Genomic DNA, 68519 nt, shown 5'->3' with positions numbered 1-68519 from the left:
GGTATCCACCCGACCTTACTCATGTGCGTTCAATGGCAGATGAGATCCTAGAGAACAAGGCTGCAGATTCAGTGAGGTGCCACTACCAGACCACGCTGCCTGGCTGAATCTGAGCTGGGAGTTCATATGTGGTTATAACTAATCCCCAGCTTTTCCATGGCACTGTTCATCAGTTGATCTCCAGCCGCTCTCTCTCATTAGACTCCTGGAGAGCCTAACACCTGTATTCTGTGTGGAAGCCCCCTGCCCATCTTGACAACCTCCGGGAGCAAAGCTGGCCTGAAATGCAGCCAAGGCTGAAACAATCTTCTCTGCTCAGTTATTCTGTAACTAAATTCCCCCAGCCGGGTGCGACCTCATGCACATGAGACCCAGTTTGATGCCACCCCCTGGTATGGGGCAGATAAGAAAATCTGTCCCCAGTGAATATTAACACAATTGAATGAGAAGGAATTTAACAACCTGTTCTGGGAATGGGCGGGGAGCTGTTGTAACGGGGCCAACTCCATGGCCATCTTTAGTTTCATTCTGACAATCTCACCCGACCCCCATTTGGTATCAATTGGTCCTTGCTCCAGTGGAATCAATGGAGCCAGATCCCCAGCTGCTGTGAATTTACCGGTTCCTCTATCATTTACAGCACCTCAGGATCTGGATAAACACCTCTGGTATGCAAACGTTGCAACTCTACCCGTGACTGAGCTGAGGATCGCCCCGTATCTCTGTTGCATGAACCAGCAGACAGTATGGGACAAGTTCAATAAAACAATAGCTGATGGATTGAGAAAGGGTCGATCTGAATGGTATTTGAAGAGGGAGTGGCCAGGTATGGGGGTTGTGCAATTTATTACATTTCAGTAAATCATTCACTGTTACTCCCAGTTTCTAGATTAATCAGACTGTGTCATTGGACTATATAGAGAGGAAGGGGCCGTGCTCGACAGGTCAGTTCACCTCTTCGATATTACAGAGAACTTGGAGGTGAACGGAACCGTGGTGCGGCTGAAGGTAAGAGTTTTTAATGCAGTGTTAAATTATTGCTTGTCATCACTGATGATCTGCTGAAAGCTTGTAAATGCAAGCTGCAGGGATAAAGCGGCTCAGTTTGTGCAAAGGAAAAGCAGCCCCACTCATGGAATGGTGTGTGAGCGAACTAGGGAGATTTTCAAAGGCTAAACTGGAAGCGAGGGGGCCAGCGTCTGTTGAAACTCCCTGGGAGTTGGGCCTCCGTTCGGCTGCTTTGAACATCCCAGGCTTAGGGAGAAGAGAAGATCTAGTCGACGTACTTGATTTGGACTGTCAAAAAGCCTTTGGCAAACTCCCTCGCTGTGGGGCAGTAAGGAATCGAAGCAGTGCTGGGGCAGGAGGCAAGGGACTGGCATGGAGGAGAAATGGGACAACAGCCAGAGAGCAGAGGAGTTTCCAGCGTTGTTGTAGCCGTGTGGGTCCCAGGATACTAGACAGAAAAGGTGGGTGAGGGAAAAGCTTTTATTGGACCAGCTTCTGCTGGGGAGAGACACAAGCTCTGGAGCTCCGTTGACCTGCAGAAGAGCTCAGTGCTGCTCGGACACTCATCTCTTCCCCCACCTTGTGTCTCTAGAAAACAGAGCCAGAATTCATGGGAATTTTGTGTGATGGCAAAAGCTTAAAAGTGGAGGCCTCCAAGCTCTATCCTAGACCCAGCGTTCAAGTGACTCAAATGATCTGACGGGGGGTGAGCAAGGAGGTGGGTGAAATCTGCAGAGGAGGCAACTTACTGAGGTTAGTCGGGAACCTCAGCGAGATCGAACGGAGCTGGGTCAATGGGCAACGCGATGGCGGATGAAGCTGAGGCAGGGGCAGGTCGTGTCCCCGTGAGTCTCACTGGCTCCATTTGACGTCTCCGCTTTGCTGGTCACCATGATTCCGTCCGGAGCAATGACTATTACAGGGATTGCCCTACCGAGCGCCCGTCTCTGGATGTCCCGGAGCCCCCGCTCTGCTACTGCTGGGCATGTCTGTGCCATGGGGAGCTGGGGGAAATTCTCTAACCAAAACTTTTCTCCACTAAAAAATGCAGGTTTGTGTCGATTTCATTGCTTCAGCAGGAAAAAAATCCTGAAAAATGGAAATGTTCTGTCTGGACACCTCCAGAATTAATCAATTTATTTTAATTCCTTTCAAAGTTGATGGAAATTTTAATTTAAAAACCAATTTACAAATGTTTTAAAATGCTTGAAAATGAACTAAAACCATTTTTTCAAACAGCTTTTCAGTTGGATGAGAATTTTGGGTCAACCAAAAATGATTTTTTTCCCGATCTTTTGGAACTGCCAGCAAATCATAAAATCGGTTATTTGTGCGGCTCTGTTTGCTGGTGCTTCCGCACCCCTCCAAGATCTCGGCTGTTATTCCCTTTTCCTCCTCATTTCACTCTTGACTCTCTCCTCCTCCCTTCTGGCAGCACTCGCCGTGTCAGCCGTGAGAAGCTCCATTCAGCTCCGAGCCCGGCCCCGTGGGCCTCCCAGCACCAGGATGGTTTCCTTCATCCTCTGCCTGCTCCCTGCTCTCCTAGCTACAACGAGTGCACAAGGTGAGTCACTCGCTGCTGTGGCCATGTAACCCCCCTTCTGGACTTGGAGACTTCACACCCCAGGGATCCCCAGTCCTGGGAACAATCTATGCAGGGAGGGGGGATTAGCTCTGGGTGGGGTACAGGGCCCTGTCTACACTACGGCTGCTGTAGTGACTTACCCGCAGCACTGTAGCTGGGCCGGCAGAGCCCCATAGTGAAGACACCGCCTATGCCAATGGACGAGGTTTTTCTATCCCTGTGGGATCCACACATCGACCTGCACCTACTCCAGGGACTAGATCGGCCTAGCTGCAGTGCTCAGGGTGTGGATCTCCCTCCCCCCCCAAGTGCCGTAGCTATAACAACCTGTATAGTGTAGACCAGGCCTGAGGGGCACCATTACGGGACATTGCCCTGAATTCTTATTTCCACGAAGGCCCCTCTGCCCAGCTTTGGCAGCAGAAAGGGGACTAAATACAGGAGTAAATTACACTGTTAGGGGACTGAGTGTGACCTGGAATCAGGCCTACAATTTCCTGTAGCAGAGGGCTCTCCAACCGAGCAAACAGAGGCCGAATGAGCTCCAATGGCTGGGAGTTGAATTTAGACCAGTCCAAGGTGGAATTAACCCTGGCAGCAGGTTCTCAAGAGGAGGGGGGTGGATTCTCCATCACTTGGAATCATAAGAACATAAGAGAGGCCGTACCGGGTCAGACCAAAGGTCCATCTAGCCCAGTATCTGTCTACCGACAGTGGCCAATGCCAGGTGCCCCAGAGGGAGTGAACCTAACAGGCAATGATCAAGTGATCTTCCTCCTGCCATCCATCTCCATCCCCTGACGAACAGAGGCTAGGGACACCATCCTTACCCATCCTGGCTAATAGCCATTTATGGACTTAGCCACCATGAATTTATCCAGTTCCCTTTTAAACATTGTTATAGTCCTAGCCTTCACAACCTCCTCAGGTAAGGTGTTCCACAAGTTGACTGTGTGCTGCGTGAAGAAGAACTTCCTTTTATTTGTTTTAAACCTGCTGCCTATTAATTTCATTTGGTGACCCCTAGTTCACGTATTATGGGAATAAGTAAATAACTTTTCCTTATTCACTTTCTCAACATCACTCATGATTTTATATACCTCTATCATATCCCCCCTTAGTCTCCTCTTTTCCAAGCTGAAGAGTCCTAGCCTCTTTAATCTTTCCTCGTATGGGACCCTCTCCAAACCCCTAATCATTTTAGTTGCCCTTTTCTGAACCTTTTCTAGTACTAGAATATCTTTTTTGAGGTGAGGAGACCACATCTGTACACAGTATTCGAGATGTGGGCGTACCATGGATTTATATAAGGGCAATACTATATTCTCCGTCTTATTCTCTATCCCCTTTTTAATTATTCCTAACATCCTGTTTGCTTTTTTGATCACCTCTGCACACTGCGTGGACATCTTCAGAGAACTATCCACAATGACTCCAAGATCTTTTTCCTGACTCGTTGTAGCTAAATTAGCCCCCATCATATTGTATGTATAGTTGGGGTTATTTTTTCCAATGTGCATTACTTTACATTTATCCACATTAAATTTCATTTGCCATTTTGTTGCCCAATCACTTAGTTTTGTGAGATCTTTTTGAAGTTCTTCACAATCTGCTTTGGTCTTAACTATCTTGAGCAGTTTAGTATCATCTGCAAACTTTGCCACCTCACTGTTTACCCCTTTCTCCAGATCATTTATGAATAAATTGAATAGGATTGGTCCTAGGACTGACCCTTGGGGAACACCACTAGTTACCCCTCTCCATTCTGAGAATTTACCATTAATTCCTACCCTTTGTTCCCTGTCTTTTAACCAGTTCTCAATCCATGAAAGGACCTTCCCCTTTATCCCATGACAACTTAATTTACGTAAGAGCCTTTGGTGAGGGATCTTTTCAAAGGCTTTCTGGAAATCCAAGTACACTATGTCCACCGGATCCCCCTTGTCCACATGTTTGTTGAATCTTTCCATTGAGATTGGACGCAGGGGCGGCTCTAGAAATTCCGCCGCCCTTCCCCGGTCCCGCGGCCAGGGCAGAAGTGCCTGCAGACGGTCCCCGCAGCTCCGGTGGAGCATCCACAGGCATACCTGCTGGAGCTCCGTCCGAGCCGCAGGACCAGCGCACCTTCCGCAGTCATGCCTGCGGCAGGTCCGCTCATCCCGGGGCTCCGGTGGACCTCCCGCGGGCATGACTGCGGAAGGTCCGCCGGAGCCAAATGCCTCCCTGCCGGCAAAATGCTGCCCCACGCACCTGCTTGGCGCGCTGGGGTCTGGAGCCGGCCCTGATTGGATATCCTTCTAAAAAGCTCAACTATCAGATGTGGACTGCAGGGAGGAATGGCTGGGCGAGGTTCTCTGGTTTCAGGCTATGATCATCATCATAGCCTGAAAATCTAAGCCTCTCTAAAAGAAAAGTTGCGAAGCTGTTTGTACATAAGGACTAAAGGGCAGTGATTATACACTTACATGTCCCCAAGAGGTCTGCGCATGTCCATGCGCGGGGATTAATGCTACTTCTGCCTATGGTAATTCAGAGAATAAGGGACAAGGAACATCCTTTTGTTCTGTTTAACACAGTTTTTTGCCTGACAATTTCCACCCTTCCCATTCCCCATATATTGCAATGGCAGGGCTGATCCAGAGGGAAGTGTGCAAAGCTGGCTTTTCCTTAAGTCACTTTTATGTCCCGTAGGCTCAGGGCCGTGTAACTGGGCTGTAAACCTGGGGGCTAGTCCATCTGGGAGCCTTATCAATGGGGATCAATCCCCATGAGTCTGGGGGCCAAGACAATGGCTTCTGCACCCCAAACCTTTCCGTCAGACCCCTCTGCTGGCCGGCTGGCAGCCCGGAGAACCTGGCCACACTCACCTCAATGGTATTTCCCTATTACTGTGCAACGTGATAACATCTGAATCCTGCATGTGATCAATTCCAAAGTTTCTGGCATCACAGTTGGTGGCGCCATTGATATCTTCCAGACCATCAATCCCCCCAGCCCAGCTCTGTCAGTGTCCCCATGAAGCGTAACATGTTACACCCTGAGCAGCTGATCTCCAGATAGAAAGATGGATGATGGCGTGGGGGAGGAGGAATGGGGGCCACACAGAACCCCTGGCATGGGGGAGGTGGGAAAATGGGAGACCGTGATATATGGGATGGGGTACACAGAGCCCCTGGCATGAGGTAGGGGGCTTGCATGGCATCCCTGAGACAGATATGGGGGAGAGGCATCTGAGAAGTCTGTGAGGACCATGGGGGCTGCCTGGAACCCCTGGCGGTGCGACAGACTCTACCAACACAGGCTGCGAAGGGAGCGACTCTCCAGTACTGTAAATATGTGCACAACGAAAGCCACGTATTGGGTGGGCGGAGCTTATTTTGTGAGCGGAGCTTGGGAAGAGCATCATCCCCTTCACCCATCCCCAGTCTGGCCCCCCGGTACAGCTGGCCCAGTGGCTGAAATTGTGCAATTACCGAGTGTCCGGGAGGAAATTGGGTCCGTTAACCCCTCGGCTTGTTTAGAGCAAAGGGGGACGACTGGGGCTAAGGGACGTGTCAGAGTGACACTGTCACGCCACAGTAAGAAGGAAACACCTCTTCTTCTTTCTCCAGGTGACACCTTGAAATGTAGCAAGTGCGCCATCGCAGGAGACACCTGCCAGAGTGTGGCAGAGCCTTGCACAGTACCAAAGGCTACAGGCGGCTGCATTACGGTGGCAGAAGAAAATACACTGGGTAGGTGACATTGCCAGCAACCCAGGCACATCCTACCTCACAGTCTGTCACTAGCCTCACCTCATCGCTAAGGCCAACCCCAAACAGTCCATCAACAAAGCACGGTCACCCTGCACAGAGCACTCAGTCTGTGCTCGACACTCAGGCAATGTTACTGTGTCTGACGTAGCAACTGGAAGACACAGTGGTTTGGAATCCTGGCCCCAAACTGCAAATCTCTCATTGACTTCAGTGGGGCCAGGATCTCACCCCTTGAGTTTTATTTACTGATTTTTATTCACTAAGTTTTCATCTCCCCAATGGATGGCTGCGCTGCAACAAGCGAAGCTGGTTTCGGTGGAAATGCGCGTTCTGAATCATGTAAAAAACAGGAAATTGGCGCTGAGATCCCTTGTACACTGTCACCTTGCTCCCAGGGTCCTGTCTGAAGCTATTAGTCACAGCTCAGGGCTGGGGCCCTGCCGTACACATTTTTAACCTTGCTTGGGATGCAAATTCAAGATGGTTTTTGCCCATTTGACTTAAAGAGATTCCAAACCTTCCCCGTGTTCAGCTACCTGAGCTCTTCAGGCCAGTGGACTCCACTAGTTCCCGTCATTTCTCAATGTTTGCCCTTTGGAATAAAAAACCTGAGTTACAGACCCAGTTCTGTTCATCCTTCCATTGAATTAAAGAGGTTTAATGGCTCCTTCCATTTACCCTGTAAGAAGGATGCATAGCACAGCATCAGCTTTGATGTGCTCTGTCATTATCTACCTACCTATCTGTTTATCTATCTATCCCCATACACTCAATCTAGCTATCTAGCTCCACACACCCCTCACACTCTCTCTGTATCCCATACATCCCCTCTATCTCTGTCTCTCCACACAGGAAATTTTCCCAGCACAGTCACAAATGGATTTATAAACTTCCACCCACTGCAGAGTTAATGAGCTCTGTGACCCAGGGTTTAGCCCTAAGCCTCCCCCAACCTACTATTCACACACAAAAACCTTCAAACTCAGTGGATACGAGATTTGAGCTCAGGGCACCTGATGCTGTTTGGAGTGAAACTTATTCCCTGGTTCCACTTTAATTTAGGCTGGAACCCACCCGGTTTGCAGTTGGGATGCAACTGGAACCCAGGTTACCGCACAGGGATGCTGAGAGTCCTCCAACGCCTTCCCATAATTCCTTTGGGCCTATGTTTTCCTGCCCTTCTGCTTGTCCCCTTTAGCTGCACCAGAAGTCACCTGCCGGTTTACACAGCCCTTGGTGATGTTTCAAACCCCACGTTCCCTGCAGCCGGCTCCGGCTCTACCCAGCTCTCAGGCAGAGACGCCGTCGCAGAGACTTGCAGCAGAGAACGGCCCAGCTCAGGGCAGCGCTAGAAGCCCTGGGACATGCCCCCAAAGGCCTAGCACTGCCCCGGAGTTAGTGCAGCACCGGCCGGGTGGTGTCCGGGTGGATCTAACCCCCGGGAGGCTTCGCAGTGCGGACGCTCACCCCAGGGCGTGGCTAACCCGGGTTCACTCTGCAGTGCAGACACGGCCGTTGAGTCCTAGTCCCCAGGGCCACATGGGACTGTTGGGATCGTCTCATCTGACCCCCGGCCCAGCACAGGCCAGAGACCTGCCCTAGATCATCCCTAGGGCAGAGCTGGGAGAGAAACCTCCCGTCTGGCTTTACACGTTGTCCCTGATGGAGAATCCACCACGGCCCCTGGGAAATCGTCCCAGTGGTTAATGACCCTCCCTGTGAAAAACCTTCCCCTTATTCCCAGTCTGAGTGTGTCCGGCTCCAACTCCCAGCCACGGGACGGCGTCCGACCTTCCGCCGCCCGACTGAGGAGCCCGTCAGTGAACGTTTGTTCCCGGGTAGGTTCTGGCTGATGGGGACCACGTCGCCCCATAACCGTCTCTGTGTTCAGCTCCACGGATCGAGCCCCTGGCCTCTCTTCCGCTACGGCAGGTTTTCTAATCCTTCAATCGTCCTCACGGCTCTTCTCTGACCCGTCCCCAACTGACCAACCTCCTTCCTGAACGGTGGGGCCCAGAACTGGGCACAGGCTCCCAGCAGCGTTGCCCCAGGACCAAATATGGAGATAAAAAATAACTAACCCTGCTCCTCCTCGAGGTTCCCCTCCCAGCCTCTCAGTTCCGTTCTTTGTTTTCTTAGTTACAACAGATGGATCAAAGTTCACGGGCTTCTCCAGAGACTGTCTGAGTGACTATACTAGTGGCATAAAAGATCTCATCACTCTCACTGCTGGGAAGGACAAGTATCTGAGGATCAGCACCACACGATGCAACAACGCAGATAACTGTAACTCGGGCACACTGGCAGGTAAGTTATGGGTCTGTTTTTACTGTCGCTGTTTCATGGCTTGTCCACACGCACAGTTAGATGGTGCTGAGCTGGGGTGTGAATCCAGCTCTCCGTGTGCCCCCTGCTGATGCACGTCACCATTCGAGCACCTTGGAAGGGCTCTAGCTCAAAGCACATTAACGAACGGTTCACGCGCGTCAGCAGGGCGCACAGAGACAGCTGGGCCGTGGCAGGCAGGGTAGATTTACACCCCGCCGAACCCTTACATCCCCTCACCCATTGCCAGAGTCAAATGGGTCATATGGACCAGCCCCGGCACAATTGTATTTGTTCTCATTTCTCCCCTTTACTGCCCCCAACATCCATTCACTCAAATATCATTTCTGTCGCCACTGAAATGCCTGTCGCTGGCAGGTCCCCAAACCAGGAGGTGGAACAGTTGGGGCCCTTGTGAAATCAGATGGGCGAGGGCGGCACGCGAGAGAGGGGTCAGCACCCGGGATGGGGTCCAATCTAAACCTCCCTGAACCTGTCAGGCTCCACCTTCAAACTAGTTAGGGGCTTTGCCCCCAACTCTTCCCATGGGAAGCTGCTCCAAGACCGCCCTCGTCTGATGGCTGGAAACTGGGTTCGGATCCTTGGGGCTGTTCATCGCCGGCCACTTTATCCCCGTGGGTCCTTGTGCAAATAATTCAAAACCGCCCGTTTGGCCATTTCCCCAAACAATGTGGTTTCCTGTCGCTTTCAGCATTTGAAGCAGTGAGTGATCCCAGCTGTGACATCGCCGGCGTCACAGAGCCGTGGGGGGAGAACACACATGGCTGGGATATCCGCACCCAGGGGCACAGCTTGCGCTGGGCGGGCGGGCAGGGATAGCGGGAGGAGGGGTTGCCTTGGATAGCAAAGGTGTCTGCACATGCTCGGAGGCTGAGATGGGAATAGGAAACGGACGTGTTGAAAGTCTCTGGGGAAGGATACAAGGGGAAAAACCAGGGGGATGCCATGGTAGGGGCCGGCTCCAGACCAGTTAACCAAGAAGAAGAGGCGAATGAGGCTGTCTTTAAGTAGCTAACACAATCATGCAAAGCCCAGGATGACGGGGCACTTCAGCCACCCAGAGATTGGCTGGGAAAATAACACAACTGGGCACAGATTGTACAACAAATTTTTGGAATGCCTCAGCAACAACTTTTTATTCCAGTTTCCCCTGCTCTGCCATAGATATAGGGCACCCCCCCATCTCCTTTTGCCCCATTCCTCCCCTCCCCCCATGCCAGGTATGTGTATATTCTCCCTTCGCCGACATTTCCCCTCTCCCCCACCATCCTCCTTTCTGTCTGGGAGATGGGTCATTCCGGGTGTCATCATGTTACACCTCCGGGGATGCTGGGCAGAGCGGAGATGGGGTGTCAGTGGGGCCATTGACCAGGAGTTTGATCTGAGACAGTCGCGGAGATCTCTAGGCTGATCAGCTGGCGAGGGTGGGGGTGGGGTTCCGATTTCTCAGCAGACTTCTGGCCCTGGGTGCCGAGAAAACGCTCAGAAATTCTGGAATTCATCAGCTGTGAGGTTCAGAGGTTGCCGTGTGACAGAAAGACAGAGATGTGCCGTCGGGCTGGGGGTGGGGCCTTTGCACGCATGGGGAATGCGGGACAGCAGGTGCACAACACGGGATAAATGAATTTTAATCCACCATGTAATCATATGTGTCTCTCAATCTCTCGGTTTTCAGCACCCAAGGGGAGCACCACCGCGAATGGGCTGCAGTGCCCAACCTGCTTCGCTCTGAACTCTGATCCCTGCCACAGCCAAATCACCCCTTGTACCGGGAACGAGACCTATTGCGTCAATTTCGCTGGGTATCTAGTGAAAGGTAAATGCTGCCAGCTGGCTGCAGAGCGGGAGCTACCCTGGGAATCTCACACCTCAGGAACGCCCCAGAGAGCTGGTGAAACCTAGGGCCAGTCTACACTGCACCGTTGTACCACATCTGGTGAAGATGCTCTGTGCTGGCGGGAGAGAGCTCTCCAGTCGGCATAATAAATCCACCTCCACGAGCGACGGCAGGTCCGTCATTGGGAGAACCTCCTCCGCCAGCATAGCGCTGTGCACACCAGCACTTAGGTTGGTGAAACTTGCTCAGGGGAGTGGCTTATTCACATCCCTGAGTGACATAACTTATACCACTGTAAACTGTCGTGTAGACAAGCCCCTAGAGTCTCCCAGACCCTTGGCCTGTGCTGGGCCCTTGGGCAGGTGGGGGCAGCCAAGGGGGTTTCTTGTCCAGGGGGAAGGGGAGAGGAATTGGGGAGTTTTGCCTTCCAGGCCAGCTCCCGCCTCTCAGTGATGGCGCCCTGCCCCTGGCGTTACGACAACACGTCTCTTGCCATGGGAAGGGTTGTTATGTCGATGATGCAGAGCTGGGGAGAGAACCCAGGAGTCCTGGCTCCCAGCCCCTGCTGCTCTAACCACTAGACCCCACTCCCTGTATGTTTAAAGTGACAAAGCTATTGCTCAGTGCGGAAGCTCCTGTTCTCAGCGTGTGTCCAGGACTCCCAGCGCTTTGGGGTGTTTATAAAATAACTGAACCGAGCGGTCGGGGCTGCTGGGGACGGTGAGAGCCGGGTGTGTTCTCCGGGGGTGCCGGGCGCTGGGGAAGGAGCCTGCCCCGGAGATCAGCTGGTTCCAAACTCCAGCTTCAGTCTCTTGTAAAGCTGCAGAAAGGGACACGGGGGAGGCAGGAGGGGACCAGACACCCGCTCTGCCGTGGCCGGTTACAGCGAGAGCAGGGAGAGCACCGGGGGGTGGGAACGGGAGGCAGAGGTGGGAACTGCTGGATGGTGGAGACAGAGGTTCTGGAGGCAGAGAAGGAACCAGAGCTGCCCCCCCCCAATAACACGCTGGTTTTCTCCCTCGAGTACAGCTCCTTCATATGAAGCAACATTTGTTGCAAAAGGCTGCGCTACTGCATCTGCACAAAACATTAAAAGTGTAACCGCCTTGAGTTCTACCATCTACACGTACGTGTTCACCCAGGCGATCTCCAAACCTGCAGAGAAAGCCACCAGTGGGGCCAGCCCGGCTCTGGGGAGATTCTCCTTCACCCTCTACCTGCCTGGCCTGACTGGGCTGCTGCTGGTGAAGCTGCTCTTCTGACCCCCGCCCGGCACGGCCCCACAGCACCTGGAGCCTGCGAATAAAGGCCTGAAGTCCCAGCTGCACCCCCTCTGAGGCCCCTCCGCGCTGCCGGGCGATGCAAAGGGGCTGCTGCATAGCCAAGGGTCTGCCCAGCGCATGGGTGTGTCTGTCCCGGTGCCTCACGGCCAGGGGCGGCTCTAGACCCCAGCGCGCCAAGCAGGCGCTTGGGGCGGCCGTTTGCCATGGGGGCGGCATTTGGCTCCGGTTGAGCTCCCGGCGGCAGGTCCACCGGAGCCCGGAATGAGCGGACCTGCCGCAGGCACGACTGCGGCGGGTCCCGTCTTCCCGCGGCTCCGGTTGAGCTCCCGCAGGCATGACTGCGGCAGGTCCGCTGGTCCCGGGCTCCGGTGGACCTGCCGCAGTCATGCCGGCAGGAGCTCAACCGGAGCCGCGGGAAGAGGGGACCCGCCGCGGGACCGGGGAAGGGCGGCGCAGCGCTCCGCGCTGCTTGGGGCAGCGTCATTTCTAGAGCCGCCCCTGCTCACGGCTGGCTGGAATCTCTGCGCATTAGCAAATTCACCAAATAAATCAGGATCCGAGATAAAAGCTCCCGGTGTGGTGTTGTGTGCGGGCTGCCCCCTTGCTGATCCCATAGGCACCGACTCTGTGGGTGCTCCAGCCCTGGGGCACCCACCGGCAGCCCCACAGATCAGCTCCTCCCCCTCCCCCCAGCCCTCCCGCCCACCGGTGCTCAGCTGTTCGGTGGAGTGCAGGAGGTGCTGGGGGGAGAGGGGGAAGTGGGGGCAGGAAGGACCAGGGGCAAGAAGGGGCAGGGGCAGAGTGGGGGTGGGACGAGGAGGGGCGGGGGCTTCAGGGAAGAGGTGGAGTGGGGGGCGGGTCCTGAGGCGGAGGCGGGGGAGGACTCCCCAGGAACTCAGCAAGTCGGTGCCTCTAGCTGAGCCCGTCTGCCTGAGCCTGGGGCGCTATCAGATGCATTAGCCACAGGAGAATTTGCTCGGCTCTGTGTATATCCACACCCTGGGCACCCACATGGGGTTCTGGGAATGTCGAAGGTGGGTTTTATTTTGCGCCCGCACTGAAGCCTGAGCTCTGGAACCCTGCGGGGTCTCCCCTGCAACGTCCACACTGCTGGTCACCCAGTGCTGAGATGCAGCTGTGTCACGGACTCACAGATCGTGCCCACTGGTGGTCCCGTGCGGTCCGTGGGGGGTGCCCCTTTCAGTGTGACAGCCCTTCTCGGGGGTCCCCTCTCTCTCGGGGTCAGACCCCTCCATCCCCTGGAGCCAGGGGCAGCTCTAGACATTTCACTGCCCCAAGCAGGGTGGCATGCCGCGGGGGGCGCTCTGCCAGTCGCCGGTCCCGCGGCTCCGGTGGATCTCCCACAGGCGTGCCTATGGACGGTCCGCCGGTCCCACGGCTCCACTGAAGCCGCATGGGACCAGCGGACCCTCCGCAGGCACGTCTGCGGGAGGTCCACTGGAGCTGCCTGCCGCCCTCCCGGGGACCGGCAGAGCGCCCCTCTGTGGCATGCTGCCGCAAGCATGTGCTTGGCGTGCTGGGGCCTGGAGCCGCCCCTGCCTGGAGCCGCACCTCTCTGATCCTCAGCACGTCTGTCTCTGCCGTGGGCCCCCTCAGGGAGTCCCCTCGCTCTGGGGCCCCCAGGCCTCCACCCCCGAAGGGGATAATGCCCCCCCTCCCCCGCCAGCCCTGTTCTCTAGCCCGGAGCAACTCTCCCCCAGCGTAACACAGGAGGTTTATTGAGAGTTGAACCCAGCACAGGAAACTCTCCGGCCTCAGGCCTGGCCTCCCTCAGCCCAGCACATCCCAGTCCCTCTGCAGCCAGGGGGGCTCTGCCTGCTCCCCCCTCCAGCCCCGAGCCCCCCTGCTCCCAGCTGGGCCTCCGATACCCCCGGCCCCAGGCCCCCTCTGTCCATTGTCTCCTCTCCAGGGAAACAGGGTCGCCTGGGTCTCCTCTGCTCTCAGCCCCACTCTGGCCCCTCTGGCTGGAGCCGGCTGGACAGGTCACCGGGGTCCTCTCCCCGCAGCCCATTGTCCCCACTGGCCAGAACCGGCTGCGACTCCTGAGCTGGGTCTCCGGGTCACCAGGTCACCGGTCGCTGGGGTCTCCATCCTCCAGGCCATCGGCCGGGGTCCCGAGCTCCCTCTCTGGTCCTCTGTACCAACAAACTCCCTCTCCCCTCCCTTCGTCTAACCAGTAAGACTCAGGGACACTGAGTCCCCTCCCTCTGCATGCAAACCATTGGAAAAACCAAGGAAAAACCAAGAAAATCCCCCACTTCATCACTAGCTGTCTCTGGGGTGGGGCACCGGGGCTGTTTATACAGGGATCCTTTACCCGGAGCTGAGATGCAGCCACTGTCTGCCCTGCAGGTTTGATTTGGCACCGTGCCAACCGGCAGAGCTGATGACGCCACGATTGTGAAATGGGGCTGGAATCGATGCAGAATATTTACTTTGGGGTTTAGCCCCAGGCAGCTGCACTGATCGGGGGCTGGGGGAGCCGAGTGCAGCGCGAGCTTCAACCAGCGTCACGAGGGGGTGAGGCCTGGGAGCCGATTGTCACCCGCGGAGCCACATTACACAGGAGCTCAGGGCAATTGTCATATTTACAGGAACCATTCCTGGCCTGAGGCCAAAGGCAAGTAAGAGGAAACTGCCTGGTTCCTGGGAGTCAGGGGTAAAGCTTCCACTCCGCCCTTATCTCCTTTATGTGCCATTGTATTGACATGACCTTTGCTCAGCAACTCTGGGGAAAATCCAGGTGCCCAGGAAATGGAAAGTGAAAAACACAGCTGTCCTCAGAGTCACTAACAACCAGAGCTGTGGAGAATGATGGGAAACTGGCTTTCAAGGTCATATGTTTTTATACCACTCAGCAGAGAGGGTGACACTGCTGTCAGCAGTGGGATACTGGTGTGAGTGGTGGGATGCTGGTGCGAGTAGTGGGATGCTGGTGTTAGTGGTGGGACACTGGTGTTAGCGGTGGGATCCTGGTGCGAGTGGTGGAATCGTGGTGCAAGTGGTGGGATACTGGTGTCAGAGGTGGGATACTGGTGCGAGTGGTGGTATGCTGGTGTTAGCGGTGGGACACTGGTGTGAGTGGTGGGACACTGGTGCTAGCGGTGGGACACTGGCGTCAGGGTGGGATACTGGTGCGAGTGGTAGGCAAACTCTCTCTCTCCCCGCACCAGCCCAAGGTTTCACACCCTGCCCATCCCTGCAGTAGCTCAGCGCCTACCTCTAGATTTTACCAGCCACAACAGCCGTGGGCCTCCCAGCACCCAGACAGCAGCCAGAAACTCCCAAACTCTCTCCAGAAGCGGCGTGTGAAACCCACCCCTCCTGTGGAGAGGGGCCGGCACAAAGTCCCCCTCCTGCCCCCGAAATGAAACCCTCTGTAGAGGGGTAAATTTCAACCTCGTTGATTGAAATTGGCCCAGCTCCAGGCCAGGAAGGCTGCTTGTGTCAGCGCCGGAGGCTGTGGCGACCCAGGCCAATGCCATTGAGGGCTGTATTAACAGGCCTGTCGTCGGTACGACCCGGGAGGTCGTTGTCCCGCTCCGCTCGGCGCTGCTGAGGCCCAGCTGGAGCCTGGCCCGGTTCGGGGCACCGCGCTCTAGGGGAGATGTGGAGAAGCTGGAGGGAGCCCAGACAGGTAACAGACGTGCTCCGAGGTTCGGAAACCTGCCCCGGAGGAAAGGCTGAAGGAACTGGGCGTGTTCAGTCGGAGACAAGGGAGTGGGGGGCACCTGACAACAGCCCTCGAATGTGGGAGAGGTTTTTATACCGCGGCCGGGGAGCCATTGTCTCCAGGCCCTGGCGGAAGGAGAAGCAGGAGCCGGCTCAGGTGCCGCAGGGGAGGTGGAGGTCGGAGGCAGGAAGCTCTCAAACTCCCAGGGCAGCTCAGCTCTGGAATTGGCTCCTGGGGGCTGTGGGATCCCGGCACTGGAGGGTTTTAGCTCCAGGTTGGACAAACCCCCATTGGGGCTGGTCTGGGCTCACCTGGCCCTGCCTCAGCGGCGGGGGCTGGACGTGGGTGTGACGTTACAGTCGATATGATTTTATAAAAATATGCTAATGAGTGACTATAGTGTAACTGGAATGTGCTTCGTGCAAAAGGTCCCTTGTAAGGGATCATTACAAAGCTTCGAATCTACCGAGTGTGGTCGTCCTGTTTGTATGAATGTACCACTCCTGTATCTGGAACTAGGAATATGAAATATCACTCTGAGGGCCTCTTGTCATTATGCAAAGTGGGGGCCATTGATGGTGGCTTGGAATCTTGATGGCTCCCATCAGCCAGGACCATTGACTGCAGATGGGTGTGTTTCACCTGTGAGTCTCCCTGTACACGTGTGTGCTGGCAAGTGGGCAATGGAGTCTTGCAGTGACATGTGATCATGTCACCTGACCTGGAATCCATCTTTAACCTGGTGCTTTTCCACTGCGAAGGGGCCGGGGGGAGGGGATCCAGAGGGACAAAGGATTCCCGCCGTACGCAAAAGAGAGATAAGTGGGTGGAACAGAACAAAGGGGGAGAGGAGCCATCACGAGGAATCCCCCAGCTACCACCTGAGCTGGAACAAGGGCTGGACCGGGGGAAGGATTGGGCCCAGACTAGGAAGGCGTCTCCAGTCTGAGAAAAGAAACGTATTGGAACATCTCTAAGGGTGAGATCCTGCCTGTATTCAGTTGTATTACCATAGTAGGTTTAGATTTACATGTTTTATTTTATTTTACTGGGTAATGCACTTTGTTCTGTCCGTTACTACTTGGAACCACTTAAATCCTACTTCCGGTATTTAATAAAATCACTGTTTACTTATTAATTAACTCAGGGTATGTATTAATACCTGCGGGGGTAGGGGGCAGACAGCTGTGCGTGTCTCTCTATCAGTGTTATAGAGGGTGAACAATTTATGAGTTTACCCCGTATACCTGAGTTTACCAGCTTTCAATCCATGAAAGGACCTTCCCTTTTATCCCATGACAGCTTAATTTACATAACAGCCTTTGGTGAGGGACTAAGATAAACTAACAATGAAGAGCGAGAACGACTCCAGCCTGGTGGGTCCCCCCTTCCAGAGAGCTTGAGCACCTGAGGTGGTTTCCACAAAGTATCAGGATACGCTCACTCCCTAGGCTGGAAGGTTTGTACGTATTAATGCCATGTACAGACCCACCAATGCCATTAGCTCAGTCTCTCCTCTGCTATTTCTGGCCTAACCGGTTCTCCCCACGTTCTTTGCTGTCTGCCTGTTACGTTTAAAGAGCGTCTGGACGTAGGTCCCGTCCCCCCCAACCACATACTCACTTGCTTCAACGCATCCTCACTTAGCTGTGTTCAAGGCCACCACCATATATGCAGCGTGCGCTTCAGCTTATCCGCCAGGTAGGTGAAAGGTCCGGAACAGGTGTTCGCTATCTGTGCCTTTATCTAATATAAACCTAGAAACCTAGTACAGTGAAACAAACAATCAACCCAGAGGAAACCCATAAGGAAAGGCAGACAGGCAAGCAAGCAGGCCAGTCCTATAGGCTCCACCGCGCTGCAATTCCCACCTCTGGCGTCATCCCGCAGCCGGGGCCACACCCAGCCCATGTGGCAGGGGGCTCTTCTGTATGCAGCTGCCCACCTGCGGCTGGGGGCAGCGGGGCAGGAGCTGAGCCCTGCTGGGGTCGTAGTCCCTCAAGGGGCACTGCTGGAGAAGTGGAGGAGAGATAAAGATCGGTTCTAATTCAACAGTGATTTAATGCTGGTAAATCCTACCCCCGGTGCAGGCCACCAGCACGGAGCAACCTGCAGACAAATCCCTTCTGTACCCAGACCCTGAGCTCGTGGAAACCAGCATCACTCCAATGAAGCGACAGACCATTAACCCCCAGCTGGGGGTCTGGCGCCATTGACTCTAACGGAGCCATGGCCAATGGACACCCCTGGGAATCCGGCCCCATTGACCCCAGCCAGAATTCCTGGATTCTAGGCCAGGAGACATCTCTGTGCTCAGCTGGTACGAGCCTGCAGCACCACAGCCACCCACCGCTGGGCCCTGGGGGGCAGGGAATAGCCACAGCGCAAGGCCAAAAATACGTGCCTGGATCTAACCACCCCAGCCCAGTTGAAGTTATAATATTGACTCTGTACTTGTATCTCAATATGTTTGATTCTAAATAGCCTCAGTGAAGCATTTGGTCGGCTTCTTGAGAAAGAACAATTCTCAGTAAGTGCCCAAGCAGGAAACACTTAACTGACAATGGACTTTGGGAGATGCCAATCAACATCTGAGCTTTCCTGGGAATGTCCAAACTAACATGTAAACAACGGCATCGGCCTGCAAACTGAGCCATACATGGACATGTGACTTGCCCATGTGACTCCAAGCTCCATCTTGCTGCTGTGATTTTCCACAGTAAGAACAAAGAAGTCTCCTTCCACCTGGAAGAGACTATAAAAGGCAGCTGTCTCATCTCCGTTTTGTCTTCAATCCTGCTTCTTACCTCTGGAGGGACTTTGCTACAGACTGAAGCTCTGAACAAAGAACTGAATGACCCATCCAAGCTGTGGATGTTCCAGAGACTTGATTTGAACCTGCAGTTTATTCTGTCACTTCTAAAAGCCTGAACCAAGAACTTTGCCATCACTGTATGTAATTGATTTCATTTGACCAATTCTAGCTCTCAGCTAGATCTTTTTCCTTTTATGAATAAACCTTTAGATTTTAGATTGTGGGTAAGATCTGACTTGTACATTGACCCAGGTCTGGGGCTTGGTCCTTTGGGATTGGGAGAACCTTTTTCTTTTACAGGAGTATTGGTTTTCATAACCCTTCATCCCCATAACAGGTGGCTCTGGTGGTGATACTGGGAAACTGGAGTGTCTGAGGGAATTGCTTGCATGATTTGTGGTTAGCCAGTGGGGTGAGACCGAAGTCCTCTCTGTCTGGCTGGTTTGGTTTGCCTTGGTGTGCAAAGGAAACCCAGCCTGGGGCTGTGACTGCCCTGCTCTGAGCAATTTGTCCTGAATTGACACTCTCAGTTGGGTCCCACCAAAGGCAGCAGCGTCACAGGGGCGTAGTCGGCAGGATCCGCAGCACCAGGTCCATTAAGCTTCGGGTCAGAACCTCACGCTAGCCAAATTTGGAGAGTTTGGTTGGTTAAAGAGCAGTTGCAATGGGTGAGCAAAGAGCATATGAGGTCTTGACCTGACCTGGAAGGTTTGTGTTCAGAAAAGGGGATAAGCTTTAGAAAGAAAGGTACGAACCAAGAACTGAGAGAGCCGTTAATGGCCAGTGACCTGGAGGCAGGAGCACGGCCCTTACCAGAGGCTACAGAAGCTGCAGAAGCGATTAGAATGCAAAAGGCAGCAAATAAACTGCAGCTTGAGCATTAACAGGGACTAGCCGACATCCGATGGCTGGGAAAGCAAAAAAATGCAGAATTAGAAAAAGAAGCCTAAGAAAGAAATTCTGAGTTAGAAAAAGAAGCTGCTATAAGAGAGAAAAGGGATGGCAGGGAGCGTATTGAGCTGCTGGCTGTTAGGAGATCGATGTTCTGGCCTGTCTGCAAAGGCCTGTCCTGTTAGAATGTAGGTGTATTCATAGATTCATAGACTCTAAGACTGGAAGGGACCTCGAGAGGTCATCGAGTCCAGTCCCCTGCCCTCATGGCAGGACCAAATACTGTCTAGACCATCCCAGATAGACATTTATCTAACCTACTCTTAAATATCTTCTGAGATGGAGATTCCACAACCTCCCTAGGCAATTTATTCCAGTGTTTAACCACCCTGACAGTTAGGAACTTTTTCCTAATGTCCAACCTAAACCTCCCTTGCTGCAGTTTAAGTCCATTGCTTCTTGTTCTATCCTTAGAGGCTAAAGTGAACAAGTTTTCTCCCTCCTACTTATGACACCCTTTTAGATACCTGAAAACTGCTATCATGTCCCCTCTCAGTCTTCTCTTTTCCAAACTAAACAAACCCAAGTATTCTTATCACTTAGCTAGTTATAGACGTACAAAAGAAGAATCAAAATCAGTCTGCGTGTTTATCGGCTTTCTCTCACTAGGATAGTCTATGGCCTTTTCTTAAGCTAAGGCATTTGGTGATCCGATCTATCACCTCCAGAGAAAGGAAGAGCCTGGAAGATTTACTGAAAACTTAGTTTGGTAGCATCCTGTCTGGCAAGAACTCACTTATCAATAGCTGGGGTGTGAAATCCCCATTTCTGTATCGTTCTATCACTGTGGTCTCCACTTCCCTATTGTCTGTCTGTATAATCTCTGTCTGGTTCTGTGATTGTGTCTGTCTGCTGTATAATTAATTTTGTTGGGTGTAAACCAATGAAGGTGGTGGGATATAATTGGTTAAATAACCATGTTACAGTATGTTAGGATTGGTTAGTTACATTTCAGTAAAATGATTGGTTAAGGTCTAGCTGAGCCGAACTCCAGTTTTACTATATAGGCTGCAGTCAGTCAGGAAGTAAGGGGAGGGGGAGAATTGGAATCATGTTTTGCTAAGGGGGGGGGGGAATGGGAACAGGGACACAGGCAAGGCTCTGTGGCATCAGAGCTGGGAAGGGGACACCAAGGAAGGAAACTGGAATCATGCTTGCTGGAAGTTCACCCCAATAAACATTGAATTGTTTGCACCTTCAGACTCCGGGTATTGCTGCTCCCTGTTCACGCCAGAAGGACCAGGGAATGGGAGGGTGAAGGAACAAGCCCCCTAACACTGGCAGCTGAGAAGAGTGTTCTCCAGATGCAACAGGAGATGGCCAGACTTCAGCACCAAGTCCAAAAAGCAAGGGGAGAACAGCAGAAACTGTATCCTCTTGAACGTCCAGTTTATAACAATGTTGGTAGGTTGTATAACTGGGCCGTTGTCTGGGTGTAACCAAATGTGCCCCAACACGGCCACCTTTTATGTCAATGCTGTTACTGTGAGTTCAGCAGAAGGTGACCCCATAACTTGTGCCCGTGCTCTGTATGGGGGTGGTCATGGAAAATTCATAGAGAGTGTAAAAGTCAATGGTGAAAGCTGCTTGGGGCAAATGGTAGCTTCCAACACCACTCTTTTTACAGCAGGTCTTGTCAAAGAGGAAGATTACTCCCCTAATCGGAGTGGGGATGTTGTAGTCCTCGGTGAGTTTACTGTACCTGTGCCTTTGGCCAGAACCCACCCTGAGTGGAACGGGACTAAGCATGGGGTTATAGCTGGGGTAAGTAGGGTGACCAGACGTTCCGATAAAATCAGGAAGGACTGTTTTTGAGGAGGAGTTTGTTTCATCATCCTCCCTCTACGGTCGGTCGCCATTTGTCCGATATTTTGTTTTTTTTCTTTTTTTTTTTTTTACACTCACCCGTCTGGGTCTTTGGCGGAGAGTCCTTCAGTCGCTGATGGTATTCGGCAGCATTTTGGCATTTGCAGCTTTTCTTGTCTTGGTGGTTTTGGTTTTATACCCCACCGCCAGAAAAATACTGCCCAAGAAGGAAGACAGCTCTGCCAACTGCCCGCCAAATTGACCCAGACGGGCAAAAAAAAAAAAAAAAATGCCCCCCCCCCCCACCCCTTCCCCACCTCCTATTTCACTCCCCCACCCCACTGTCACCCAAAGGAAGTTATTGCCTGTGGATCTTTTGCTTGGGGAAGATGTTAAAGCTTTGTTCAGTCCAGGTAGCCAGTCACAGGACAGAAATGATCTTAAATCTGTGTCTGTTATGGGCAATGATTTGCCTGGGGAGGGTTTCACCAACGGTCTGTCTGAGGAGAAGAGCTGTTTGTCTGGGAATGAAGTGTCTGAATGTCTGTCCAATGTCTCAGAAGTGAATCTGGAATTATAGCAAGAGCAGAAAGATCTCATTGGTCAGGAAAATGTTTCCCAGGAGCAGATTCAAGTGGCTGGCCAGGCGGAAGCCCTAGCTGAGGAAGGGAAGGGGAGATTCTGGATGGGTGATGGATCGGTGGCTGGTACAGCTTGTAAAAGGGAACCTGGAACGGGTGACTGTGATTTGCTGGAAGCAGCTCAGTGTGCTGAGAAGAGCAGCAGTTTCTCTGTGGGGAGTGGCCATGTGCCTGGTAGGGAAAGTTTGGAGGAGCCTAGGCAGCCTTGGGAACTGATGGCTTTGTCTAGTCAGCAGCTTGGGAAGGCCGGGATAGTGGAAGATGAGTGTCCCTGTCCCTTACCTGTGTCCTGTGTGGAGAATTGTGACAGTGAAGGGAATGTGCCTGTGTCTGTCGGGGGTATTGACTTGCCTAGGGAGGGAGCTACCTCGGTCTCTGACCAGTTGTCTGTGAACAGCCCTGTGTGCTGGGACAAGGGGAGTGAGATCCCCAGCTGTGTGTCTGGGAAAGGGGAAGGTGTCTCCAGTTCTGTCTGTGGAGCAGACAGAAGGGGCCTTTCAGCCTGTGAGGGTTGAGGATAGTGCAGTTGTCTCAGGGTTGGTTCTGAATTCAACTAACATCCAGGAAGGGAATGGTCCTACGTGTGTGTTTGCTAGGGAGGATGGCCCTGTGACTAGGGTGCATCCAGTGAGTGTCTTAGCAAAATCCCAGAGACCAGACAATTCTGGTGCTTGTATTTTGCCTGTTGTTAAAGTGTGGCTGGAAAAGGGTGTAGCGACTCTGTCTGATCAGGGTGATACCCTAGCCAGGGCACCAGGAGAGCAGAAAGGTGATTTGATTGTGTTACTGTGATTTTATTGTGTTACTGACTGTGTGGAAACCTGCAACAAGAGGAAATGATCCCTAAACTTGTGTGTGTTGAGCCCGACAGCTTGCATGTTGCCAGGGACTGTGAGGAAAGTTGCAGAGGGAAGGAGAGCACCTCTCACCTTCTATCTAGTGAGTCTATGGGTTTGCCTGGAAGGGGATTGTGTAGGAAGCTGCCTGATGGGCCAGAGGTGATCCTGGATGTAAGTGAGACCCAGACAGAGTCTGTGGTTGCTCAGGGAAATGTTCCTTTAGAGCAAGGCCCTAGGTGAAGCGGGGAAGGGCAGAATTTCTGTGGAGGGTGAATTGTTGCTCAGAGAAGCTCCTGGGGAAAGGAATCCTCAGGGTGATCTGTGCAAGTGGTTTGCTGGAGCTGAAGGGTGTTTCTAACAGCCAGAAATTTTCTGTTGTAAATGGATCCACTGACTTTCCCTTTGAGAGATCCAGTGTGGGTAGTTTTGGGAAGGGCTCAGATGGAGTAAGAGCTGTTAAGAAACTGGAACAGCCCCATAACCAAGTGGCCATGCTTGGCCAGCTTGTTGGGAAGACCATGGTGTTGGGAGAGGGATGTCTCCAGGCTGATTCTGTAAGTGAGCAGTCTGGGCTTCAGGGGCTGAGGAGAGATTTGGTGTTTCAGAACAGAGCAGCTGTGCAGTTAATCTCTTGAGACTGCAGGGGATGGCAGGTATCCACCCCATGGGGTGCTGGCTTCCAGTCTGCTGGCATTGCTGTAATGTTCCTTAGCAGCACTGTTGCGTGCCTGGAATTTTCAGTAAACCACACCCTGCTACTTCCTGCTTTCTGTCTGACTCAGTGGGTGTAAAAAACAGATGTTCTAGGAGGAGAACTAGAGAGTGGGTATATTTCATGGGCAAATGCACTGCTCACCAAAGCCACTATAGCTCTGTATGAAATGATTCTCTTCTGGTCTGTGTATAATACCTCACCTAGATCCGGCATGCAGTCATTAATATCTCCCTCAGAGTGCCAACCAATTCCCACTTAGGTTGGTGTCAGTAGTGGGATCCTGGGTCTTCTCCCTGGTTTCTGGTCTCATGCCTTTACCTATCTCACAGTGGAATCTTGCCATTCTCCTACTCTTAGCCCAAGTGTGGGTACAGCACCCATCTGTACTGACCACTTATTCCTAGCCGGGTCTAAGTGGCAGCTCTTTGGAGATGGCGGGAGAGTTCTTGTGCTGGAAAGCACCATTTCAGCAGCACCGACATTTCCCATGGCACTTTTTCGACTCTGATGAAATTTCACTTCAGTGCCAAAAGACAGAAAACAAACACAAGCATTTCAATGCGGTCGCAGCTTCGACTTTGGGAGGGAACATTTTGATTTTCCATTTCGCTGTGAACGGTCTCGATTTATTTTGCTATGAAATTGTTTAAAAAATATTTTAAGATGTCAAAATCCAAACAAGAGTCTCTGCTTGACCCACAACAAATGTTTTCCCCCTGTGCCCATCTAGCAGGGAATGTTGACATTTTTGTTCTGGTTTGGAAAGAAAAAAAATGTCCAAATTCCCCATAAAGAGGCAATTTGGGGCACCCCTGGGTCTCAGTGTCCACCCTCCCACCTCTTTCTATCCCTGTTCTGACCCTTCCTGCAGGCTCCCACCACAGCTGGCTGCTGCAGCCTGGTGATTCTTCCTCTGGAGGGGATCTAGTAACTTAAAAGGGAAAAGTCTCCAGCCTGCCAGACCGATTAGCACAACATTGAAACTGCTAAAGAGCCATTCAAGGGGTAATGAAGCCATTTCACAGGCATTTGCCAAACCCCAGGTATAGACTGTCAGTTTCTGAATTTACTGACAAAAACGGTTGTGCATCACCGTCATATTTACTCAGAACACGTTAGCCTACAAGACCTTAGTTTAAAATTTGCTTTAAAAATATTTCATTGGTGTGTTGCTGAAGATTATAAAATCACCTCTCTAAAAAATCCTTGCATAGATTTTTAGATGCATAGTCTGAGTATTCGTCTTTAGCCTTAAACGCTTGGATCTTCAGACATTCAGTTTTTAAAATAAATCCTTCAAAAGGCCCCCCCTTCTCTACCATACCCATGTGAGCCCAGGCTGCCGTCAGGCATAGGGGCACCAGTTTAATAACATTGCACAGGGCCCCACAAATCCTAAGGACGGCCCTGATGAGGAGCCTTCTTAAAACAAATTGGTTTATTAGCAAATGGAACAAAGCAGCAGAGAAACTGATTTCCTGACAGCTAACAGCCGACGCGGACGCTTCCTCTCCTCTGAAATACACTTTGCTCCAAGCTCAGCACTTGTCTGTGTGGACACGAAGAGCTGCTTTGCAATGGGAGGAGCTCAACGTGCACAAGGAAACCTTTAGGGCGCGGTATCAGGGTCCTTGTGACAACTGGTGCACTAAGTGATTGCAGAGATCACACCTGAGCGAGACGGGCTTCCCAGCCGAGTCACAGGACAAGAACAGACCCAGCTTCCTGCCCCGGGACAAACTCAAGAGATCTTGGTCTCAATTTCCTTTCTGTGTTCCAGTGTGCGCGTCTCTGTCAGGGAAAAAACGCTTATTAAAGTCCCCCCCGTCTGCGTCTGGGCCCGGTTACCGTCCACTCTGGCTTTTGTTACAGGCCTGAGGTGTGACACCTTCCACGTGCCCAGTCTTGGCACAACGAGCGCTTTGACCTTGGTCGGGGTGTCTCTCCTGCCTGGCACAGGGTGACCCCTTAGTCAGTCGGGGTCTGTGCAGCACCCGGCGTGATGGGGGTCCCGGTGCCACCCTCTCCTCTGGGCTCGCTCCAGTTTGTTCCCATCTTTCCTACCCTTGTCTCAACTGCATCACTTGGTGACTCAGGGTCCATTTGTGATCCTCATCAACCCCCAGATCCTTCCCAGCCCTTCAGCGATTCCCCAGTTTGCAGCTGTGCATTGGGTTCTCCCTAAGTGACGTATTTTACTCTGAATTTCCTCTTGTTGATTTTGGAGCAAATTCTCCAACTTGTCCAGGCCGTTTTGAACTCTAATCTTGCCCTCCAAAGTGCTTGCAACCCCTCCCGGTGTGGGGTCAGTGGCAGATCTCAGAGCCATGCTCCCCACTCCATTATCCAAGTCATTAACCCAAATATTGTAGAGTACCAGGCCCAGGACTGACCCCGGGACCCCAATAGACGCCCTCCCAGGCTGACCATTAATAGCTACTCTTTGAGGAGGGTCTTTCAACCAGCTGTGCACCCCTTAGCAGTGATTTCATTGCGCTCGCGTCTCCCTAGTTTGCTTATGGGAATGTCATTCAGGGCTGTGTCAAAAACCAAACTAAAATCGAGTTATATCCCATCTTCAGCTTCTCCCCTAGGCATTAGGCCGGGAACGTTGTCAGTTTTCAGAACCACCCAGCCCCACGGCTCCTGTGGGGCTGCTCAGGCGTCAGCTGCTCCCCCACCCAATTCAGTCACTATTTTGATTCTCTTCGTTACGCTGCCAGCACCGAGTGGGAACCCGGATCCTGAAGTTTCGCTGCTGCATGTTCTTTCTCATGCCACTTCCTGAACTGGCCTTTGGTTCTGCTATAAAGGAAGGAAGGGTTGGAGCTGTGGCCAGAGCTGGTGACTGCAACTTCAGAGAGGGAAGCGCCTGGAGCCACTGAAGCTCACGATAACCAAAGGTACGTTTATTATTCTCAATTCTGTGATAGCAGCCGGCGGCTCCAAGTAGCGATCTGCATCCGGGAGTGTCAGGTGCTGTACGCACATACTGAAAAGGTGTGATCTTCCCCAAAGATCTCGCAGTAGAAGATCAGGCTCTGCACAGACCCTGACGAAGATCGGGATCTCCGTTATGCCGGGTGCTGCACAGATCCCAGCCGAGATCAGGGCCCCATTGTGCCAGGCATTGTGCAGACTCTGACTGAGATCAGCTGCTGCGTATGCAGCTCATGACAGACAGTCCCTGCCTTCAAAACGCTTGCACTCTAGATAGACCCAGGAAGGATCAGTCTCTCCCCTTAACAGATGGGGGAAACTGAGGCACAGCGCAATGAAATGACTCAGATGGGTGCCTGGGGCTGAGCCGGAACTAGAAAGTGGGTGTTCAGAGTTCCAGCATTAACAAAAAAACCACTTCTCCTTTCTTAGCCATGCGAAACAGAACCACAATCCCTGCTGTATTCGTCTTAATGCAGTGATCGGGGACCGTGGAGCGGGGCCCCCCCGGGATCTGCACTGGGACTGGTGCTGTTCAACTTAGTCATAAATGACCTGGAAAAATGGGGAGACCCATAAGGTGACCAAATTTCCAGATGATACAAAATTACTCAAGAGAGTCAAGCCCAAAGCTTCCTGCGAAGAGTTACAGAGGGATCTCACCCAAATGGGCAACAAAATGGCAGAGGAAATTCCAGGCTGATCAATGCAAAGTGATGCACATTGGAAAACATCATCCCAACTCTACGTATACAATGATGGGGTCTAAATTAGCTGTTACCCCTCCAGAAAGATCTTGGGGTCATTGCGGATCGTTCTCTGAAATCATCCACGCAATGTGCAGCGTTCAGAGGGGTCGCCGTGTTAGTCTGTATCAGCAAAAACAACAAGGAGTCCTTGTGGCACCTTAGGGCTAGTCTACACTTACCAGCCGGGTCGACGCGGTGAGTTCGACTTCTTGGAGTTCGAACTATCGCGTCTAATCTGGACGCGATAGTTCGAACTCCGGAAGCGCCGGGGTCGACTTCGGTACTCCACCACTGCAAAAGGCGGTGGCGGAGTCGACCTTGGAGCCGCGGACTTCGATTCCGCGGCGTGTGGACGGGTGAGTAGTTCGAACTAGGGTACTTCGAATTCAGCTACGCTATTCACGTAGCTGAACTTGCGTACCCTAGTTCGACCCCCGCTCTTAGTGTAGACCTGCCCTTAGAGACTAACACATTTATTTGGGCATAAGCTTTCGTGGGCTAGAACCCACCTCATCAGATGCAGCGGCAATCAAAAGAGCTAACCATGTTGGGCATCATTAAGAAAGGGACAGACAATAAGACAGACGATATCGTGTTGCCTCTCTATAAATTCATGGGATGCCCACTCCTTGAATACCGTGTGCAGAGGCTGTCACCCCATCTCAAAAATGAGACATTAGAATTGGGAAAGGTGCACAGAAGAGCAACAGAAATGATTAGGAGTTTGGAACGGCTTCCGTATGAGGAACGATTAATAAAACTGGGCAAAGAGACGACTAAGGGGGGATATGATAGAGGTGTATAAAATCATGATGGGTGCAGAGAAAGTAGATAAGGACGTGTTATTTACCCCTTCACATAACCCAAGAACCAGGTGTCACCTGATGAAATTGCTCGGCAGTAGGTTTAAATCAAACCCAAGGAAGCCTGTGGAACTCCCTGCCAGGGCGCAGGGATGACATCTCAGATTGGGGGTGCGCGACTTTGACCATCATTCCAGGAGCGACTCAGGCACTTGACAACTCCAGATTTTTGGCCGATAATAACTTAGAAATTAGCTGACAGGAGCACTGTGCCTAATTCCTGTACAAAGAAAGAAAAATCTCTCTGCAACCCCCTAAAGCCGTGTTTTACATTTCTGTGTAAATTTAGAACAATCGGGAAATTTAGAATATTCCCAACCCAAAGTCTTGAGGGGTCATAAGAACGGCCAGACTGGGTCAGACCAAAGGTTCATCTAGCCCAGTGTCCTGTCTTCCGACAGTGGCCAGTGCCAGGTGCCCCAGAGGGAATGAACAGAACAGGGAATCAGCACGTGATCCACCCCCTGTCGCCCATTCCCAGCTTCTGGCAAACAGATGAGAGACACTGTCACATTCAGAGCATGGGGTTGCCCTCGTGCCCCTCCTGGCTAATAGAACTTACGTCCAGGAACGTATCTAGTTCATTTTGAACCCTGTGACAGTCTTGGCCTTCACAACATCCCCTGGCAACAAGTTCTGCAGGGTGACTTTGGGTTATGTGCAAAAATACTTCCTTTTCTCAGGTTTAAGCCTGCTGCCTAGTAATGTCATTGGGTGTCCTATGAGAAGGAGTGAATAACACTTCCTTATTCACTGTCTCCACACCCAGCAACATTGTATAGACCTCGCTCATATTCCCCCTCAGTCGTCTCTTTTCCAAACTGAACAGTCCCAGTCATTTTAATCTCTCCTCATACGGAAGCAACCGTTCCATCCGCCTCCTCATGTTTGTTGCCCTTCTCTGCACCTTTTCCAATTCCAATATTTTTATTAATTTTTTTTTGGAGATGGCGTGAACAGATCCGCACGCAGTATTCAAGGTGTGGGCATACCATGGGTTTATAGAGACAATATGATCTTTTCTGTCTTGTTATCGATCCCTTTCCTAATGATTCCCAACCTTCTGTTCGCTGTTTTAACTGATGCTGCACGTGGAGTGGATGTTTTCAGAGAACTAGCCACAGTGACTCCCAGATCTCGCTCTTGAGGGGTAACAGCTAATTTACACCCCGTCATTTTGTCTGTGCAGCTGGGATTCTGTTTTCCGATGTGCATCACTTTGCATTTACTTTCCTATATCAGTTTTGGAGCCTTAATACAAGAACGAATTAGCCAGCATGGTCAGGGACCAACCCGCTGCTCCCAATGTCCATGAGCCTCTGTTTGCCAGAAGCTGGGAGTGGCTGACGGGATGGATCACTCGCTAATCGCCCTGTTCTGTTCATTCCCTCTGGGGTGCCTGGCGTTGGCCACTATCAGACACAGGACTCTGGGCTGGCGGAATCTTTGCTCTGACCCTGTCTGGCCATCCTGGTGTGTTTTCCACTGGTCTTAACCCATTTCATTTTCTTCTAGTCCTGCCCACATTCTAACTCTTGTGTTCAGACCCTTGAGGCCTACAGAACAGGCCTGTGCTAGCTCACACACCAGGTCTGTGGCTGAGATGGGGAGAGAACCCAGGAGTCCTGGCTCCCAGACCTGGTCCCTGCCTTCTAACCACCTGACCTGGCAGTGCTTGCTGTCCTACAGGCCTCACATGACCTTGTGCTCTGCTCTGTCATGATGAAAGCGCTCGTCACCCTCTGCGTCCTCAGCGCTCTCCAAGCGACCGCGGCAGCTCAGGACAAAATGGGTGAGTCGCCGGCGGTCGGGGCCAGACATGGAGCCGTTGATCGCTACCCGTTGAGCCCGATGATCTAGCCAGCTTTCTAGCTACCTTACCGTCCATTCATCCAGCCCAGACTTCTTTAACTTGCTGGCAAGAATACTGTGGGAGACCTTATCAAAAGCTTTGCTAAAGTCAGGGAATAACACATCCACTGCTTTCCCCTCATCCACAGACCCAGTGATCTCATCATAGAAGGCAGTTAGGTTAGTCAGGCGTGACTTGCCCTTGGTGAATCCATGCTGACTGTCCCTGATCACTTTCCTCTCCTCTAAGTGCTTCAGAATTGATGCCTTGAGGACCTGCTCCATGACTTTTCCAGGGACTGAGGTGAGGCTGACTGGCCTGTAGTTCCCCGAATCCTCCTGTTGGTGTCATTAGGCATAGCCCTAGGTAACTCAGGAGGGTGGAAAATCACAGTGTTAATGAAGCCTTTCTGTACCAGGCCTGAATGAACCCAAGTTAATGCTATGTTTGTCCAGAGTACTTCCATGTTTGAACCCTAATCGACCTTACAGGCCAGAATTAAAAATGGAATGTGTAAACAGCTCCTTATCAGTGCAACACTGGCACCAGGAGATAATAAAGAGGCCTGCTTGTGTCTGATTTGTTATTCTGCCTCCCTCAGCCAAAGAAAGTAAAACAAGCTAACAGCCTTGAAAAGTTACTAATGAGATGAATTGTTTGCTGTCAAGAATGATTTAACCTGCTTAGTGTAATTGCTAGCTATACAATGTGTCTACTATATAGGAGGGGAGTAGAGGAGGGGGAGGAGAATAGTGGGCGGTAATGAGAATGCCTAGCTGAAATCAGGTATAAGAAGGGAGAAACAACTTGTATGTGTGTGCAGGATTTGAGATTGCTATGTCTCCCTTGCACCTTATTTGGGCTCAAATAAACTTTGTCTGCATTCTCCACCTTGGTGTGTTTATTGGAGCGAAGCACACCGGGCAACGAACCACTGTTGTTGTCCTCGAGCATTCTGTGCTGGCAACACTCCTTCATCTCTTTTTTAGAAATGGGCATTATAGTAGCCTTTTCCAGTCATCCGGGACCTCCCCCGATCACCTGGAGTTTTCAAAGATAGCGGCCAATGCTTCTGCAATCACATCCGCCAACTCCTTTAGCATCCTCGGATGCAGCGCATCCGGCCCCATGGACTTGGGCTCGTCCAGCTTTTCTAAATAGTCCCGAACCACTTCTTTCTCCACAGAGGGCTGCTCACCTCCTCTCTATGCCCCCCCCAGGGTCGTTTGGGGATAACCTCGGTTGGAAAATGGCCGGGGGCAGGGGGTTCCCCCCCCAACAAAAATTTCAAGCTGTCCATTGAAAATCAAAACATGCAAAACATGAAATGCTGCCATGGTGCCTCATGGGAGCTGTAGTTCAGATACCTTGTGCTCCTTCTTGGAGGGGAGGTGGGTCTAGTGGCTAGAGCAGGGTGGGGCTGGACTCCAGGACTCCTGGGCTCTGTCCCTGGCTCTCGGATAGGAGTGGGGTCTAGTGGTAAGAGAGGCCAGATTAGAGAGGCTGGGAGCCAGGACTCCTGGGTTCTATTCTCAGGTCTCAGAGGGGAGTGGAGTCCAGTGGTTACCGCAGGGGGGTTGGGAGCCAGGTGCATCATGATTAACGTAACCCAGGGAGGAAAATGGGAGCAGGAATCTCCCATGATGCACCAGGTGCCATTTCAGGCTTCAAATATGATGATTTTTGGCCTCCCAGATCAATTCAGTTTCTGGCCATGCTGCGTTTCAGCCGCAGGTGGGCTCTGGTGAATGCATAGCTACGTGGGTGGGGAAAAAGAACCCCCACCCCCGCCCCAGCTACCCAATGGGCTGTGGGTGGGGAACTGGCCCAGCCAATCAGCAGGAGGTGTGGCCCAGCTGGCTCTGATCAACCACCAATCGCTGCCGAGGCTGCGGGCAGTGGGCGGAGCCTGAAGGCTATATGAGTCGGACCCCGCGCACTCCAGGAGGGCCCGGGGGTGAGAGGTGACCCACGGCAGAAGGGGTCACTCAGCCGCAAGCCCTAGAGACAGCGCCAGAGCTGGGTCTGACCCACGGCTCCTTGGGCAAGATGGTGCCGTGTGCGGGCACTGCTCTGAGGCTCTGTGGAGAGACCGGTGCACGGAGAACTCACGGGGAAATGGGCCCGAAGCAAACGGCTGCAGATGATGGTGAAAGCTCTGTTGACGCACCCCTGTTTTGTAAGAACTGCTACATCCTCTGCTTTCCTGTCTGCCCCTCGCCTCGGTTTCTGGGGCAGCTGGGCCCCCAGGCAATCAGAATATTCAGCCCTGTGCCAAGGTCCATTTTCCATCCATGAATGGCCGGGATGGGAAATTTCCCGCCACCGTCGGGACCCGGCGGGGTAACGTTTGTGGGTTATTATCGGGTGAATGCGGAAGGCATTGCAGCCCCTGGGGTGAAATAGCGCCCCCTTGAGCCAGGGTGGCTGTTGGTGATCAGGGCTCTTGCACACTTACAAGAGCTTTTGCACACTCAACTCTTTCCCCAGGGCCACTGGCTAGTTATGCCAAGTCCAGGTGAAACCGAGGCACACATCAGCTTCATAAAAATATGGCAGAATGTTCCCACTTCATCACAGCCCCTTCTTCCAGTGTGAGAAGCGTCTACACTCTGGCGGCACCGTTAGCGGTGCTGTCAACAGCTATAGCCTGGACAGGCCTGGGAAGGATTTGGAAATTGGGAAGCTGGATGTTGGTAGTGGGTACAAAGATGAGTTTCTCTCCCCCCTCCCCCGCCCTGTCTCTCTTTTCAGGGATGCCTCTGACCTGTTTCTATTGCAAATCTGGGCAAAGCTGTCTCCACAACCTCCCCCAGACCTGCTCCTCGCCCCAGGATGCCTGCATCATGATTCAAGAACATAACACGCTCTGTGAGTCCCGTCAGCTTTCGCGGCAGCTGCGGGGTGCGGCGGGAACCCCGCTCTTGGATGCTTTTCCCATGTGGCTCCCTAGCCGGCGTGTGTCTGAATGCAGCCAAAGGCAGCCAACCAGCTACTTCCGGGGGTGAAGAGCTGGAATCGGCTCCCAAGGGCTGTAGTAGGGTCCCCGTCAGCAGAGGTTTTCTGACTAGGTTGGACAAACACTAGTAAGGGCTGGTCTAGCTTGCCTTGGTCCACCCTCCGTGCCAGGGGCTGGACTGGGTGCCCTCTCGAGGTCTCTTCCAACTAGGCGCAGCATTGGGTGCTCGCAGGGAGCCCCCCAGTAGCGAGGGGGCCCCCAGGCGTGGGGACAGTTTCTTGTTCCAAGGGACGATATGACAGCCAAAGGGAAGTGCCCGCTCCGCTCAGCGTGATGGCCCAGGGACGGCAGCCCCACCCGGTGGGATGATGCCACCCCCCCATCGTTGTGGGGGGCCAACGCCAGTCTGGGCCCCGGAATTGAGAGTAGCAGGGAGGACACCATGGGATGAATCCCCCACTGCTTCCAGCCCTGCAGTCCTACAGAGGTGGCTGGCGATGGTTATAAGGTGGGGTTGGGGTCTGCTCTAGGGATCTGCTCATACCAATATTTAACGGGGGCCGTGACTCTGGCGCATGACGTCCCTTTCTCGCTCTGCAGCCTTTTCACCTGGCATTGGGAATCTAGGCATGTACCAGTCCTGCGCCGACTCCCGCCAGAGCCTCACGGGCTTCCTGGCTTTTTACTTCGGGGACACAGTGATGGTGGAGATCCTGTTGGAAATTTGCAAGATCAACAACTGCAACGCTCATTTCGTGCCCACCAGTACGTACCGCCACCAGCGGGTCTGATTCACGGGTGCGGGGAAGCCACTGGATCAAACCCTAAACATCCAAGGAGCCGCTATTCCTGGCCTTGGGGAAAAGCCAGGGGATTTCCGAGGACCCTGGGGCAAGCGGGTGTCTTGCGGGGAAGTCATTTGTCATGGGAAGCAAGTGTGGATGAGACGTGTCCAGGGGAGAGAGGGACGTTTTCATGCCTTTGTCCTGGTAAGACCTTTCCTTGCACACTGTGTCCAGCGGTGGTCCCCCACCTTCAAGGCAAATGAATTCAATCTGGGCCAGGTGCAGAGCAGGGCTACTGGGCTGATCGGAGACATGGGGAGCCGGATTTCTGAGAGGGGACTGGGAGAGCTGGGTTTGTTTAGCCTGGGATAATGCAGGCTGAGAGGAGACCTCATTGCTCTCAGGGGGCATCTTCTGGGGTGCAAACCGGACCAATGAGGGGTCACCCTGTAACCACAGGTTCCTTAAAATGCCCTATGTCTGCGTTCACAGCTCGGAGGCCTGCAGTCTCCTGAGTGTCTATGGGCTGGGCAGCTGGGGTGCATCACTCTGTCCCTGGTATCCTCCACCCAACACCCTTCCCACCCATCCCCAGGCCCAGATATTCCCAGCGCTGCAACGTCCGGCCCTTTTCCGGGCTGGTCAGAGGCACCAGCAGGTTGGTTTGCTCCTTGAAAGAGCTTGCCCCGTTAACACTCACTTCCATTCAAACACGGCACCGGGTTGGCTTACCTTGGCGGTTTTCAAGCTGTGGTCCCCAGTTGCCTGGGGGGCCGCAGACGACGTTTAAGCTTCCCAAAGGAGTCCGTACCTCCATTCGGAATTCTTTGGAGACCCGCAAATGGAAGAAGGTTGCAAACCTCTGATTTAGGTGAAAAGTCAAACCAATTTCTTAACGAGAGGGCCTAGGCGACGCAGACAATGAGCAGGACTGGAGTTATGAAGGGTTACAAAAAAATGGATGTAAAAAGCTGCTTTTGAGTGGCTCAGACTCAACAAGCCACCACATTGGTCAAGGTCCAGTTTTTACCAACCCTTTTCTTTCTGAGACTTCAATCCCTTTGGTTGAAGAACCCATCTCAGGCTCCGTCGCTGGACAGGCACCACCAGGCCGGAGCTCCTGCAAGTGGAAGAAGATGGGTCCTTCCACCGAGGTGGGTTGAAGCCCCTGGAAACTGCTGGGTTTTGTCTCTCGAAAGGCGCAATCGCGCGTGGAGCAAGGCGGGCGCAAGCCCTGACCGGTCCGGCGTGTGCCCCAGAACACGACGCGGGGAAGCAGCCCCGAGGGAGAAGCGCGATCGGAGTTGGTGGAAGACGCGGGCGTGGGAACACACGGGCCAGGAAGCGACTGAGGCTGGAAGTCAGGATGTTTCTAGCGGCCAGAGGGGAGGGGTGGCGGGACAGCTGCCCATTGGAGGAGGGGGGGCAAAGAGCTGCCTGGGCGGGACGATGTGCTGGGTTGATGGCCCGGGAGGGTCCTGCCTGCCCTACGTTCTCCTGCCGCGGTTTCTTCTTGGATCAAAACCTTCTTTCCCCGGCTGCCTTTCAGGGCTGGCTATCAGCAGCGTCCGCAACGGGCTGCAGTGCCCGGCCTGCTACGCCCCAGGCTCCGAGAGCTGCGAGAGCGACGGGAGCCTGCGCTGCACGGGAGGTGCCGACCAATGTGCTGTCGTCGTCGGGACGCTGGTGCAAGGTGCGTCTTCCTTCACTCCGGGGACGGTTAAATCCCCGGGGAGCCGGGGGGTGTCCTGGGGCTCGTCCGCGCCGGCTGATCCGGGGAGCCGGGAAACACCCCTTTGCTTAGCAACAGCCAAAGCAATAGAGGCCTTTGCTCAAAACAAAGAGCTGCACGATCAGGCTGTGCCCTGGCTCCCAGTTTCCCCTGCTCCAACCACTAGACCCCACTCCCTTCCTAGAGCCAGGGAAAAAACCCAGGAGTCCAGGCTCCCAGCTCTAACCACTAGACCCCACTCCCTTCCCAGAGCTGGAGAGAGAACTCCAGAGTCCTGGCTCCGAGCCCCTCTGCTCTAACCACTAGACCCCATTCCCCTATCCAAGGTGGCGAGAGAACCCAGGAGTCCTGGCTCCCAGCCCCCACTGGACATTCTAGCAAGACTTCGTGTCCCTTTCAATATTTCAAACATGGCAAGACTGAGCCCAACCGTCACCATTTGGGTTGTGAAGTTTCCCAAAGCTAGGACTGGTGAGGGTGGGTCCATGGGAGAGAAGCAGAAGACCAGGGAGCACAGGCAGAATAGCTCAGGACAGAGATAGAACAAGGACTGGGAATGTGGCCTTGAGAAAAGCTAAGACAGAGCTTTTGGGCAGAAAACTGGCTGGAAAGGGGCTTTGGACTATGGGCAAATACATTGTTTGTAGCTATGCAGGGTTACATCAAAGATAGCTCTGTTTCCAGTGCCAATTTTTCTTCCTAATGGGAATGACCCTCAAGATGTCAATTTTTTGGTGAACCGCTCTGGTCATAGGGAGTAACAATATTTTCCACCCTTTGCTGAGCAGCAGCAGAATTCTGGGGCCTTGTAGGTAAGTTTCCCACTGGAGGAGAAATCCGTGGAGCAAAGTCTAGTATTTCCTTAGGGCAGCTTGCTTGTTTACACTGTCTCCGCCAGTCCTGGAACAGAGATGGGTGCAAACGGCATGCAGGCTGTCCCCTTAATCTCTGTTCAAACTCCAAGGGCTCTCAGGGAATGTTTTTGGAGTCAGAGATTCATGCAGAGACCAATTTCTCCTGCTGCTTGCCACAGCTGCCTTGGAAAGATGTTGCATGAAAAAAAATGGCCTGCAAACTTGTCCGACTAGTGAAACATCTGCCCGGAGGGTCAGCTGCTTCATTGCCTCTGTAGGATGAGAACATTGCACCCCCTTACTCCATGTGCCTCCCATAGGAGGGCACCCCCAGGCCTGGGATCTGCATGGCCCCCCCATAGCAGAGATGCTGTCATGTGGCATGCAGGACCTCCTTTTGCTAGGCCAGTGATAATGATTCAGGCCAGGGCATCTTGCAAAGAAACATGGGTGCGTCTTGAGGACCGTGCTGGAAGAAGAGCGGGGTTCCCCCAACCCCCTGAGGTTTATTTTACCTGGAGAACCAGCTAGGGCCCGATCATGGCATCACAGAAGGGGGTTAGGCCGTGCCGCATCTGATCTGCTCTGGTTTCCCGGCACAGGTGATGTCACGATCCCGTTTGCAGCCCGGGGTTGTGCTACGTGGACGGCCTGTGAAATCAAGACGCTGGAATCGGGGGTGTTCACCTACAATCTCACCAATGTCCAGTGCAGCCCAGCGCCCAGAGCGCAGACCAGCAGCGCCACCCGGACTCTGGCCTGGGGTCCCGTCACCCTGGGCAGCATCATTCCCCGGGTTCCCCTTTTCCTCCCTGCCCTTCTGAGACTATTCCTCTGCTGACTGGCAGGACCCCCCTGGGCCATTGGTGTCTCAGTATAACTGGTGCGCTCCGGCCTGTCCCTTCCCCTGACTGTGCCTCAGTTTCCCCCCCTCTGTAAGGGGGATAACAATGGTGAGCTGCCATTGTAAAGGGCTTTGGGATCCTTGAAGGGGCGGGGGGTTGCGACAAAGCCCGATGCAGCCGAGAGGAGACTCTCTGCTAATTCCACTGGAGTTCGGAGCAAAGTGCTGTGTATCATTAATATCCCCTCACAGACTCTCAAAGATCCCTGGGAGGGAACAGAACCCAGGAATCCTGACTCCTAGCCCCACTGTGCTAACCACTAGACTCAGTTCCCTTCCACATCTGGTGCTAAAACCCAAGAGTCCTGGCTCTCAGCTCCCCAGAAACTCCAGAAATGGTCTGAATCCCCCTGTGCGTTTCTAACTGCTCTGAATAAAGCACAATCAGAGATTCAGTCGCCCAAGAGCGTCCGTGTGTGCGTGTGTGTTTGCGTGTACCAGCGCTGACCCTCTCAGCTCCGCTTCCATGTGTCTCTGCCAAACAGCAGGGCTTCCGGGAGCAACTCCGCCTCCAGAACTGACTCCAATCAGAGGCTGCAGGGCACAGCAAACGCACCTGCTGTTTGCACACCTCCCTCCACACAAAAGCCTTGCACAATTCCCCCACCCCCAAACTAGCAAAACCCCAGCACATCTCCCCGTCAGTCAAAACTCACTCGCACAATCAGAAAAAAGTCCTGCCCAGGCTAAGTGTAACAGCGCCACCTGGTGACGCCTCGCCTGCCCTAAGGATATTCTGGAGTTCCCCCTAGTCACTATTTACGTGTTGTTATGCTGAAGGTTGCTAAGGGCTGCCAACGGGTGACTCTTGGGTGCACAGACAACCCCAGACCTCATGAGAGCCGATGGCTGCGGCAAGCACCTGCCTTCAGGCTCAGGGCATGGAACAATTAAGCCCCTCTAAACAGCAGAAAGAGCCATGAAAATGGAGGTGACCACCCAAGGCACCTGGTTGCTCAGAGCTGAGCCCTGTGGGCTGAGGGGAACCCAGGCACTAGGAGATGGGCTGCAGCTGCCGTGCATAGGAGGCAGGAAGCCAGGAGGAGCAGCGAGCAGGGCTCTGGGAGAAAACAAGCTGCAGATAACAGCAACAGAAACAGCAACAGCCAAGAGCCGACTGCAAAGACAGTGTTGCCAAAGCTACTGATATTTGGTGCCTTGCTTAGAGACCCTGCTCCAGGAGTCATGGGATTAGGAGATAATTTCAGCTTTCATTTAAGAAAAATTTCTAATAGAGCTGCTTGAAAATTTTCCACATGGAGCATCCACAAGACTAATCAAGGTCTTCGGAGGCTCCCAGGGGGTCTCCATGTTTGTATGGCCCAATCTGAGTAAATTCCAACCAGCTACCACTACCGGTAAGTGGACCCAGGCATGTGTCTCCTTGGTGATGGGCAGCAACGGGGCAGGACATCTCCTCACCCTCTTCCTCCAGGCCCTGGCTGGGTCCATGCTGTCCTGACCCCCTTTCCTGCCAGCCCCCTGGGTCCCACTCGTTCAATAAGGTCTCTGCAGTCTGGGAGGGTCTTGTGGGGAAGGCACAGGACACCTTGGTCCTAATCCCACTCTGCCACCACCCTGCTTTCTGAGTCTAAGGCCCACGTGTTATGCTTATCTGAAGCACACGGGATCTTTTTCAGGGGAAAAGGCAATACGCCACGTTTATTGAAGATACAACATTTAGCATATGCATTAAATCACACCACACACACACACACACACACTGTCCCACCAGTCGATGGTACAGTTACCAGTCCACACTCCGGATCAATCTAGCGGCCAGCGAGGTTGATCACAGATAGGGAGGAGCCGGGTTCTGTCCATTGCAACATGGGAAGTCTTGGCAGGGTGAACCCAAAGTGTCACGGCAAGACACCCTGTTGATATAGTGATTTTCCTTCATTGCGACCAAATGAGTTTTGCACCGTGGTGCTGTAATTAACTGTTGTTTGACGAGGGCTCGTTTTCTTAAATTGTCCTTCTCATCCTTTATCTTGTTCTTTCATGAAGTCCTCAGGGAGTTACCCCAGGCTGGTTCTGATCACGCTGTCTTGTCCCCATTCATAGGTGCCTGTCTCATCTTTAGCGTCGTCAATCTGCCTCCTCTGACATTTCAACAGGGGTGTGTTGCAGCCTCCTGGTGCCCTTGTGTCTGTCTCTGGTTCCGCCTTAAACTTCTGATTCAGCGATGGCCTTCACACTTCTCTCTATACGCACACATTCCTCATTCACGCACAACACAGAATTAATTTGCCCAGAACGTCTTGAACAGGAACATCAAGTTGCAATGCACAAGAAACCAATCCTGGCGTCCTTTTAAAATGCTAAACCTACAACAAATTGGTGAGCCTCAAAGGTCTGTCAATGCCTTGAAATCAGCCCAGACACAGATTCTGGCTGATGTATTTCTACCTGATAGCCCATTAGGCCGTTCCTTCCTGTATTCAGAAAGGGTGGCTGGCAGGATGTGATCAGATCATACACCAATACATTCAATACACGCTGCATTATTATTCTTTATCCTTCATTCTAAATTATATAAAATACAAACATAAAATCCTACTACGCAGAGAGATGCTTCTCCCAGCCTGTGCCCCGGGGCAGGGGGTCAGGGGTTTGTTTACAAACAGGCGGGTGATTCAGAGAAGAAAAGGCTGGTAAGGAAATTAACGATCTGGAAATCTTTAGACATCACCCTTGTTGCTCACACTTAATCCAGAGACTCAGGTTTTTGTGCAGTTTCACACTGGAGCGCTGAGCAGTCATTCTGCTCTCGTACATACAATGCAACCCCGCACCTTTCCTGCCCTGCCTGTCCATCCTGAACAGTTTATATCCATCCATGACAGTGCTCCAGGCATGTGAGTTACCCCACCAAGTCTCTGTTATTCCAGTCACATCATAGTTTCTTGGCTGTGCCAAGACTTCCAGTGCCCCCTGCTTGTTCCCCAGGCTTCTTGCATTTGTGTCTAGGCACTTAGGATAACTCGCTGATCGTCCTGCTTTCTCGGTATGCGGCAGGAGCCCTCTCCTCTTGCGCTCTCCTGCTTGTGCTTCCTCCTGGTATCCCATTTCCCCTCTTACCTCAGGGCTTTGGTCTCCTTCCCCCGGTGAACCCAGTTTAAAGCCCTCCTCACTAGGTTAGCCAGCCTGCTTGCGAAGATGCTCTTCCCTCTCTTTGTGAGGTGGATCCCGTCTCTGCCTAGCTCTCCTTCTTCTTGGAACACCATCCCATGGTCGAAGAATCCAAAGCCTTCTCTCCGACACCACCTGCGTAGCCATTTGTTGACTTCCATGATTCGACGATCCCTACCCAGGCCTTTTCCCTGCACAGGGAGGATGGACGAGCGCGCCTCAAACTCCTTTATCCTTCTTCCCAGAGCCGCGTAGTCTGCAGTGATACGCTCAGTGTCATTCTTGGCAGGCTCCTGGGTGCCCACCTGGAGAAGCAGGAAGGGGCAGCGATCCAAGGGTGATGAGTCTCGGCAGCCTCTCCACCACATCGTGAATCTGAGCTCCTGGCAAGCAGCAGACCTCTCGGTTTTCCCAGTCAGGGCAGCAGATAGATGATTCAGGCCCCCCTTAATTACCCTCCCTGTGAAAAACTGACGGCTTATATCTGGTCTGAGTCTGTCTGGCTTCAAGTCTCAGCCACTGGATGGCGTCCGACCTTCCGCCGCTCGACTGAAGAGCCTGTTATTAAATATTTGTTCCCCGGGTAGGTACTGAGAGAGGGGGAGCACGTCCCCCCTGAACCTTCACTGTGTTAAGCTCCTGGAGTCTCTCGATCTAAGGCTGGTTTCAGGCTCTGCTCTGACCCCTCCCCAACTGACCAACGTCCTTCTGGAATGGGGAGCCCCAGAGCAGGACACAGGCTCCCCGCAGCGTCGCTCCAGGGCCAAACGCAGAGTTAAAATAACCTCCCTGCTCCTCCTCGAGGTTCCCCTCCCAGCCTCCCAGTTCCATAACAGACGGGACAACATCCACGGGCTGCCCCGGACGCTGCCTGAGTGACTATAATAGTGGCATTAAAAATCCCTTCCCTGTCCCTGCTGGGAATGGCGAGGAGCAGCGTCGCCCGATGCAACGGCTCAGCTACATGTAACTCGGCTCCGCCGGACGGTACGTTGTGGGTCTGTTTTCATTGTCCCTGTTTAAGAGCCCTCTAGGCTCCACTGCGCTGCAGTTCCCACCTCAGGCGTCGTCCTGCCGCCGGGGCCACACCCAGCCCACGTGACGGGGGCTCTTCTGTACGCAGCTGCTGACCCATGGCCGGGGGCAGCGGGGCAGGAGCTGAGCCCTGCTGGGGTCGTAGTTCCTCGAGGGGCAGGAGCTGAGCCCTGCTGGGGTGGTAGTTCCTCGAGGGGCACTGCTGGAGAAGGGGAGGAGAGATAACGTTCGCCCATGCTGGCGACTCCACCCCGGCCCAGGGCTGCAGGAGGCTGGTGAAAGCGGCTGGCCTGGCCCGGGGCTGAGGGTGCCAGCAGACAAATGCCCCCTGCTGCCAGCGCGCCCACTGCAACACGGCCGTGGGTCTCACAGCTCTGCTGCACCACAGCCACCCACCGCTGGGCCCTGGGGGGCAGGGAATAGCCACAGCGCTGGGCTCTGGGGGGCGGGGAATAGCCACAGCACAGGGCAAAAATAGGTGCCTGGATCTAACCACCCCAGCCCTCCTCGCTGGTCCCCCTGCGCTGGGTATTTGTAGAGAAGGGAGCGACCCCACCCCGCCCCGCCCCCTGCAGCACAGCGCCCCCTAGTGCCACACTGGGGCATTGGGGCCAGCCCTGACTGCCAGGGGAGAGCCCCCACCCTGCTCCCTGCAGCACAGCGCCCCCTAGTGCCACCCTGGGGCATCGGGACCAGCCCTGAGTGCTTGGGGAGAGACCCCCCCATCCTGCCCCCTGCAGCACAGTGCCCCCTAGTGCCACCCTGGGGCATCGGGGCCAGCCCGGGTCTGTCTCCCTCTGCTTCGGTTCACAACAGCCATCGCCGTGCACGGCTGCAGCCACCCGCCTGATGCTGCCCAATCCAGGACACTGGCACAGCTACGAATGTCCCTTGCACGGGAGCCATTGCAGGGGAGACCACAGGGGGGGCTGCCAGGGGATTGGGGCAGCTGCCAGTTAGCAAGTGAAATTGGGCGACTGCATAACTGTCAGCTGCACTGAGCCCCATGTGGTGTCAGGGTGCGGCCTAAGAATGGAACCCAGGAGTCCTGGCTCCCAGGCCCACCCTGCTCTAACCACTAGTCCCCACTCCCCTCCCAGAGCTGGGGAGAGAACCCAGGAGTCCTGCTGTAAACCCAGTGTCTCTGCAAACCTTAAAGAGGATGCTCATTTATCCACGTTATTTCCAATAAAGAAAGTGGGGGCGGGGCAGTGGCAGCAGAATTTGGGGTCACTCGTGGTTATCGGGGGTCAATGGGCCCAATGGTTCTGCCTGGCCGGGGAGTCGATGAATCCACGACAAACCAGCCTGTGTGGCAGAGGCCGGCGGCTGCTTACGCTGCCCGGTCCCTGTTCCCCCGCAGCTCGCACCTCGGCTGCCCCAAGCCAGTGACCCGGCGTGGAACCAGCTTCGGCTGGCGGGGGACCCTCAGTTCATCTGGCAGGGGACCCTCGGTTTGGCTGGCGGGGGACACAAGGTTCGGCTCGGAGACCCCCCCAGCTGTTGCCTGGGAAAGGAGCAGACAAGGGCCGGGGTGCCAAGGAAACCCCCGCTGGCTGTCAAGTCGCCGCACCCGGCCCATTATTTCACTCCCTTCCCCCTGGGCTCCCCTCAGGGTCGTTTCAGAGGCTCTGGCGATGTTCCCATGGCCAGGGCCGGCTCCAGGCACCAGCCTATCAAGCAGGGGCTTGGGGCAGCAACTCGGGAGCGGGGCGGCACTTTCAGGTATTCGGCGGCAATTCGGCGGAGGGTCCCTCACTCGGAGCGAAGGACCTTCCCACTGAATTGCTGCAGCTCGCGATCACGGCTTTTTTTTATTATTATTTTTGGCTGCTGGGGGCGGCAAAACCCCTGGAGCCGGCCCTGCCCATGGCATCCCCCTGTGGCCCTTTCGCCTGCTGCCGGCCCGATCTTTGCTTGCTCGCCCCTTTTCGCAACATCCGTCCCCCTCCCCGTGGCCCGGTGGCTGCGTTTCCCCTTCCCCTGTGGTTGCCCCGCGCCAAACAGTCAAACTCCCCGTCCCGGCCTGCGCCGGGTTCCTGTTCTGTCCCTGGCAGCATCCGCCACCCAACGGCCGCCCGATGTTCCTCCTTTTTGCACAGCCGGGACTTTCCCAACGGGGCAGAATTCCTCGCAATGCAACCCCCCCACTGCGCCTCACTGCCTCCTCGGCACACACTGTTCCTCCGTGGGGCCCGAACCCCTTGGGATGCTTGTCCAGCTCGAGCATCATGTTCCTGGTCGCCCCGTTGTCCCCGCCAGGCTGCTTGGCCCCTGTTAACACTGGTGGGGTGACAGCGGGGAGGGGGCCGCTGGGGTCCCCCTCCCGGGCTCAGGCAGGGAGAGGAGGGGCCCATGTGAACCTGGCTGTCTGGAGGGGTCGTTGCTGGGAGACGATTTCCATTGCAGACGTCACAGGGCAGAGTCCTCCCCTGGCTGGGTCAGAGCCAACGTCCCGATGGCTCCCGGGAAAGGGGGGACAGTTCACCCCCAATTGAAGTGAGGGATTCAGAACCCCAAGGGAAGGAGGTGGGGTCATAACCTGTGGGGGCAGTGATACCCCCCCAAAGGACATGGGCAAGGGGAGAGATGGGGCCTGGATCCCCTCCTCTGAGGGGGGCAGAGATGGGGGCGTGATCCCAAGAGGATGGGGGAACCGTGAGCACTAAGGGGTGGGGGGAGGGGAAACAAGGTGATGACCCCAGTGGGGAGAAGCGGGACTGTGCCCCACTGAGAAGGGGGGAGATGGGCCCCAGACCCCCAAGAGGCGGGGAGCCGGGAGGACGAGGTATTGGCTCCGGGCGGCAGGGAAGGAGGGGGCCCAGGAAGGAGGGTAATGGGGTCATGACGCCCAGAAGGGAGGGGGCCATGACCCCATGGGGGGGCAGGGAGGTGGGGAGACAGGTTCATGCCCGGCAGCCCCTCCCCCCGGGACACAACACCCCCCGCCGCAGGAGAGGAAGCAGATGGGGAAGTGGGGACCTCGTGGGGGGGGGCGCCTTGTGCAACGGCTCCCCCCTCTGCCAGGCAGCCACAGCCCCGCCCTGCTTCGCCCCGGCCGACGTGGCACGAGGAAACCCCCCCCCAAACCCCCACACCTCGCAGGCTGCGACTGGACGCCCAGAGCCGCTGGGGGACAGGGGATGGGGCCTCTCCCCACCAGCCAGAACCGGCCCGGCCCAGACAGCGCATGGATGGGTCTATTCCTGGCAGGTGTGGGGTGGGCAGAGGGTCGGGAGTGAGGGGCACCGGCTGAGCCGGGGGGTGGGGTGGGGTGGGGTGGGGGGGCAGGGCTGGGCTAGCAGGGGGCTGTGGGTCGGGCGTGAGGGGCACCAGCAGAGCTGGGGTGGGAGGGGGGACCCAGGGCTGGTCTAGCAGGGGGCTGCGGGTCGGGAGTGAGGGGCGCCAGTTACCATCACCCTCTCCCACCCCCAACAGCCTCCCTCCTGAGCTCCTGCCTCCAGCCAGCACAAGCCTGGGACGGACTCACCATCAGGCAGGAGCCGGCGGCCCTCGACGTGGGAGGGGATGTGACCCTGGTCGTGCTGGGCATCCCCCAGACCCTCCTGGTCTGCAGCTGGTACCGGGGGGCAGAAGCCGGCATCGCCGCACACTGGATCCTGAGCTACGCCCCGTCTGCCACCCCCCAGAAGTCCTATGGCCCGGCCCACACGGGGCGGGAGACGGTGGGGCCTGGCTGCTCCCTGCACATCACGGGGCTCAGGGAGAGCGACGTCGGCAGCTACACCCTGACTGTACAGGGGTCCGGGTACAAACAGACCATCTCCATGAGTGTCTCCTTCTCCGGTCAGTGTCACCCGCCTGCTGGCACAAGAGAGGCTGAAATGCAGCCACCTCTGGGGTGGGACATGGGGGCTGGTCATACGGGGACCCCTCACCTGGCACCGAGATGCAGCCACCTCTGGGGTGGGGTGTCGGGGCTGGTCATACGGGGACCTGTCACCTGGCACCGAGATGCAGCCACCTCTGGGGTGGGGGTGGGGGCTGGTTATATGGGGACCCCTCAGCTGGCACCGAGATGCAGCCACCTCTGGGGTAGGATGTGGGGGCTGGTTATCACAGGTTCCCGCTCTCTCCCCAGTCCAACTGTTCCCCAGGTTCCTGGCTCTCGTGGTGGGCGTGCCATTGTCAGTTCTCATGTGTGTGGCCCTGCTGGTGACTTTTATCGTGTGTAAGAGACGTCGCAGCTCAGGTACAGCTGGGAGCTTCCTCGTGAGGGCAGACAGGACTCCTGGGGTCTAGCTCTGGGAGGGGAGTGGGGTCTAGTGGTTAGAGCAGGGGGAACTGGGAGCCAGGACTCCTGGGTTCTCTCCCCAGCTCTGGACGGGGCAATGGGATCAGGTGGGTGAAAGCAGGGGGGGCTGGGGACCAGGACTCCTGGGTTCTCTCCCCAGCACTGGGAACAGAGGGTGGTCTGGTGGGTTAGAGCAGACCTGGGAGTCAGGACCCCAAACCCAGCATCTCTCACATCTCCCCAGGTGCCAGCATCCTGATCGAACCCCCCGGGGAGAGAACAGGGCTCGTTCCAAAGTAGAAGAACCTGCCCCTTGGGCAGGGCCAGCTCTGAGTGCCAGGAACTCAGCCTGCCTGAGCTCCGCTGGTGCCCCTCACTCCCGACCTGCAGCTGTTTCGGAGAGGTGGAAAAAGCCACTTTTCACAAACAATAAATGTCCAGTGCAAATCTCCTTCGTGCTGTTCTAGGTTCATTGAGGTTCCCAATGTTAGGGCAGATGGTTTGGCCTTGTGCTGCTAATGTGCAGCTGGATTTCAGCGTCGTTCTCTGCCCCAGCCACTCGGGGAATCATGCAGCCGACGAAAGCTCATGCTCCAAAACGTCTGTTAGTCTATAAGGTGCCACAAGACTCTTTGCTGCTTTTACAGATCCAGCCTAACACGGCTCCCGCTCTGATACTCGGGGAATCATTCAGCTTCTTTGCATCCCAGTTCCCCAGCTGTATGATGAGGCTAATATCCTGTCATTGGGTCCTTAAATAAACGGGATTCCCATGGTGCAGGGGCCTAGCGACCATAAAAAACCCAGCAATTGAGCGAGTGAGGTCGTTCATTACAGGCCCCCACCTTGCCCTGGGCTCTGGATTTGACTCGTAGCTCTTCAGAATTCAAAGCGTGACCCGTTCCCAGTGGCGTTAAAGGGCTGTATCGTACTAGGAGCTGTGGCAGTCGGCTGTGGACCAGACGGTCATGGGAGATGCTCTGTGCACTAAATGGAATCCCAAGGTACCCCTGGATTGGCTTTCTTAACCCCAAACTCATTGATAACCTAATGAAGTCCAGCTCACACCTTCTCCTGAGACCCAGCTGCTCCTAGAGTTCCTCTTTCCACACTGCTCAGCCCACACCCTGGGTCCTCTCTCACCTCCAATCCACAGATTAACAGACTTAGTCAAGGGGTATTGTGGGTAAATGCTAGGAGGCTGTTACACATGGGGCACTACCTATGTGAGAGGAGAATGGAGCAGGTGAGCCCGTTGAGGGGCTGTTTGGGGTCAGTCAATTTTTTTTCCCCGCAACTAAAAGTGGCTTTTCAAGAGAAACCCAAATTTTAACCCAAAAACTGATGGCAGCAGAGAGGGAAAAAAGTCTTTGAGGAAGGAGGAACGTGATCTAGTGGCCTATAGCAGGGCAGGGACGAAGGCGGTATACCGGGCTAGATGGGTCTGTTGGTCTGTGCTGGGTGATCCTAGGAAATTGCTGTGTCATGGAATGCCTCTGTGGATGTGAAATCAGCCCTGTGCTGCCAGGACTGTGTCCGTTATCTCCCAACCCAAAGGCAAAGGAAGGTCATTAAACTTGATGACCCCCCTTTGTGGCAGAACCCCTTAGCACAAGGGAATAGCTGAAACCCAGACTCCAATCATGTCTATTACTGTCCTCTACAGCATCAATGAAGAGCCAGCCAGGGGTCATTCTTACCACCCTACAACTCCTGCTAGGTTATTACAAGAAAATATCAGTGGCATAAAGGACCCTTGAGCACAGTCACCCCTATCTGTGATCCTCTCTTCAAACCATGAAACCAACTTCCTGTGGTGGGATGACTATGCCACTAGCCAAGGATGCAAAACTGACTTTCTGTTTAGGGTGACCCCTCACCCCAGGGCATAGTCTCTGCAGGTCTCTTGCCCTTTGGTCCCACACTAAGGACAACGACATTTCAGTGCCTCTACACTCACAACTTCCATGAATGTTTAACCAACATGGACGAAATGGTCACATGGGGATGCTGGGTGATAAAAATGCAAATAAGGCCTGACTTGTCCTGCTGTGTTTCCCTGTTTGCCACTAGGTGGGGACAGAGAGCTCCCAATGCTCTAGAGCGTCAGCCCACACTGCTGCAAAGTACCTAGGTCTGAGATAGGGCAGGAAAGACACCCCATGGCCCCATGCCCAGTGGGTCAGAGGGACACACACACACACACACACACAGAGCAGGGCCTGTCCCCTCCAGCAGGGGGCAGCACACACACACACACACACACACAGCAGGGCTCAGCCCCTCCAGCAGGGGGCACACCCCACCCCAGGATCCCAACCCCCCTCCTCTGTTTCACACACCTTTGGGGTTGGGGGATCCCCTCGCTGCAACTGTCTCTTGACATTCTCCCCTCTCCTCCCCCCCCGCTTTAATTTTTGCCCCGTGATGCTTTCTGATGTTTGTGGGTTTGGTCTCTGGCTCAGGCCGGCTGCAGCATCAGCAAGGGAAAATAACACCCGGAAATGATCCCTCCAAAGAGCCACGTTCACCATGGGACCCTCCTCTCCCTGCCGGAGCGCTGGGGGACCTGACTCCTCTATCCGCCCCCCCCAGCCCATCGGCATTAACAGGCGAGGACTCGGGGTGGGAGGCAGCAGCCTTCACTCTGCTGAGGCTGTTCCTCCTGGCAGGGACGATGGGCTGAACGGGGAACATGCTGCAGAAGGAGCAGGATAAGCTGTTGTGGGTGCACGGGAGCATCCCAAGGGGTTCGGGCCCTACAGAGGAATAGTTTGCATGGAGGAGGGAGCTAGGAGCAGGGGATTTCATTGCGAGGAATTCTGCCCCATTGGAAAAGCCCCAGCTGTGCAAAAAGGAGAAACATCTGGCCGCCGTTGGGTTGGAGGATGGCGGCTGGGAACTGCTGGATTGGATGGAGAACAGAGCCTCGGTCCATGGTGGGGGCATTCGATGGTTTTCTGGAGGAAAACTTCAGCCCAATGGGAAACAAATGGAACAAGGGCAGGGTGTGGGGGAGAAAAGGGCGAGGGACTGGAACCTGGGGAGACACAAGAGGGATTGGCCAAGAGGGATGACCGGGCTATTGACTCAGGGGAACGTGTTGGAAAAACAAAACTTGGACCTGTAGCCTTTGGGAAAGCAACGGGAGTCGTCTTCGGCATCACAACATTTGCTGGAAAAACCAAACGGCCCGTGGGAGCGTCGGGTGCAGCCCGTGAGAAGCAGGTCACCTCCAACGGTTGGATTAGGAGAAGGTTTACTGGAGAGACTCAAAGGCAGAGAGGAAGACGTGGCCAGCGCTAAAATTGCCGGATTCTGACTGTTTGAGGGGGGGCTGGAGGAAGAATTGAGAAATTTCAGTGGAGAGTTAAATAAAGTGCAGATTGTGGTGTCGTAACAGGGAACACGGGTTTCATAAGCACCTTATCCTCACTAGGACTGAGAAGCCCCTTTCCAACGGAACAAACACAGCGTCTCTGGGTGGGCTGAAACATTTGCTCCCTCAGCCAAACTGTGGGTCCCCCCATATGCAAAACTGTAGGTCGAGCTGTGGGTCTACTCTGTGTCCCTTGGCCTGGGGCACCCAAAGACTTACCAAGTGGATACACCTGACTGGTTGGATCGTACGTGGCCACCCTTCGCTAAAACAAAGGGTTGTGGAAAAGCCTTTGAGTGTGTTGAGTTTGCCTGGGCTAAGCAGGCAAAGCAAATCGGTTACACTCGGCTTCCAAAACACCAGAGTGGAGTTAGGTTTTTAACCCAGGAACAAACGGTTGGGTTTGATTCTCTTTTTCTCCTGTTTATTCAGCGGTTTGTGGTTTTCTGTGATGACAGGTGAAGCCCCTGTGGGTTGAATGTATGGGCGCGGTTTCTTTTTTTAAATAAGGGAAATGACGTGTTTTAAACTCTGGAAGGTTAAGCTGCTGAAGGCAAAGGCGGCTCTTACCAAACTACTATTCTGTGTAAAGAAAACTCAGGCTTGATTCAAAGCTGCTCCAGCATGGGCTGCGAACAGAGGGTCAACCCACCCGGAGTGAAGGCTGTTGCCGCACGAAATGTCTTGCGGTGTTTGCTGTGTGCTTGCCACGTGTGGCTGGTTGTATACTGGAAACAGTGCAGGGTCAGCGTTGCAGGTCAGAGCTCTGTGTAGGGGGCAGCGCGCACACACACACACACACACACACAGAGCAGGGCTCAGCCCCTCCAGCAGGGGGCAGCGCACACACACACACACACACACACACACACACACACACACACACAGAGCAGGGCTCAGCCCCTCCAGCAGGGGGCAGCGCACACACACACACACACAGAGCAGGGCCTATCCCTCCAGCAGGGGGCAGCGCACACGCGCGCACACACACACACACACACACACACACAGAGCAGGGCTCAGCCCCTCCAGTAGGGGGCAGCAGGGACACACACACAGACACACACACACACACACAGAGTCACACTCAGGCTGAGATCATCACTAGGCGGTACAACTTTAAACATAGATTCTCTTGCTCAAACACACCCGTCACATGTGCAGCCCCCACCCCCGTAAAATGCAACCTCCCCAACCCCACCTCAGCGTGTAGCTTCCCCACCTCCCCCCAGACCCACCTGTGGCATGCGCAGGGAGTGATTGCTGCAGCATCACCAAGCCAGTCCCCAAACAAGCGATGCAACATGCAGGAAACGCACATCAAGGAAGCGGTTTGATGTGTCACTTCGGGTGTGTGCCGTGCCCTGCACCCCCTGCCCGATGCCTGACTCAGAGTGACTCAGCATTGCCTCGCCGTTGGCCAAACAGCGGCACCCGGGGGACGAAATCCAGACTCGAACCGAGGTGGGGTTTAGACCCCAGAGAACTGGACGAAGTTTCCTCCCGGAACAGGACCAGGTGGTCCGGGGAAGCCGTGCGGAAGGAGGTCCCGGAGGGGATCCCACCCTCTGGAACCAGAGTCACTAGCGAAAATAATGGTGACAGTGTAGGCACCAACTCCATGGGTGCTCCGGGGCTGGAAAAACAGTGGGTGCTCAGCACCCACTGGCAACCCTGCCGATCAGCTTCTCCCCCTCCCCCCAGCGCCTCCCGCTCACCGAGGTCACCTGTTCAGTGGCCTGCAGGAGGCGCTGGGGGAGGGGGCGGAGCAAGGGTGGGAAGAGGTGGGGTTGGGGTGGGGGGCAGGAAGAGGTGGGGTAGGGTGGGCCTTGGAGGAAGGGATGGAGTGGAGGCAGAGCAGGGGTCTAGCACCCTCTGGGAAATGAGAAAGTTGGCACCTGTGGGTGACAGAAAACCTTCACCTTGATTTCGTCTGCAGTGTAGCCTCAGCTGTGTTGGTCCCAGGATGTTAGAGAGACAAGGTGGGGGAAGGAACAGCGTTGATTGGACAAGCTCTCTTGCCAACAGAAGTTGGGCTGATACGATGTGATGCTGAGCAGAATTTCACGGGGGAATTTTGCAGGAAATGTCCACTGCAAAGGACTGTCCCAAGCCTCCAGTTTTCATAGGTGTGATGGCCAGGGGATACAGCTGCACTCACCTCACCTGACTTTCACAACACGGGCCGTAGGATTTCCCGAAATAATCCCCATTTGGGCAAGAGCAGATCTTCTAGAGAAACAGCCAATCTTGCTTTTAATATCGCCAGGGATGGAGAATCCACCGGAGCGCTTGGTCAGCTGTTCCACCAGTTAATTACTCTCACTGCTAAAAAATGGTGCCTTAATTCTCATCTGGATTTGTCTGGCTTTAACCTGCAGCCATTGGATCGTGTTTGACCGTTGCTGGATTGAAGAGCCCACGACCAAATTTCTTTTCCCCGTTGAAGACTGTGATCATGTCACCCCTTCACCTTCTCTTTGTTCCACTAAATGCATCGAACTCCTGGAGTTTCTCACGCTACGGAAGGTTTTCCAACCCTTTAATCATTCTCGTGGCTCTTCTCTGACCCCTCCTCCATTTTTCAACAGCCAGAATGCGACACTGGAGTCCCAGTTTTGACCTGTTCCTCGTGGTCACAAGAGCTAGAAATGGATATTTTTTTAATTTGACAAAAGTGGAGATTGTCACATATTCACCCGACTCCAGGAACTGGGGCTTGAAGAAAATCAGCAAACATTGAAAGAACTGGCCGTGCCTGAGTGGCGAAATCTTTCAGCAGACTGTTATCCTGGTTTTTTAACTATTCTAAATGAAATGATCCATATCTACACCCCACTGGGTGTTGGCTTCTGGTCTGTTGTCGCGGCTGTAGCTTCCCTTACCATCACTGTGAGGTGCCTGGTATTTTTAATAAACCGCATCTTGCTACTTCCCGCTTTCTGTATGAATCAGTCGATGTAAAGAACAGATGTGCTAGGAGGGGAGCTGGAGAGGACGTGTATTTCATGGGCTAATACACCGCCTCACTGAAACCACAGCAGCTCTGTGAGAAGTGATTTTCCTCTGGTCTGTGCATAATATCTCACCTAGAGCTGGTTTATGGGCATTCATAGCTCCCCCATAGCCCCAAACACTTCCCCCTTAGATTGGTGCCAGTAGTGGGATCCTTGGTCTTCCCCCAGGTATCCAGTCTCGTGCTTCTATCTATCTACAGTGGAATTTTGCAATTCTCCCACTCGTAGACCAAGTGTGGACACAACACCCATATGTATCAACCATCTATTCCTAGCCTGGTCCAACTAGGCATCTGTTCAGAGCTAGCGGGAATGCTCTTCTGCTGGAAAACACCATTTCAGCAACACCGAAATTCCCTGTGGGACTGCGCCGATTTTGATGAAATTTCATTTGGGGTGGGGAGATGGAAAACAAACAAAAGCGTTTCAATACGGCTGCAGCTTCGACCTTTTTGGGGGGGAACATTTTGATTTTTCATTTCTTTGTGAAAGATTTTGATCTGTTTTGTATTAAAATTGTGTAAAAAACATCAAAATCGAAACCAAATGCTTTGATGGATCCACAATGAATGTTTCCCCCCAAGTACCCATCTAGCGGGAAGTGTTGACATTAACGATTTGCATCTGGATTTGTAAAGAAACACAAAGTCACCAATTTTCCCATAAATTGGCAATTCCCATTCCCGCACAGCCCTGCGTCTCTCTCTTTCGGGAAGCTGTGATTGCTTCTACCCCGTAACGAGCCTTCTTAAAACAAGGAGGTTTATTAGCAAATAGAACAAGGCAGCAGAGAAACCGATTTCCAAACAAACAGCCGACTCGGACGCTTCCTCTCCTCTGAAATACATTTCGCTCCAAGCTAAGGGCTTGGCTATGTGGGGACATGAACACCTGCTTTGCAGTGGGAGGAGATCAACGTGCAAGAGGAAACTTTTAGTGCGCAGTAGCAAGGTCCATGCGACAGCTAGTGCACTAAGGGCACCTAAGCTAGACGGGCTTCCCGAGCCCCGGGACAAGAGCACGCCCAACTCCCTGTCCCTTGACAAACTCAGGAGCTCTTGGTCTCAATTTCCTTCCCAGGGAACGCGTGTTCCAACCTGCCCGTCTTTGTCAGGGAAACATTTTGCTGGGGGAGGTTTAGGTTGGATATTAGGAAACACTATTCCCGTCAGAGGGTGGTGAAGCACTGGAATGGGTTCCCTAGGGAGGTGGTGGGATCTCCTTCCTTAGAGGTTTTTAAGGTCAGGCTTGGCAAAGCCCTGGCTGGGATGATTTAGTTGAGGTTGGTTCTGCTTTGAGCAGGGGGTTGGACTAGATACCTCCTGAGGTCCCTTCCAACCCTAATATTTTATGGTTCTATGATTCTATGAAACTCCATTTATTAAAGCGCCACCTGTCTGCATCTGGGCCCATTACCACCCTGCTCACTGGCTTTTGTTACAGGCCTGAGGTGTGACGTCTTCCCTTTGCCCAGTCTTGGCACAATGAGCGCATTGATCTTGGTCAAGGTGTCTGTCCCGCCTGGCATAAGGGGGGCCCTTCAGTTGGTCGGGGTCTGTGCAGCACCCGGCATGATGAGGGTGTCACGGAGTCCCCGGGCGATGCTCTGGAACTGCTCCCCACAAAGCCAGTCAGGACTTTGGGGAGCCTCCTCTCCCTCGGAGCAGCCTGTCTGTAGGACAAGAAGCTCCCACGGCTTCACCTCCTGGGTCTGACCTTGGAGCATTCAGCATGTGCCCCTGCGTGCGCTTCCCACAGCGAGTCTGCCCCGGCGGGGTCCTGGGGAAGCCACAGGGTCCTGCCCCCCCACTGCGCAGTCAGATGTGACTCTCAGCCAGCCAGTGACACAGAGGTTTATTAGATGACAGGAACACGGAGCTTGTAGGTACAGAGAATTGGACCCCTCAGCCGGGTCCACTCTGGGGCCCAGCGAGGCAGACACCCACGTCTGCTCTCACTTCCCATCTCCAGCCAGCTTCAAACTGACACCCTCTCCAGCCCCTCCTTCTCTGCTGAGTTCCTTTCTCTTTGTTCTCCCAAACCTTTAGCATCCCCTTGCAGGGGGGAAGGGCCTGGGCCATTAGTTGCCAGGAGACAGAGGGTCGGCCAGAAACTGAGGCCCCCCCCCCACAGTGTTCAGAGGAAACGTTAAGAACAGTCCCACTTTGTCACAGGGGGTCCCAGAGACGATATCTCCTCTGGACTCTCCAGTTTGTCCCCATCTTTCCTACAGCGCAGTGCTGAGGGTGTACCCAGTTCTCCAGCTGGAGCCTCTCCAGTGCCGAGCAGAGCGGGACAATGACCTCCCGTGTCTGACCTACGACACCCCGGTGAATGCACCCCAGAATGCTACTGCAGCATGGCTTTGTCACTCAGGTTCAATCTGTGACCCTCTTTGACCCCCAGATCCTTCCCAGCCATACAGCAATTCCTCTGTTTGTAGCTGTGCATCAGCTTCTCCCTTCCTAAGTGATGTTCTTCACTCTTGTCACAATGGAATTTCCTCCTGTTGATTTCGGACCAATTCTCCAACTCGTCCAGGCTGTTTCGAACTCTCAGCCTGCCCCAAAAAGTGTTTGCGACCCCTCCCGGCCTGGGGTTAGCTGCAGAGCTTAGAGACATGCTCCCCGCTCCGTTATCCGAGTCATTACTAAACATATGGAAGAGTACCGGCCCCAGGACTGGCCTCGGGACCCCACTAGACGCCCTCCCAGTTTGACCATTACTAGCTACTCTTTGAGGAGGGTCTTCCAACCAGGTGTTCACCCACCTAGTGCTGATTTCTCTGAGCCCTCATTTCCCTGGCTTGCTTATGGGAATGTCAAAAACCGAACGAAAATCAAGATCTCTCCCACCTTAGCATCTCCCCTGTGCGTTAGGCCGGGAACGTTGTTGATCTTCAGAACCACCCAGCCCCACGCCTCCCACGGGGCTGCCCAGGGCGTCAGCTGCTCCCCACACATTTCAGTCATTATTTTGATTCCCTTAGTTACGCGGCCAGCGCCGAGCAGTAACCAGGATCCTGAGGTTTTGCTGCTGCTTCTTTCTCTCGCCGCTTCCGTTCTCTATCTGAACCAGCCTTTGGTTCTGCTATAAAGGAAGGAAGAGTTGGGGCTGTGGCTGCAGCTGGTGACTGAGACTTCAGAGAGGGAAGCGCCCGGCTCCACTGAAGCCTACGATAACCAAAGGTACGTTTATTATTCTTAATTCTGCGGTAGCAGCCGCTGGCTCCGGTTGGCGATGGGCATCCGGGAGCGCCAGGTGCTGTACGCGCATACTGAAAAGATCTTGCAGTAGAAGCTCAGGGTTCCTGTTGTTCCAGGCGGTGCACAGACCCCAATATTGTCTCTGTTGTGCTGGGTGCCGCACAGATCCCAGCCGAGATCAGGGCCCCTTTGTACCAGGCACTGTGGAGACCCTGACTGAGATCAGCTGCTGCATAAGCAGCTCATGACAGACAGTCCCTGCCTTCAAAATGCTTGCACTCTAGATAGACTCAGGAAGGATCAGTCTCCCCACTTAACAGATGGGGGAAACTGAGGCACGGAGCAATGAAATGACTCAGCAAGGTGTCTGTGGCAGAGCCGGGAATAGAATGTGGGTGTCCTGAGTCCCACTGGGACCGATACTGCTCAACATGGCCATACATGGCTAGATTGTAGGGCTCAGTGGGTAGTGATCAATGGCTCCATGGCTAGTTGGCAGCCAGTATCAAGCAGAGTGCCCCAAGGGTCGGTCCTGGGGCTGGTTTTGTTCAATATCTTCATTAATGATCTGGAGGATGGCGTGGACTGCACCCTCAGCAAGTTTGCAGATGACACTAAGCTGGGAGGAGTGGTTGATACGCTGGAGGGTAGGGATAGGATACAGAGGGACCTAGACAAATCAGAGGATTGGACCAAAAGAAACCTGATGAGGTTCAACAACGACAAGTGCAGAGTCCTGCACTTCGGACGGAAGAATCCCATGCACTGCTACAGACTAGGGACCGAATGGCTGGGGAGCAGTTCTGCAGAAAAGAACCTAGGGGTTACGGTGGCCGAGAAGCTGGATATGAGTCAGCAGTGTGCCCTTGTTGCCAGGAAGGCTAACGGCATTTTGGGCTGTATAAGTAGGGGCATTGCCAGCAGATCGAGGGATGTGATCACTCCCCTCTATGCAACATTGGTGAGGCCTCATCTGGAGTCCTGTGTCCAGTTTTGGGCCCCACACTACAAGAAGGATGTGGAAAAATTGGAAAGAGTCCAGCGGAGGGCAACAAAAATGATTAGGGGGCTGAAGCACATGACTTCTGAGGAGAGGCTGAGGGAACTGGGATTGTTTAGTCTGCAGAAGAGAAGAGTGAGGGGGGATTTGATAGCTGCTTTCAACTACCTGAAAGGGGGTTCCAAAGAGGATGGATCTAGACTGTTCTCAGTGGTAGCAGATGACAGAACAAGGAGTAATGGTCTCAAGTTATAGTGGGGGAGGTTTAGGTTGGATATTAGGAAAAACCTGTGAGGTGACCAAGTTTGCAGATGATACAAAATTACTCAAGAGAGTTAAGCCCAAAGCTGCCTGCAAAGAGTTACAGAGGGATCTCACCCAACTGCGCAACAAAATGGCAGAGGAAATTCAAGGTTGATAAATGCAAAGTAATGCACATTGGAACACATAATCCTAACTCTACATATAGAGTGATGGGGACTAAATTAGTTGCTACCACTCAAGAAAGATCTTGGAGTCACTGTGGATAGTTCTCTGAAAGCACCCACTCCATGTGCAGCGGCCGTCGAAAAAGCGAACAGAATGTCAGGAATCATTAGGAAAGGGATAGATAATAAGACTGAAAATATCATATTGCCTCCATATTAATCCATGGGACGCCCACACCTTGAATACCGCCTGCAGATCTGGTGGCCCTATCTCAAAAAGATCAATTGGAATTGGAAAAAACGCAGAGAAGAGCAACAAAAATGATGAGAGGGATGGAACAGCTTCCGTATGAGGAGAGATTAATAGAACTGGGATTTTTCAGCTTGGAAAAGAGACGGCTAAGGGGGAACAGGAGAGAGGTCTGTAAAGTCATGACGGGTGCAGAGAAAGTGCACAAGGAAGTGTTATTTACTCCTTCACATAACACACGAACCAGGTGTCACCCAATGAAATTACTAGGCAGCAGGTTTAAAACACACATAAAGACATACTACCTCACCCAGCACCCAGCTAGCCAGCGGCATTCGCTGCCAGGGGCCGGGGGCACCATTTCAGATTGGGAGGGAAGGGGGGGAATTTAACCATCATTCCAGGAGCTATGTAGGCAGCTGAAAACTTTAGTTTTTTGGCAGATAATAACTTGGAATTAGGTGGCAGACGCTCTGCATCTAATTCCTATATGAAGATAGAAAACTATAGATACAAATCCCTGTGAAAGCCCCATTTTATATGTATGTGTAAATTTAGAACAATCAGGAGATAACACAGTAAAATATTCCCACCCCCAAGCCTGGAGGAGTCAAGAGAATAAGTATCAGAGAGGTAGCCGTGTTAGTCTGGTTCTGTAAAAGCAGCAAGAAAATCCTGGCACCACCTTATACAAGAGAATAAGAGCAGCCAGACCGGGTCAGACCAATGGTCCATCCAGCCCAGTCCCCTGGCTACTACCAGAAGACAATGCCAGGTGCATCAGAGGGAATGAACAGAACAGGCATTGATCGAGTGACCCATCCCGTCATCCACTCCCAGCTTCTATCAAACAGGCCAGAGACACTCTGAGCAGGGGGTCACATCCCTGCCCATCCTGGCTAATAGCCACTGATGGACCTGTCCTCCAGGAACTTATCTAGTTCTTTTTTGAACCCTGTTATAGTCTTGGCCTTCACAACATCCCCAGGCTGACTGTGAGCTGGGTGAAGCAATACTTCCGCTTGTTTAGTCATTTCACTGGGCGACCCCGAGTTCTTCTGTTATGAGAAGGAGTAAATAACACTTCCTGAACCACTATCTCCACTATCTCCGAAAACATTTCATAGACCTCGCTCATATCCCCTCTCAGTCGTCTCTTTTCCAGGCTGAACAGTCCCAGTCGTTTTAATCTCTCCTCATAGGACAGCCGTTCCATCCGCCTCATCATGTTTGTTGCCCTTCTCTGCACCTTTTCCAATTCCAATAGATCTTTTTTGCGATGGGGTGATCAGATCACGGTATTCACCATGTGGGCGTCCCATGGATTTATATAGAGCCCATATTTTATTTTCTGTCCTGTAACTGATCCCTTTCCTAACGATTCCCAATATTCTGTTCCCTTTTTTGACTGCCGCTGCCCATTGAGTGGATGTTTTCAGAGAACTATCCACAATGACTCCCAGATCTTTCTTAGATGGTAACAGCTAATTTAGACCCCACCATTGTATCTGTATAGTTGAAATTGTGTTTTCCGATATGCATTACTTTGCATTTACTTTCCTATATCGGTTTTGGAACCTTAATACAAAGCTAACATTTTCATTGATATGACCTTTTGGAAAACGATAAGCAAGCAAATATACTCACTTTTAATTTGTGTATCTCATTTCTCCTGAAAAAGCTGAGTCGAAAGTAGTTGAGTTTTCCCTCAACCATTCTTCTAAAACATGGAATAACTAATAAATTAGAGACGTTCGTTTTGACACTAGCTTAAAAAAAAGGAAGAACAAAAAGCTTTTCAGGTGATAATTGGAAAGAAAATATGACAATAAATTGGCCAACACGGGTTTCCTATCAGCTCTCGGAAACCTGAAGGTGTATTTCCAGTAGATAACAATGTTATCACCTTTTTCCAATGGCGATGTGTTTTCTTATCTTATTAAGTTACTCAGTAACTAGAAATAAAGTCTTAAATATTGTAATCTATTTATACGATGCATTTGATAGTTCTCCAGCACAAATGAAACACCCTCGAGTTCAAGGAACTCCAGGTGTAGAGATTCCAAACATAAAAACCAATTTATAAATTGAACTTGTATTTACAAAGGACTGATCTAAAAGCTGGTTGTAGCCTCTGGAAACTGTTCAGTTTTATAATGTACTAGAGGAATCCTGAGTCTGTATCTACAGTGACCCAACTGAATGATTCTCAACGTGCCATAATTAAAATACAATCTGACACTAGATGTGTTAAATGTTATCAAGAACATTTGCCCTCGAAGCAATGTCATTTCTAGGGCACACTCAGATATTAAGGAAGTTAGTAGAGACCTGTTCCCAGGCTGTAACAACCTGGTACGATTAAGAGCCCTCCAGGAACTGTGAAAAAGTCCCTGGGTCCATAGACTAACTGAAGAAAGGAACCATTTGTATGTGCTGGTGGAGATGCCGAGGTACAGACAATAACGTCCTCAGGTTTCCGTCAGGAGCGACTGAAAGGTCTCAGGGCAGCACCGAGGGTGACACTGGAAATAAAACTGCCCGGCTTTGTGGGGGAGACTCCTGGAGCTCAGCACTCGCCAGGTCCCTTCTCTGGGCCAAGGCTGGCCAGGCCCTGCCCTCCCCTGGCTCCCGTCCCACCAGCGGGGGAGCGAGGAGCTATTTCCCCACAGGAAGGGCTTTGAGTGCCCTCCGGTGCCGGGGCGGCGAGCGCTGCTGGGGGCTGATGGGCACCCAGGCTCTCAGCCGCCCAGCCGGAGGAGGCATGTGGGGAATGCATGACACCCGCTCTGCTCAGGGTGGGGGTGGACAGAGCCGTATGGACAGCTCCCCGCTCCCGGCCACGGAGCAGCAGCAGCCCACACAGCTGGGGATTTACACCCCACAGCCCGGAGCCGAGAGGGGGCCGGGGGGGGAGCTGTAGGTGCAGCTCCTGGGGGACAGCCCTGTCAGCCAGCAGCCATGTCCCACTCCGACCCCAGCTAAGGGCTGCGGGTGCCTCCGGAGGGAGACAGGGCAGCGGATCATTTTCCTGTTTGCACCCTGCCGTGGTGGGAAACTCGGGGGGTGGGCAGAATCCCCCCCTTGCCCTTTCTAAATGCCCCCCGCCAGGGAAGGTTGTGAAACCCATTAGTATAACTGGGTTCAGAAGACAATGAGATCAGTTCCCGGAGGACAGGTCCATCAATGGCTATTAGCCAAGGTGGCCGGGGACGCAACCCCCTGCCCTGGGTGTCCCTAAACCTCTGACTGCCAGAAGCCGGGAGTGGCCGACAGAGGCTGGATCACTTGGTAATCGTCCCGTTCTGTTCATTCCCTCCGGGGCACCTGGCCAGACACAGGTCCCTGGGCTAGATGGGCCATTGCTCTGGTGATGTTGATCTATTTTCTAGGGGTCTTAACTCATTTCATTTTCTTTCTAGCCCCCTCCACATTGTAACTCTCAGGTTCAGGTCCCCGAGGCTCAGCGACCTGATCGGTCCTAACTCACACACACCAGGTCCATGGCTGAGACAGGGAGGGAACCCAGGAGTCCTGGCTCCCAGCCCCGGTGTCTGCCTGACCTGTCAGTGTTTGCTGTCCCACAGGCCTCACTCAGTGCCGATCACAACCCCGTGCTCTCCTCCGTCATGGCGAAAGCGCTCGTCACCCTCTGCGTCCTCGGTGCTCTCCAAGCGACCGCGGCAGCTCAGAACGAAACGGGTGAGTCGCCGGCGGTGGGGGCCGGCAGCCGGAGCCGTGGCCACCCCACAGGGGACAGGAGGGGCGTGGGCCTGCTTTAAAGAGCCTGTGAGCCCTGTAGCAGAGCTCGCTCTGTTCTGTGATTGAGACACCCCCATACTCCGGGTCGTCTGGGGATAACTTTGGTTGGAAAATGAGCGGCAGCAGAGGGTTCCCTCCCAACAGAAATGTCAAGCTGGAAAATCAAAACATGCAAAATTTCAATCCTGAAATGCTGCCGCGGTGCCTCATGGGAGCTGTAGTTCAGGGACCTAGTGCTCTTTCTAGGAGGGGAGCTGGGTCTAGTGGTTAGAGCGGGGGAGGGCTGGGAGCCAGGACTCCTGGGTTCTATCCCCAGCTCTGGGAGGGGAGTAGGGGCTGGGACGTCTGGGTTCCAGTCCTGGCTCTAGGCGGGAAGTAGGGTCTAGTGGTTAGAGCAGAGAGGCTGGGACCCAGGACTCCTGGGTTCTCTATCTGTTTCTGGGAGGGGAGTGGTGTTGAGTGGTTAGAGCAACAGGGGCTGGGATCCAGGACTCCTGGGTTCTCTCCCCAGCTCTGGGAGAGGAGTGGGGTCTAGTGGTTAGGGCAGGGGTGCTGGGAGCCAGGTGTGTCATGAGACACGTAATCCAGGCAGGAGAATGGGAACAGGAGGCAACTGAATTTCACCTCCCATGATGCACCAGGTGCCATTTCTGGCTTCAAATATGATGATTTTTGGCCTCCCAGATCAATTCAGTTTCTGGCCATTCAGTGTTTCAGCCGCAGGGGGGCTCTGGTGAATGCACAGCTACGTGGGTGGGGAAAAAGAACCCCCCCCTCCACCCCAGCTACCCAATGGGCTGTGGGTGGGGAACTGGCCCAGCCAACCAGCAGGAGGTGTGGCCCAGCTGGCTCTGATCAACCACCAATCGCTGCCGAGGCTGCGGGCAGTGGGTGGAGCCTGAAGGGTATATGAGTCGGACCCCGTGCACTCCAGGAGGGCCGGGGGGTGAGAGGTGACCCACGGCAGAAGGGGTCACTCAGCCGCAAGCCCTAGAGACAGCACCAGAGCTGGGTCTGACCCACAGCTCCTGTTTTGTAAGAACTGCTGTGTCCTCTGCTTTCCTGTCTGCCCCTCACCGCGGGTTCTGGGGCAGCTGGGCCCCCAGGCAATCGGAATATTCAGCCCTGTGCCAAGGTCCATTTTCCATCCACGAATGGACGGGATGGGAAATTTCCCGCCACCGTCGGGACCCGGTGGGGTAACGTTTGCAGGTTATTATTGGGTGAACGTGGAAGGCATTGCAGCCCCTGGGGTGGAATAGCGCCCCCTTGAGCCAGGGTGGCTGTAGGTGAGCGAGGCTATTACACACTTATACGGGCTTTTGCACACTGAGCTCTGTGTAGCAGTGCCAAGTCTGGGGGAAACTGAGGCAAGCAAAATTGGGAAGCCAGACGATTGGGTACAAAGATGAGTTTCTCTCCCTGCTCCCCCTCTTTTCAGGGCTGCCTCTGGCCTGTTTCTACTGCAAATCTGGGCAAAGCTGTCACACCGTCCCCCAGACCTGCTCCTCGCCCCAGGACTCCTGCATCATCGTTCAAGAACACAACACGCTCGGTGAGTCCCGTCGCGGTGGCTGCGGGAGGCGCCCGTGCGGCGGGACCCCTGCTCCTGGGCGCGTTTGCCACGCGGCTCCCTAGCTGCCTGAATCGGCTCCCGAGGGCGGTCGTGGGGTCCCCGTCAGCGGAGGTTCCCCGACCAGGCTGGATGAACACCAGTAAGGGCTGGTCTAGGTTGCCTTGGTCCGCCCTCAGCACCAGGGGCTGGACTGGATGAGGTCCCTTCCAGCTAGAGGCGGCATGCGGGGCGCTCGCCGGGTGATCACAGGGAACCCCCCGGCAGCGAGGGGCTCCCCAGGCCTGGGGACCATATGACAGCCAAAGGGAAGTGCCTGCCCTACTCAGCGTCATGGCCCAGGGATAGCAGCCCCACCCAGTGGGATGATGCCACCCCCCCCCCCCGTGATTCTGGGGGGGCAACGCCAGTCAGGACCCCGGAATTGAGCCTAGCAGGGAGGGCACCCTGGGACGAACCCCCACTGCTTCCAGCCCTGCGGCCCTACAGAGACGGCTGGCGATGGTTATAAGGAGCAGGGGGCTGGGGGGGCATATCCTGGAATGGCCGTGCTCGGGGCCGTCCCGCTGAGCGAGGAGCCAAGGAAGAAAATGTAGAGGGAACGGCTGGGATTCAGGGCCCGATCCCCTGAGGTGCCCAACTCTCCTAGGTCGGGGCCTTGGGTGGGAGGCCCCTCTCTCTGCCTGGGATGACGTCTCCCCTGGAGGCAGGCACCCAAGTCAGGCCAAGTATTTCTCGTTTGGAAAGAAACAAGGGAGCCCCCCAGGCCTGTCTGATCTCTGCTCTGGGAGCTGCTCAGACTGGGGAAGCTAGCGGAATGGTCCCCGGGCTGGGGAGAAATTGTCTGTATGGCCCGGTGGTTAGTGCACTCACCTGGCTGTGGGAGACCCACCTCTGACGACCTGCTCATGCCAATATTTAAAGGGGGGTGGGCGGCTGCGGTGGCTCCGTCAGTGTAGCCGACGCACGACGTCCCCTTCTCGCTTCGCTGCCTTTCCAACAGGTGCGGAGAATTCAGGCACGTACCAGTCCTGCGCCGACTCCCGCCAGAGCCTCACGGGCTTCCTGGCTTTTTACTTTGGGGACAAGGTGGCTGTGGAGATCCGGTCAGAAATTTGCAAGAGCGGCGACTGCAGTGCCGAGTCCACGCCCTCCAGTACGTACCGCCGGCGGCGGGTCTGATTTGTGGGCGCGGGGAAGCCACTGGCTCGAACCCCAAACCTTCAAGGATCCGCTATTCCCGGCCTCGGGGAAAAGCCAGGGGATTTCCGAAGACCCTGGGGCAAGCGCGCGGTTTGGGGGGAAGTCATTTGTCATGGGAAGCAAGTGTGGATGAGACGTGTCCAGGGGAGAGAGGGACGTTTTCATGCCTTTGTCCTGGTAAGACCTTTCCTTGCACACTGTGTCCAGCGGTGGTCCCCCACCTTCAAGGCAGATGAACTCAAACTGGGCCAGGTGCAGAGCAGGGCTACTGGGCTGATCGGAGACATGGGGAGCCAGATTTCTGAGAGGGGACTGGGAGAGCTGGGTTTGTTTAGCTGGGATAATGCAGGCTGAGAGGAGACCTCATTGCTCTCAGGGGGCATCTTCTGGGGTGCAAACCGGACCAGTGAGGGGTCACTGCCTGCCCTGTAATCACGGGTGCCCTAAAATGCCCTACTTCTGCAGCTTACAGCCCGGATGCCTGCAGCCTGCGGTCCCCTGAGCGTGTGTGGGCTGGGCAGCAGGGGTCCTGGTACCTTCCCTCCATGGCTGCTGCTTTCAGAGGTGACCCCAACCCACGCCCCCCAGTCAGAGGCACAATCCGGTTTGTTTGCTCGTTTAAAGAGACCCAGCAGCTTGCCACGGTACCGGCAGTTAACCGTCACCTCTGTTCAAACACAGCACCAGGTTGGCTGAGATCAGTGGTTTTCAGCCCGTCTGAGATGCCCAGAGGAGGCCGCACCTCCGTTCGGAATTCTTTAGGGCCTTGCAAACGGATGAAGGTCACAAGCCACCGATTTAGGTGAAAAGTCAAACCGGTTTCTTAACAAGAGGACGTAGGCGGCGCGGACAAGCAGCAGGACTGGAGTTAGGGAGGGTTGCAAAGAAACTGACATAAAAAGCCACGTTTGAATGGCTCAGACTCAACCAGCCGCTGCTTTGGTTCGAGGTCCATTTCTTACAGACCCTTTTCTTCAATCCCTTTGGTTGAAGAATCCATCTCGGCCTCCGTCGCTGGACAGGCACCAGCAGGCCGGAGCTCCTGCACGCGGAGAGAGATGGGTCCTTCCACCGAGGCGGGTTGAAGCCCCTGGAAACTGCTGGGTTTTGCCTCTCGAAAGGAGCAAACGCGCACGGAGCAAGGCGGGCGCAAGCCCTGACTGGTCCGGCGTGTGCCCCAGAACGCGACGCGGGGAAGCAGCCCCGAGGGAGAAGAGTGATCGGAGTTGGTGGAAGACGCGGGCGTGGGAACACACGGGCCAGGAAGCGACTGAGGCTGGAAGTCAGGATGTTTCTAGCGGCCAGAGGGGAGGGGTGGCGGGACAGCTGCCCATTGGAGGAGGGGGGGCAAAGAGCTGCCTGGGCGGGACGATGTGCTGGGTTGATGGCCCGGGAGGGTGCTGCCTGCCCTACGTTCTCCTGCCGCGGTTTCTTCTTGGATCAAAACCTTCTTTCCCCGGCTGCCTTTCAGGGCTGGCTATCAGCAACGTCCGCAACGGGCTGCAGTGCCCGGCCTGCTACGCCCCAGGCTCCGAGAGCTGCGAGAGCGACGGGAGCCTGCGCTGCACGGGAGGTGCCGACCAATGTGCTGTCGTCGTCGGGACGCTGGCGCAAGGTGCGTCTTCCTTCGCTCTGGGGACGGTTAAATCCCCGGGGAGCCGGGGGGTGTCCTGGGGCTCGTCCGCGCCGGCTGAGCTGGCAAATGCCCCTTCGATTAGCAACAGCCGAAACAATAGAGGCTGTCGCTCAAAACAAAGAGCTGCATGATCAGGCTCTGTCCTGTCTCTGAGTGCTCCCGCTCTAACCACTAGACCCCACAGCCTTCCCCGAGCCAGGGATAGAACCCAGGTGTCCTGGCTCCCACCCCCCCACTCTAACTCATTGCACCCCACTCTCCTCCCACAGCCAAGGATAGAACCCAGGTGTCCTGGTTACCAGCTCTCTCTAACCACCAAACCCACATGTCCTGGCTCCCAGCCCCCTCTAACCACTAGACCTCATTCCCCATCCGGAGCCAGGGATAGAACCCAGGAGCCCTGGCTCCCAGCCCCACTGGAGATTCCAGCAAGACTTGGAGTCCCTTTGCATATTTTTGGTAATCCGCTCTGGTCAAAAGTTATCCCCTTTGCTGAGCAGCAGCAGAATTCTGAGGCCCTGTAGGTCAGTTTCCCACTGGAGGAGAAATCCGTGGGGCAAAGTCTAGTATTTCCTTAGGGCAGCTTGCTTGTTTACACTGTTTGCACCAGTCCTGGAACAGAGGTGGGTGCAAACGGCATGCAGGCTGTCCCCTTAATCTCTGTTCAAACTCAAGGGGCTTTCAGGGAATATTTTTGAAGTCAGAAATTTATGCAGAGAGCGATTTCTTCTGCTACTTGCCACAGCTGCCCTAGAAAGATACTGCATGAAAAAAACCGGCCCACACGCTTGCCCGACTAGGTGAAACATCTGCCCGGAGGGTCATTACTTCTGTAAGATGAGCACACTGCACCCCCTAAGAGCCCCCCTGTGCCTCAGGAACTCCCTGCAACTCCTCCTTACTCCATGTGCCCCCCATACCCGGGTATCCCCAGGCCAGGGGCTCCGCATGGTCCCCTCCGCCAAAGCATGAGATGCTGTCACGTGGCGTGCAGGACCTCCCTTTGCTAGGCCAGTGATAACGACTCCGAGGCCAGGGCATCTTGCAAAGAAACGTGGGTGCACCTTGAGGACCGCGCTGGAAGAAGAGCGGGGTCCCCCCAACCCCCCGAGGTTTATTTTACCTCCAGGCTTGATACTTGTTCCACCGCTGCTGGAATCCTGTGGCCAGTGCTGGTGTCGGAGCTCGGTGGTAAATTGGAGCGTGGTCGGGGGGTCAGAGAAGAGCCATGAGAATGAGCCAAGGCATGGAACACCTGGCTTTAAAGGCCAGGGCCCTACGCTACGCAGGACGCCACGTTCGCTGATCACAGGGTCCTTCCTGGCCTGAGAATTCATGAACTGGGCCAGGAGCTACCTCAAGGTCCCTGGAGAACCAGCCGGGCCCGATCATGGCGTCACAGAAGGGGGTTAGGCCGTGCCGCGTCTGATCTGCTCTGGTTTCCCCACACAGGTAGCGTCACGATCCCCTTTGCCGGCAGGGGCTGCGCTACCCGGGCGGCCTGTGAAATCAAGACGCTGGAATCGGGGGTGTTCACCTACAAACTGACCAAAACCCAGTGCGGCCCAGCGCCCAGAGCGCAGACCAGCAGCGCCACCCGGACTCTGGCCTGGGGTCCCTTCACCCTGGGCAGCATCGTTCCCCGGGTCCCCCTTTTCCTCCCTGCCCTTCTGGGGCTATTCCTCTGCTGAGGCCCCATCAGCATCCCGGCTGCCATTGGTGTCTCAGTATAACCAATGTGCTCTGCCCTTCCCCGTGCCTGACTGTGCCTCAGTTTCCCCCTCGCTGTAAGGGGGAATGGTGCCCTTCTCTTGCAAAGGTCTTTGGGATCCCTGGATGGGCGGGGGCTTGAGACAGAGGCCGATGCAGCCAAGAGGAGACTCTCTGCTAATTCCGCTGGGGCTTGGAGCAAAGTGCGGTGTATTATTAATATCCCCTCACAGCTTCTCCTCCAGCCTCTCAAAGATCCCTGGGAGGGAACAGAACCCAGGAGTCCTGACTTGCAGCCCCCCCCCTGCTCTAACCACTAGACCCCGCTCGCCTCTCAGAGCCAGGGTGAGAACCCAGGAGTCCTGGCTCTCAGCTCCCCAGAAACTCCAGAAATGGTTTGAGTCCCCCTGTGCGTTTCTAACTGCTCTGAATAAAGCACAATCAGAGATTCAGTCACCCAAGAGCGTCTGTGCGTGCGTGTGTGTTTGCGTGTCAGCTCCGCTTCCATGTGTCTCTGCCAAACACAAGGGCTTCAGGGAGCAACTCCGCCTCCAGAACTGACTCCGATCAGAGGCTGCAGGGCACAGCAAACACACCTGCTGTTTGCACACCTCCCTCCACACAAAAACCTTGCACAATTCCCCCACCCCCGAACTAGCAAAACCCCAGCACATCTCCCCGTCAGTCAAAACTCGCTCGCACAATCAGAAAAGTCCTGCCCAGGCTAAGTGTAACAGCGCCACCTGGTGACGCCTCGCCTGCCCTAACGATATTCTGGAGTTCCCCCTAGTCACTATTTACGTGTTGTTATGCTGAAGGTTGCTAAGGGCTGCCAACGGGTGATTCTTGGGTGCACAGACAACCCCAGACCTCATGAGAGCTGATGGCTGCGGCAAGCACCTTCCTTCAGGCTCAGGGCATGGAGCAATTAAGCCCCTCTAAACAGCAGAAAGAGCCATGAAAATGGAGGTGACCACCCAAGGCACCTGGCTGCTCAGAGCTGAGCCCTGTGGACTGAGGGGAACTCAGGCACTAGGAGATGGGCTGCAGCTGCCGTGCATAGGAGGCAGGAAGCCAGGAGGAGCAGCGAGCAGGGCTCTGGGACAGAACAAGCTGCAGATAACAACAACAGAAAGAGCAAAAGCCAAGAGCCGACTGCAAAGACAGTGTTGCCAAAGCTACTGATATTTGGTGCCTTGCTTAGAGACCCTGCTCCAGGAGTCACGGGATTAGGAGATAATTTCAGTTTTTGTTAAAAAAAATTAATATATTTCTAATAGAGCTGCTTACAAATTTCCCAGTGGCTCATTCCTCAGCCGGAGGCTGCTGTACATGGAGTGTCTGCAAGACTAATAATGTCTTCGGAGGCTCCCAGGGAATCTCTGTGTTTATGTGGCCCAATATGAGTGACTCCCAACCAGCTACCACTACCGGCAAGTGGATCAACACACGTCTCCTGGACTGTGACCGGGGTCCCAGTGGGGGCCAGCTGTGGTCACTCAGTTAGGGTGAACTGCAGAGAATGGGGCAGACTGTGATGGGCTGAATCACAGCAACCCCTTTGGGAACTGCCGCCTGATGTGCTTTGACGACCTCAGAGTCTGTTTTCCCTGCCAGCTTGGGGCTTCAGTGCCCTGCCTGGTTTGAGCCGGACCCGCTAGCCTGCTCCAAACACAGCCCCAGGTCTGAAGCAGGTCCCCCAACAGCTGCAGGTTTAACTGAAAGCAGCTTAAGAAGTGTTCTTGCCTCTAACACTCAGATGCCCAACTCCCAGTGGGGGTCAAACCCCAATAAATCCGTTTTACCCTGTATAAAGCTTATACAGGGTAAACTCATAAATTGTTTGCCCTCTGTAACACTGATAGAGAGGGATGCACGGCTGTTTGCTCCCCCAGGGATTAATACGTGCTCTGGGTTAATTAATAAGTAAAAAGTGATTTTATTAAATACGAAAAGTAGGATTGAAATGGTTCGAAGTAGTAACAGACGGAACAAAGTGAATTAGGCGGGAGGGAGA

The 68519-nt window shown here is 54.2% G+C and overlaps 4 protein-coding genes across 7 annotated transcripts; all 4 read left to right on the top strand.

The window, feature by feature from the left end:
• The first annotated feature begins 8506 nt into the window (after positions 1-8506).
• On the top strand, positions 8507-11866 carry LOC120390734 (phospholipase A2 inhibitor and Ly6/PLAUR domain-containing protein-like). 2 transcript variants are annotated; one of them, XR_005591124.1, is made up of 3 exons: positions 8507-8655; positions 10370-10510; positions 11561-11866. XR_005591124.1 is itself a non-coding variant. In XM_039513570.1 (2 exons), the coding sequence occupies exons 1-2, from the start codon at positions 10315-10317 to the stop codon at positions 11791-11793; spliced, it is 429 nt and encodes a 142-aa protein (XP_039369504.1). In that variant the 5' UTR covers positions 10296-10314; the 3' UTR covers positions 11794-11866. The 2 variants fall into 2 exon arrangements, 1 of the variants encoding a protein (XP_039369504.1); XM_039513570.1 differs by lacking the exon at positions 8507-8655 and having other exon boundaries at positions 10296-10510.
• A 14224-nt stretch (positions 11867-26090) lies between these two features.
• On the top strand, positions 26091-37310 carry LOC120390681 (phospholipase A2 inhibitor and Ly6/PLAUR domain-containing protein-like). Its single transcript, XM_039513471.1, has 6 exons — positions 26091-26178; positions 29517-29619; positions 32434-32550; positions 33239-33403; positions 34973-35116; positions 36612-37310. Exons 2-6 carry the CDS (start codon positions 29547-29549, stop codon positions 36848-36850), a joined length of 738 nt encoding a protein of 245 aa, XP_039369405.1. The 5' UTR covers positions 26091-26178; positions 29517-29546; the 3' UTR covers positions 36851-37310.
• Positions 37311-40908: 3598 nt separating this feature from the next.
• On the top strand, positions 40909-45789 carry LOC120390683 (carcinoembryonic antigen-related cell adhesion molecule 16-like). Of its 2 annotated transcripts, none has more exons than XM_039513475.1 (4): positions 40909-41035; positions 44522-44890; positions 45186-45296; positions 45583-45789. In XM_039513475.1, the coding sequence occupies exons 1-4, from the start codon at positions 40972-40974 to the stop codon at positions 45636-45638; spliced, it is 600 nt and encodes a 199-aa protein (XP_039369409.1). In that variant the 5' UTR covers positions 40909-40971; the 3' UTR covers positions 45639-45789. The 2 variants fall into 2 exon arrangements, with proteins under 2 accessions (XP_039369409.1, XP_039369408.1); XM_039513474.1 differs by lacking the exon at positions 40909-41035 and adding an exon at positions 44076-44296.
• An 8955-nt stretch (positions 45790-54744) lies between these two features.
• Positions 54745-66950, top strand: LOC120390682 (phospholipase A2 inhibitor and Ly6/PLAUR domain-containing protein-like). Of its 2 annotated transcripts, none has more exons than XM_039513473.1 (6): positions 54745-54922; positions 60218-60320; positions 61822-61935; positions 62957-63109; positions 64628-64771; positions 66245-66950. In XM_039513473.1, exons 2-6 carry the CDS (start codon positions 60248-60250, stop codon positions 66481-66483), a joined length of 723 nt encoding a protein of 240 aa, XP_039369407.1. In that variant the 5' UTR covers positions 54745-54922; positions 60218-60247; the 3' UTR covers positions 66484-66950. The 2 variants fall into 2 exon arrangements, with proteins under 2 accessions (XP_039369407.1, XP_039369406.1); XM_039513472.1 differs by having other exon boundaries at positions 60206-60320.
• Positions 66951-68519: the final 1569 nt, after the last annotated feature.

Source organism: Mauremys reevesii, linkage group 24 (genome assembly GCF_016161935.1).
Source record: "Mauremys reevesii isolate NIE-2019 linkage group 24, ASM1616193v1, whole genome shotgun sequence".
In the NCBI taxonomy this organism is placed as follows: Eukaryota; Metazoa; Chordata; order Testudines; family Geoemydidae; genus Mauremys; species Mauremys reevesii.
The sequence above is the reverse complement of the archived record's forward strand: the minus strand, read 5'-3'. Positions and strand labels throughout refer to the sequence as shown.

Coding starts and splice junctions, on each gene's coding strand:
- LOC120390683 (XM_039513474.1), top strand. CDS start 44,227: ATGGGGCCTCTCCCCACCAGCCAGAACCGGCCCGGCCCAGACAGCGCA. Junction 44,297..44,521: donor GATGGGTCTATTCCTGGCAG/GTGTGGGGTGGG, acceptor CACCCCCAACAG/CCTCCCTCCTGAGCTCCTGC. Junction 44,891..45,185: donor CATGAGTGTCTCCTTCTCCG/GTCAGTGTCACC, acceptor CTCTCTCCCCAG/TCCAACTGTTCCCCAGGTTC.
- LOC120390681 (XM_039513471.1), top strand. CDS start 29,547: ATGATGAAAGCGCTCGTCACCCTCTGCGTCCTCAGCGCTCTCCAAGCG. Junction 29,620..32,433: donor GGCAGCTCAGGACAAAATGG/GTGAGTCGCCGG, acceptor CTCTCTTTTCAG/GGATGCCTCTGACCTGTTTC. Junction 35,117..36,611: donor CGTCGGGACGCTGGTGCAAG/GTGCGTCTTCCT, acceptor TTCCCGGCACAG/GTGATGTCACGATCCCGTTT.
- LOC120390682 (XM_039513473.1), top strand. CDS start 60,248: ATGGCGAAAGCGCTCGTCACCCTCTGCGTCCTCGGTGCTCTCCAAGCG. Junction 60,321..61,821: donor GGCAGCTCAGAACGAAACGG/GTGAGTCGCCGG, acceptor CCCTCTTTTCAG/GGCTGCCTCTGGCCTGTTTC. Junction 63,110..64,627: donor TGCCGAGTCCACGCCCTCCA/GTACGTACCGCC, acceptor GCTGCCTTTCAG/GGCTGGCTATCAGCAACGTC.
- LOC120390734 (XM_039513570.1), top strand. CDS start 10,315: ATGAATTTTAATCCACCATGTAATCATATGTGTCTCTCAATCTCTCGG. Junction 10,511..11,560: donor CGCTGGGTATCTAGTGAAAG/GTAAATGCTGCC, acceptor CCTCGAGTACAG/CTCCTTCATATGAAGCAACA.